At 34.0% G+C, this 72,089-nt stretch overlaps 3 protein-coding genes across 7 annotated transcripts; 2 read left to right on the top strand and 1 right to left on the bottom strand.

Moving 5' to 3' along the window:
- The first annotated feature begins 17,755 nt into the window (after positions 1–17,755).
- On the top strand, positions 17,756–22,771 carry LOC112738250 (palmitoyl-acyl carrier protein thioesterase, chloroplastic). 2 transcript variants are annotated; one of them, XM_072211864.1, is made up of 8 exons: positions 17,756–18,122; positions 18,558–18,591; positions 19,424–19,920; positions 20,069–20,202; positions 20,811–20,924; positions 21,147–21,318; positions 21,468–21,536; positions 22,163–22,771. In XM_072211864.1, the coding sequence occupies exons 3-8, from the start codon at positions 19,438–19,440 to the stop codon at positions 22,430–22,432; spliced, it is 1,242 nt and encodes a 413-aa protein (XP_072067965.1). In that variant the 5' UTR covers positions 17,756–18,122; positions 18,558–18,591; positions 19,424–19,437; the 3' UTR covers positions 22,433–22,771. The 2 variants fall into 2 exon arrangements, with proteins under 2 accessions (XP_072067965.1, XP_025644390.1); XM_025788605.2 differs by lacking the exon at positions 18,558–18,591.
- Positions 22,772–36,600: 13,829 nt separating this feature from the next.
- Positions 36,601–43,770, bottom strand: LOC140177584 (uncharacterized). Its single transcript, XM_072210714.1, has 2 exons — positions 43,669–43,770; positions 36,601–37,230 (listed from the first exon to the last, which is right to left on the bottom strand). Exons 1-2 carry the CDS (start codon positions 43,768–43,770, stop codon positions 36,601–36,603), a joined length of 732 nt encoding a protein of 243 aa, XP_072066815.1.
- Positions 43,771–67,695: 23,925 nt separating this feature from the next.
- On the top strand, positions 67,696–71,721 carry LOC112738248 (serine/threonine protein phosphatase 2A 57 kDa regulatory subunit B' kappa isoform). Of its 4 annotated transcripts, none has more exons than XM_072211863.1 (4): positions 67,878–68,346; positions 68,803–68,842; positions 69,463–70,659; positions 70,833–71,721. In XM_072211863.1, the coding sequence occupies exons 3-4, from the start codon at positions 69,499–69,501 to the stop codon at positions 71,214–71,216; spliced, it is 1,545 nt and encodes a 514-aa protein (XP_072067964.1). In that variant the 5' UTR covers positions 67,878–68,346; positions 68,803–68,842; positions 69,463–69,498; the 3' UTR covers positions 71,217–71,721. The 4 variants fall into 4 exon arrangements, with proteins under 4 accessions (XP_025644388.1, XP_025644386.1, XP_072067964.1 ...); XM_072211862.1 differs by lacking the exon at positions 68,803–68,842 and adding an exon at positions 68,990–69,103 and having other exon boundaries at positions 67,978–68,346; XM_025788603.2 differs by lacking the exons at positions 67,878–68,346; positions 68,803–68,842 and adding an exon at positions 67,696–67,868.
- The last annotated feature ends 368 nt before the right edge of the window (positions 71,722–72,089 follow it).

The raw sequence follows: 72,089 nt of genomic DNA, 5'->3' as shown, positions 1-72,089 counted from the left end.
AACAAAAAAAAATCATGATCGAGTAGGTTATATAAATTTGTCGGTTCGACCGAATCGGATAACAATTATATTTAGGGAGCCACTTACATAAAGATGTAAAAAACATCTTTTAAAGATGTTTTTTAAAAATTAAAATTTAACACATATAATCAATTAAATTGTATTATTTTTATTAAAATTAGACCGGACAAATCAATTTAACAAAAAAATTAATAAATTAAATTTTAAACCGATATAAATTAATATTTTTTTATAAAAAATTTATATAATATTTCTATTATAAAACATAACTAAAATATATCCCTATTATATATATATTTTGAAAACTTTAAATTTTAATCCTATAAGGACAGAGAAGAAAATAGCTAGAATTTAGGATTCTCAAAATTAATATATATAATAAGAGTATTTTAGTCATTTTATATAATAGGGGTATTGTAGTAATTTTTTATACAAAATAATATTAATTTAGACCGATTCAAAATTTGATTCACTATTTTTCGGTCAAATTAATTTGTCTGACCTAATTTTGATAAAAAAATAACACAATTTAAGTGATTATATATGTTAAATTTTAATTATTAAAAACTATCTTTAAAAAAAGATATTTTATGCATTTTTATGGGAGCATCCCCTTAAATTTATTGGTATTGTTATAAAAAATCGGTTTTATTCTAGTTTGTTAAGAAATTCAAAAATAACCGATTCATTAATACGTCTAATAATAATGCGACACATAAATGTCTTTACAAAAAGACATTTTACGCGTCTTTATGGGAGCATCCTTCTTTTAGAAAATACAAAAAATTTAAAAGTAATTACAATTAATTAATTCAGATTATCTTTACACACTTATTATATTTAATATTATTTAATTATTTTAGCAATAATTAATTTTTAATTATTTTGAGCCGACTTCTATTAAAATATTTTTATTTTGAACTAGTGTTACTTATTTCAGAAGTAAAATTTAGTAGCTTCGGTACACATGGATTTAATTAGTTGCCTACTATACAATACTAGCCTCTTTAAGTGCTACGTACGTGTTGTCTACTAATCCATGCAGAACGACGGAAATTCAAAGCTAAGGGAAAGTGTATGAATTAATGGTTTGTGCTGTGTTCTCTTTCCGTTTAGGTAGCTACTCGCTTGTACTTCATAATATTACTTAAATTTCATCAACCATGTCTTTTCAAATTAATATCTAACTATCTCACATTTATAGTTAGTTGTTTGTCTTATTAAAAAATATCAATATTTTATCCCCCTTTTTTCTTTACACAAGCAATACAATTTGCTAAAGGCAACTACTCAAATAAAAATGGCAAAAATATTTTCTCATGAAGATGCTTTGTTTAAAAGTGTGGTTTATTTATTTAGCCACACTTTAAACAAAAATAACACTTTTATAAATATCAAAATCTAACCATACAATTCATCATCCAATGATCAAAAAAAAATATATTCACATGAAGACAATTATAAAATCTTCATTGTAGTATCCACCTTTGCTAAATTTTAGAAAAGGAACTTGCTTGCCCTATGAGCCTAGTTTTTTTAGAAATAAAAAAAAAGTATGTAATTCAATATCATAGTTAATTGGTATGTTTTTTTTTCAACATGAATTTAATTTTTTTATTTTAAATAATAAATCACACTCTCAGATTTGAAAAATCAAAAGATTAAATTTTTATAATACATAAATTAAAGAGTCTGATTTGTAGTGAGAGAAAATATTTTCGTTCTCAAATAAATCGGAGAATTCGATTAGTATGTTTAAAAAAAATTTTAACACTACAATACAAATTTAACTTTTAAATTTATATTTAAAAAAAATTAAAAACCACATATCTAACTTTTAAATTTGTGGTATCCATACAAAAAAAACACACTAAATTTTCATATTGCTAAGAAACACGACTAAAACTTTAACACAAAAAAAAGAGGTATAGGGGATAGTACTTTTTTTAAAATTTGGCAAGTAATCATAAAAAAAAATGAGTTATCCTGCACCATTAGATATAATCTCACACCATTAAAAATAGTATTAATGACCAATTAATAGTTACAAAATACAAAATTTACTGGCTCTTTAACACTCCTCTAAAAAAAAGCGGCCCTGTGTGATTGAATTTAAAGTTTAATTTGGACATCTTTTATGAGTAAAACTGCTAGTTTGCCTTAAATGGAAGGTCCAAAACGATCAAAACCAGATTCTTGTACAATGCGAAAGATGTTGTGCAAGCACGTGTTATCAAGCTATGATATCCTATGTACTCTTAAAACTTATAAGATTCTATCATCACTCATCAGTTTTAGGCTTTCGGTCATCTCTACTGTACTTGGTGGAAAAGAAAAATTAAATAAGGCATGGGTGTACAGTTATTGTCTATGAAGTTGATACGAATATCTTAGGGTAAAAAAGTACATTGTTTTATCACCTACCTACGATTACTTTTATTTGTAGGGACTAAAATTTGGGGGATTAAGTATTGTGTGTGGTGATAAAAAATTAAAACTAAATTTTATTCTTAAAATATAAAATTTTAGTTCTTTTAATACCTCTAAAAATTGATGAAGATATAATAAAGGATTGAAATTTTTAGAAATAAAGATCGAAATTTCTATAATATTTTTTTTTAGAAATCTTCTCTTTTAATAATTTTTTAAATTTTAAATTTACTCCTCAATCTATATATTTATTTTAAATTAAATATAGGGTAAAGTATACTTTTTGTCCCTTAAGTTTGACAAAAGTTTCAAAAATACCCCTAAGTTTTATTTTGTTTCAATTTTGTCCTAAAAGTTTTCGATTTGCATCAAATATACCTTTGGCGGCTAATTTTTCAAAAAATTTAAGACCAATTCAACAACAATTTCATAAGAACAACCCTCACTACAAGCAAATTAAGCATCATTTTCATGCATTATTGTTAGATTGGTCTTAAATTTTTTGAAAATTTAACCGTCAGGGGTATATTTGATGCAAATCAAAAACTTTTGGAACAAAATTGAAACAAAATAAAACTTAAGGGTATTTTTAAAACTTTTGCCAAACTTCAGGGACAAAAAATATACTTTACCCTTAAATATAATATTAAAATATAACTCAATTAAATATATTTTATACTAAACAGAATACATAAATTTAATTCAATTTCTATCTTTTGATTTTAATCTTCTTTAGAAACGCATTCTAAAAATTTGAGTTGAAAATAAAAATAGTCCCTAAATTTTTTTATTACTCAAAATTGTGTCTTTTTTTTTCTTAAGTAGTTTCAAGTTTTCGACCCTCTCAAGGGAGATTACAAAATACAGCAAAATACATCAATGGCCTAAGCCTTACACCAATTTTCAACATCTAAAACACTTAGATCTCCACTCATAGAGCATGCACGTAATCGACTCCAAATTTTCACATACACAATTATCATCCCTCAAAATTGTAATCAACTCAAACTTGGGTCTAATGCTTTTGAAATTAATCTTTAAGTCTTTTGTTTCTAATAATACTTTCATTATTCTCTTACAATTTCATATATCATTTCTTCAACTTTAATTTCTCTCTCTTTCTCTTATCTAATATAACCCTAATCACTACTAACATTACCATCAACATAACTTGGTAGTGACGGTGTATTCAGCAGTGAGCGTGGTTGTAGTGAAAGTGGTTATGGCCATTTATGGTAGTAGTGGCGACTGATCATCAGGATGTTGATATGGGCCGGGCTAGTGATGATTGTAGTGATAAATTGATAATGAGGTGAAGAAGAGTGAGATAATTTTGAAAGCTAAGAAAAATGATACTAAAGGTTTCATCATTTTGAAAACATTAGAAACGATTTTGAAAAAAAAAAATATTTAAAGACTATTATTATTTTCAACTAAAATATTATTCAAAACCAAAATAATATTAAACCCATCATTTTATTATTGAAATTTGGATATAAAAATGTATTTACGAGTGAAACTTAAAAAAAATGATAAAAAATAAAGGTTTAGAATTTAGGAGAATGATATAACATATTAGAATTTTTATAATAAAAAAGTTTAGAGGCTTTTTTTTTATTCTTAATAACAACAATAACAACACCTTGTCTCATTAGGTGGAGTTAGTTACATAGATTAAACAATGCTATTGAGTTCTATCATGTATCATGTCTACATAGAAATTGTTGACATATAAATCTTGTTTGACTATCTCATGTATGGTTTTTTTAGGTCTTCATTTACCTTTCACCCCTTGTTTATCTTCCATTTCATCCACCCTTCAGACTGGATATTCTGTCGGTCTTCTTCTTACATGTCCAAACTACCTTAGAGGCGATTCTACCATCTCTTCCACAATAGGTGCTACTCCAACTCTCTCTTTTATATCTTCGTTCCTTATTCTATCCAATCGCATATGACCACTCATTCATCTCAACATCTTCATCTTTGTCACACTTAACTTATATTCGTACTCCCCTTTAGTTGCCCAACACTCTGTACTATAAAGCATAGCCTGTCTGATAGCAGTGCGATAAAATTTACCTTTAGGTTTTAAAGGCATTTTTTTGTCACAAATAAAACTAGACGCACTCTGCCATTTTGACCAACTTGCTTGGATCTTGTGATTTACATCCTGTTTAATCTTTTCATTATCCTGTATGATGCATCCAAGATACTTAAAACCTTTAACTTTTCGTAGGATGTTTTCTCCAATCGTCACCTCTGTATTAGGATTTTTTCTTCGGTGGCCGAACTTACATTCCATATATTCCATCTTACTACGGCTTATGCGCAGACTATACACTTCTAGAGCTTCTCTCCGTAAATCCAACTTCATATTTAGGTCTTCCCTTTAATCTCCCATAATGATGATATCATCGGCAAAAAGCATGCACTATGATATAGGCTCTTGAACATGCTCTATGAGTACTTCCAAAACTAATGTGAAAAGGTATGGACTTAAGAATAATCTATGGTGTAATCTTATACCAATAAAAAATTTCTCTGTCACACCACATTGAGTCTTCACACTAGTTGTAACTCTATCATACATGTCTTTAATTGCACAAATATATGCAATCCTTACTCTGTTCCTTTCTAAAACCTTCCATAAGACATCTCTTGGCACCCTATCATACACTTTTTTCCAATTAATAAACAGCATATGTAGATCTCTTTTATTACTACAATATCCTCCATCATCCTTCTTAATATGTATATAGCTTCAGTGATGGATCTTTCTGGCATAAAACCAAATTGGTTCTCTGTTACTTGTGCATCTTGTCTTAACCTTCATTCTATCATTTTTTCCATAACTTCATGGTATGACTCATAAACTTGATCCCTCTATAGTTTTTATAACTCTGTATATCCCCCTTATTCTTGTAGATAGGTACCAAGGTGTTCTTTCTCCACTCATCTGGCATCTTCTTTAATCTTAAAATCTCATTAAAAAGTTTGGTTAACCAACTGATGCCTTTCTCCCCAAGACCCTTCCAAATTTCAATCGAAATATTATTGGGTCCTATTGCCCTGCCATTTTTATCCGTTTTAGAGCATTTTTTACCTTGAAGTCTCGAATCCTTCGATAGTAATCAAAGTTTTGATCTTCTTCCATCGTGCATAACTGACCAAAACTTGAAAGAGTCTTCTGTCCTTCATTAACTAACTCGTAGAAGTAGCTCTTTCCACCTTTCATTCATCTTCTTATCTTGAGCCAAAATATCTCTATCTTTATCCTTTATGCATTTAACCTGATCCAAGTCTCTCGTTCTTCTTTTTCGGTTCTTTGTGATTCTATATATAATTTTTTCTCCTTCCTTCGTGCCTAAAGACTGATAGAGACCCTCATATGCTCTTGTTCTTGCTTCACCTATAGCCACTTTTGTCTCTTTCTTAGTCGCCTTATATTTTTCTCAATTATCTGTATTGCGGCACAAAAAATACTCTTTAAAACACTTCCTTTTTACCTTTATCTTTTCTTGTACACTCGCATTCCACCACCAGGACTCCTTGTCTTTTGGTCCTATTTATAACACCCTTACTACTAGAATGTCACGCTTCCGGCTACATCACTCTATAGCGTGGATATTATAACGACTTTCATATAATAATAATAATAATAATAATAATAATAATAATAATAATAATAATAATAATAATAATATAGGAGCCTTTCAAAACTCGAAACCGTATAAACCTTTATATTAGAAAATCGAGAATACTTTTTCTTGAAAATATACATACATACAAATAAACCAGATACAACACTTAAGATATACATATACATAATAATAAAAGTTCTTTATATAAATAACTTACAAACATTATTATCGCAACTTCTATCCTTCTTTGCAAAATTATAATATTAAAGGTGAGGAAAAAATAGTAACTAAGCTAATATAATAATATCGTATAAGCAAAAACATAAGGATCTCTTCACAAGTTTTTTTGTCCATCCTGAAAAGAAAAATCTGTAAGGGATGAGAATATCGTCCTCACAGGTTCTCAGTAGAAAGTTTAAAAATTGTCATAAGAAGATATGTATAAAGAAAAAAATTGGTTTCAATTATAGTGATTATTGTTCGTCTATGAATTCTTTTCAAAAATCATTTTAGTTATTTATCCAAAATCCAAAATTTATATTTTCTTATAAAAGTCTTAAAAATTACTTAGACTGTATGAATGACCAACCTGTTTCAAGTATAGATTTATTAAGTCTATGCTAAATCAGCTTGATTTTTTATACTTTGCTAAACCTCAAACACAACCAATCAAAGCCTCCGACCCATCACATAATCAGTCACGAGCTACGACCCAAACAACTCAATTAACACCCAGTTCACCACAATCCAACCAATCAGCCACAAACACAAGTAATTAGGTTCAAACATAATCAAGAGCAATTACAGTAAATATGACAATTAGTAGTTAAACATAAATATTCACATAGGCAAACCAAATACAATATGCACACCCAAACAATATCACATAGATGCATTTGATAAATGTTTGTCCTAATTGGCTGTGATATCACTTGTCAGTTCAACTACCAACTCAACACATCCCCTCGAGACATCGCCTTTCTTTCACGTACATAAATATGCGTCTTGGGTTATAGTGCCCTAGCTCTCTCTTAGGGATATAGTGCCTGAGATAGTGAGATCACTATTGTGACACGAAAGGATGCGAGCATGAGACTACTTCAGACCCCACATCTGAACATAGGCGGGAGACTACCTTAGTCCCTACTCCGACACCACAACCTCAACAAGCGGGATTAACCAACCATTCTTGCCAGGCACAAGCGACTTACCAGTAATTTTAATAATATTCACAAACAATAAGGATCAAAATCATATTCTAACTCAATTCATACTCAAATCAATGCAAGTCTTTAAACTCATTTTTATCACAATTCCTCATAATCATGACCAAAAATTGAATTATTATTATAGATTTGAACCGAATGGAATTCTCAACTTTCTATCCAACTTCCCGATGTGACAAGAGAGGGAATCCTCAACCTCAATCTTGTCCACATCAATAAAAAGGAGAATCCTCAACCTCAATCTTGTCCACCGCACTAATAGAGGGAATCCTCAACCTCAACTTGTCTATCTTAGCAAAAGAAAGAATCTTCAATCTCAACTTGTCTATTCCCAAAACTCTTAGATTAATAATTAATTAACTTTTTGAATCTTTAACTAAATAAATAAATCTCTTTTTTAAAAAAGTAAGTTAAGTCCATTTCTCTTTTATAAAGCTCATTTTCACCAAATCAAAAGTCTCATATTAACGTCAATAATCCATTCTTAAATTTCATTTTGAAATTCCCAAAGCATAGCTCTCAAATTTGAAATAATTACCTAAAACACATTTTCAACTTCATTCTCAAGTTTAATAACTTCCCAAAGATCTAAAAATCATTCTCTCTTTACCAATCAAAATCAAATACTATAAATTCACTAAAACTTCTACAAATATAATTCTTTAATCAAATTCAAAACATAAGTCTCTTCATATTAAATCGAACTCAAAACAAAATTCTTTTCTTAAATAAATCAAATTCGAAACATAATTCTTTTCTTAATAAATAAAACTCACAACATAATTCTTTTCTCAATAATTCAAATTCAAAACATAATTCATTCTTTTCTTAATAATCAAAATCAAATAAAATAATTCTTCAATCCAAATTAACTAAAATAAAACTTCCAAAATTATCATAAAAATTCCGCCAACACCTCTCCTAAAACTCGGACTTTGCCACCCTTCTCAAATCTCAACCAAACTATTTCTCAAACTCTTCTCAAATCATTTTCAATTCTCAAAATCATTTCCGATAAATCAAACAAAACCAATTCCAATATCTTAAATCATTCTATCATAATCCAAAAACGAAATTCAAGAAAATCAGTCTAACAACGACAAACTCAACAAACTAAATCAACAAATCAGAATAATCGACCTCCTCAATAATTCAATAAATCAATCAAATAAATAATCACATCCATCTAAAATAGTTCAGTTCAATCATAAGACTCATGTAATCATAAAATATATTTTTCATATTATTATCGACTTATAACAATTCTTGAAAGTAAAATGAGTTTAAGAAAATGCCCCTACCTCGTTCGCGACTTAAATATGCGACAAACTCTATTTCTATTCTTATCTCGCAGCAGCGACATCAATACCAACCATCCCCAGCCTCTAAAGTCTAAACACAGCACGCAAGAACTGTAGCTCAATTCTAAGACATTAACGTCGCAAAAACATCAACAACATAATAATAGAACAGCGATTAAAAGAGTTTTCAGAGCAAACAATTTACTGTACCAAGAAGAAACCAAGAACAGAGTAACCGCAGCTCCAACGGTCGACTCCGGCAGAGTTTCTCGGCGACCACAACGCTGTTTTTTGGTGACAGAGGCACAGCAACTCGGTCTTCTCCTCCTCTGGCAAGTTCTTCTCTCCATTCGTGTTTTGCGCACCCTCCCCCTTCAGGCAGGGGCAGCAGCCACCACAACGATTCCAGGTAGCGGCGACGACAAGTCCAGGCATGGCAACGGATCGTCAGCGATGGCAGCAAATGGTTCCTCCCTCCTCTGCTGTGTTCTCTCTCTCTCTCTCTCTCTCTCTCCAACGACGGTGACTGCTCCACTCTCCTCCACGGTGGTGCTGAAGCTCAGTGAGGCGACCGAGCTCAGGCTCCATGGACGACGGCGGCAGCGCAGCTTGACGATGTCCCTCTCTCTCGCGTGTTTGGTTCCTCTGGCTTGTTTTCCAGTGTAGTCAGCAGCGGGCTCCTCCTTTCTCTGGTTCAGCGCGACTTGGCAACGGTGGAGCTCCGGCAGTAAGGCTTGGCACAGTGGCAGCGGCGCGGTCCCCCTTCCTTTCTCTCTTCTTCTTCCTCGTGCCACTCAAGCTCTCCCTCTCTTTCTCTTTTCTGTTTTCCGTGGGTGAGTGTGGGAAGAGGGTGGATGATGACTGCTGAAGAGAAGAATGGATGAGAATTTGTGCGTGTTAGGGTTAGGATTAGTGTGGGTTATTTTTGGGAATTATGGTTTTAATTTAAGAAAACATAATAAGGGTATGTTAGTAATTTCAAATAAATAAGGGATAATATAGTAATTGAAAACTAATTTTAATCCAACAATAATTATATATAAAAAATACTATTTATTCATCAATTTATAAATTATTTTTAAATAAATATCCTAATCCAAGAATTAGAGATAATATAATTAATTTTATTTATTCATAAAAATTAAAGTATTAAATTCAAAAATCTCAATTATTTAAATCAAATCATATAAATTTTTTATTATTTTACAACTACTAAACTTTATAATTTAAATATAGAAAAGTATCCAATAATTATAAAATTAGATAAAAATTTTCATTTTAATTCAAACTCAGTTTATCCAAACTTGATTTAATTACTTTTAATAAAGTAATTTCTAAAATTAATAAGCCTTTAATGGATAAATGAATTGAGATTGATTCATAATAAGATTTTTCAAAAGTTCCGGGTCTTACACTATCCCTCTAGATTCACTAAAACTTTCTTTTGTTGTTGTTCTAATAACTTCTGCCATTTTCTTCCATATCTCCTCCGCGCTTCCATCTCCCTCCCACTTTGTCTCTTCTCCTACCCGTCTTAAGAAGCTTTTTTGTTCCTCACTTTTCATCCGCCACCACCTTGTCCTTGGGTTCTTTGTATGATGTCTTTTTCTCAATGCAAAATTTCATGACAAGCATCCTAGTTATGTTGTTAAACTCTCTCCCGAAAAATTTTTATAATTAATGCAAAATTTCTGGTCAATTCTCCTCAACAAGAAGAAGTCGATTTGAGAGCTTGTCATGCTACTCCTATAGGTTATAAGATGTTAGTTTCTCTTTTTAAAACATGTATTTGCGATGAGAAGGTCAAAGGAGGAGGAAAAGTTCAAAATAGTTTTACCCTCGATATTAACCACCTCGAAACTATGGCCTCCGTGAATACTTTCATACCCAGTCACTTCTCTTCTAACATAGCCATTTAAATCTCCTCCTAAGAAAATCTTATCTCCCAAAGGTATGTCTTGAACCAAACTCTCTAGATTCTCCTAAAATCATGTCTTGTGTTGCTCGTCTGAACTCACTTGCGGTGCATAAGTGCTAATCACATGAAAAGTACCTCCTTCCACCACAAGTTTGATAGAGATGATCCGATCACTCACCATCTTGACATCCACTACGTTCTTCTTCCATTACTTATTCACGATAATACCTATCCTATTCCTATTCTTCACATTTCCTATATACCAAAGTTTGAACCCGAAGGTATCCAACTCCCTAGCCTTCGCGTGAACCCATTTTGTTTCTTGTAGACACATGATGTTAATCTCCCTCCTTGTCATACTATCCACCACCTCCATGGATTTTTCTGTTAGAGTGCCTATATGTTCCATGTCCTAAATCTCAACTTTCTATGGCTCCGACTTTTATTTTTACCTTTTTCTTTGTGAGCTAGCTTATTTACCCTCGCCTGTTCACGAAAATGCGAGAATCCTTGTTCATTTAATACTACACCCGGGCACCGATGCAGCGACTCTTACTCATTTGACATCGTACGCGAACCATACAGTGTGTTGCTTTCGGGCAACGACCTAGCTTTAGCGCAATAACATTTTTTATCCATATCATGAAAATTCGACTAAATTTTTATATTGACTGTCGAAAGCCTAACATACACTCTTCTTCTTTATTTGAGTTTGAAACCGGCTATGTATCGCAGGTGTAGCACAGCCGAAGTTGTTTTTGTTATTCATAAAAAAAAAAAAAAAAAAAAAAAAAAAAAAAAAACAGAAAATAACTATAAAAATCTTGCGCAAATTAAAAAAGACCTGTTTCAAAATAAACTAGCTAAACGTTGCATCCACATTTATATTATCTTATTTTTAATTAAAAGAATGTTATTGTCTACTCGAAAATTGGTATATGGTGCTCATAAAAGACCGACGGTGGCAATCTACCGGATTAGTTTTATTTGGTAGATTTAGTAGTGCATGTTAACTTGTTGAGGGACCCGTTTATAGCTATTTACCATTGATATGTACGAAAGGAACATGGACATGATATACAGAATAGAGAAGAAGTATCCACTATATCCTGTTATTTATTATTAATAATAGCATATGCAAAATTTGAGATACCCATGAAGGTCCGAAGAATCTATATTGATGTTAATTTAGACAATGATTTATGATATTTTTTAGCATGTGCTATATATACCGGTGCATAACATGCATGTTGATATTACTTATGCGGCATTTAATAGTTGTGCTTATTAGATGTTAACAATATATCCTGTTATTTCACATATTTGTTTCCTCAAAAATAAAAAAGTCCCATAGTATTCTCTTTTTGAGAAATTAAAACTTTCATGTTTAACTCCAGCTCCTACTGATGATGGACTAAATTTAATAAGTTAAGCCACTTTAACAAATTAATTGAATATATATAATCTCATTATAATTCCTTTATTCAATACTAGTATTTTTATCCGTAATAACATTACGAGAATATAAATTTTTTAAAATTACAGTCTACTTTATTCTAACAGTATAGATTATACATAGTACAAAAGATTTATAAAATCAAACTACTTTTACAAAAAAAATTCGTAGGTTGACAAAAATCTCTAGTTAAGAAGACCAATGTATCAGTAGATAAAAAATCAAATAATAAGATTTTTAGTTATTATTTTTATATAAAAAAGTCTAATTTTTTATTAATAATTAATTTTAACATTCGTTATTTAAAATCTAAAATAATTTAACGTGTATACTTTTATATTTAATTAGGTGTTAACTATTAAATCTGTTGCACAAATAAAAATAATTAATTTTTATACTTGCTATTTAAAAATAATATTTTTTTCTCTATCTGTATATAAAAATATAATTAGATATTAGCATAAAAAATTATATTGATAGTTATAAAATTAACTCAAAATTAATGTTTTTAAAATAATTGAATGTTTATTCTAACTTTTAATTATAACATTAGTATTCTCTCCAAATTATATGTAATAAATATTTGAAAGAAGAGAAATAAAAATATAGATTAAAAAGATAAGCGGTGAAAATTTAAAACTAAATAAAAAAGTAAAAAACTATGTATATAATAACAACAATAATAATAATAATAATATTTTTTATTTAAATTATATTATTTTGTTAATTTTATTTTATGTAAAAGAGAAAGATAGAAAAAATAGAGAATGAGAAAAAAGAGAGAGAAAGATAAAGATGAAGAATGAGAGTGGGAGTTTGTTAATTTTGAAAGAAAAATTTTATTTTAATTGTAAAAAAATATCAGATGACATATTTGATTTGTCAAATTATTAATATAAAATATAAATTATATATAGAGTAAAAACAGTAGAGAGAAATAGAAAAATGAAGAGAGGTAGATGAGATAATTTAGGAAAGGAATTTATTAATTTTGAAAAAAAATATTTTCTTTCAATTTTAATCAGAAAGTGTCATGTGACATATTTGATTATTAAATTAGATAGTAATATATGATACATAATATAGATATATTTCAATTTCAATTTTAATATTTCAATTTTAATTTTAATACAATTAAAGAATGTCATACTGTATATTTTGATTGTCAAATTAGTAATTAGTCATTGATATTAATAATGATATATAAAATAGATAGAGTGGTTGAAGGATTGAGAGAAATAGAAAAATGAAGAAGGAAGAGGAGAGAACTCTTTAATTTTGAAGGGAAGATTTGATTTCAATTGCAATGAGGGAGTGACATATGACATATTTTGGTTGTAAAATTAGTAAAGAGGAGGGAAGAATTCTTTAATTTTGGGGAAAAAATTTAATTTCAATTATAATGATTAATGAGAGAGTGATATATGACACATTTTGGTTGTAAAATTAGTAAGAAGGAGAGGAGAATATCTTAATTTTAGAGGAACAGATTTAATTCTAATTACAATAAAAAAAAAAGTGATATGTAATATATTTTACAATAATGCTAGGGAACCAAAAGGATATTAGCCAAAAATCAGCCAAATACCTTTGGGTAAATCCAAAATCTCTACAAGTTAATATATATGGATGTTTCTTCTGAATGTTTATTTTTCATACTAAATGAATGTTGTTTTATATATTTTTCGAATCTTTTTGTATTACAAATGTGAATGTCTCTATTTGTTTAAAAATTTTATTATTTTTTTAAATTTTATAAATATTTAATTATTTTTACTAAAATATAACTGGATATTTTTTTTAAGTATTAGGATATTTTTTCATATTAAATAAATATTTTTTTATATTTCTATAATTGTTCAAGGACTCCTTTTTACAGCAAATTAAAATACATATATAAACAAAATAAAAAGAAAAAGAAACCACCAAATTCGCACAATAATGATTATTGATTCAACAAGGATTGAACAAAAAAAAACGAGTAAACAATTATTATTCTTCCATGAGTTTATTGAGAGCGTGGTGATCGAGCAATATACACATGCATGAATTTAATTAAGTAATTGGTTAGAATTAAGGGCACTTGCGCTTGCCACCGTGGGTGGTCAAGCTAGCATAGCAAGGGCACACTTTTTGGTTGTCGGCGGTGTCCGACGGCACACAGTTGCAGCGCTGGCAGTAAGTTTCACAGATTCTGCGGCAAAAGTTTGGACGAGACGATAATCGGCACCTTGCAACACATGTTATTGTTGAAGGTGGGTAGGTTAATGTGAAAGAGAAGATGAAAGTTTTTATACGTTTTAATTAAATTTAATTAATCAATTTTAAATTTTTAAAATTTTAAATTTAAAAAATTTAAAATTAATTAATTATTAATATAAATTAATGTGATTTTGTTTAATTTTTGGTTGATAATCTTTTAGTTCTATATACTTTTTCTATATTTTAATTGTAAAATTAAAAATATATAATAGATATACTAATAATGTTGAAATAAGAGAAGACGACGTTTAAATTTTGATGTCTATCTTTTCCATAATAATAATAATAATATGGAAACAAGATGCGGGTTTATTAACATACTTTTGATTCGTCCAACCCTAAAGATAGAAAAAGAGACAACGACTTTGCTTTTCGTATCACAGTTTGACAATAAGAGAAAATTGGTCTTCTTGAGGAAAATTTTACACGTATGATGCCTAATCTGAATGGGACCACAGGGGAGGGAAAAATTGCACAACGGAGCCAGCCAACGGATTAATATCTTTTAATAATTTTTTGAGAAAAGCACAAATAGGTTCCTAGTGTTTTGTCCCGCGGACATTTTCGTTTCTGACCATTGAAAAATATTTTTAAGTCTCTGATCTTCACAAAATTTAAACGGATTAGTCCCTTCGTTTAAATGCCTCCGTTAAGGACCGATCTATCCAAATGCCTATGTCAGAGACTGATCCGTCCAAATTTTCTGAAGGTCAAAAACTTAAAAATATTTTTCAATGGTCAGAAACAAAAATGTCCGCGGAACAAAAAGTTAGGGACTTATGTGTCCTTTTCTCTAATTTTTTTTCCTAGTTCATACAATCTTCTAGAGTCTAGCCTTAACCCTACAAAACGTCTTGTTATTAGCCGTGGTAATAGATAGAGTAAAATAGGATTTGGAACTAACTCTATTATATTAATAGGTTAAAATTTTTATATAAATTTAACTCTATTTTATTTGTAAATTTGAGAATATTTTAATTATAATTCTATCTGTTTTTAATTTGCAAGTATTCTATCTTATTTGTAAATTACAAAAAAATGTAATATTATTATATAATTTAATAATAATTTAAAATAAAATTAATTTTTATGTAAAAAATATTAAATTATTAATTAATAATTTTTTTTGATAATTAAAAATGTTTTATATTTAATAAAAAAATTTTAATTCAACATTCACTTTATCAGATAGAATCGAAGTTCAATCTGTACTCTATCCGATTTTCATGAGAATCCTACTTTCACTTTATTCTATCCACCACAAATTATATTGACAACTCTACCTAATCAAATAGAGTCAAATTAAATATCATAAGTATAGAATATATGTTGTCAGGCCTACTTGTTATAAGTTGGAGGAGGTAATACCCTTTCTTAGCGGCTTTCTAAATGTGTTGTTACACATGTTATAAAAAATACTAAAATAAAGACATCTTAAAAAAATACAGTATATATATATATACTCGTAATAAAGAATATTTTAAAAATAATATACACTAAATCTCTTTATCTTTATTGCATACTATATATTATAAATTGTTTTTGAAATATTATAAATATACTAATATTTTAATAGTTTTAGCTATTAATTTTAATTATAATATATATAATTCAGATTAATTATTAAAATTATTGAAATATATTTTTTATCTGAAATTCTTCTTATATTATATATTATAGAGAAATGTTAGGGGCCAACAACTTTTGTGATTTGTAACCATCAAATAACCGTTAATGATAGTTTTAATGGTGTGAGATTGATATGAAATTTCATCTAATGACTCATTTTTCTTTGCTAGTTATGATCAGAATTTAACAAAGTTTGTGGTCCCCTAAACTTTTTCTATATTATATATGTAATAGACAAAACAGATTGCTATGCTTTGCATGCTTTTTGTCCCATCGCACTATGATTTCAATGGAAACATGTAGGTTGCATTATAAAATAGGTTTCTTTGAAGTCTTAGATGAGGTTGCTGCATGCCTAACCAAAAAGGTAAAATCATAGGGGAACAAAAGTGAAGAAAATAGTTCACCTAAAAAAGAAAGTAAAGAAAAGCAAAACAATGAGCGGGATTTTAAAAATAAAATAAATTCTATTTCACCTTTAAAACCATTTATTCTTTCTCTCCTCTACCCCGAAACTCCAATTCATAAACACTCCAATTAAAAATAAGAAATAAATAAGAAAACAAAAAACAAATCGGTAAATGCGGCTAATCCTCATGTTTTAGTACTGAATTTACCCTCATCACGTTGAGGTTTATACCAAGTCCTCTTTTCTAAGAAGAAAAATTAGTCTTCATTTTGGAGACCAAAGGTCCACATAACGTCTTGACCAGAAAGACAAGTGTTGGTTACACGTTCAATGCTTCTTAAATTTCAAGAACTAAATATGGGATAATTTTCTTAATTGTGTTAAAGCACCTATTAGTAAGATAACATCATATTACTTCTATTTCATCGGATTAATAGACACATTTTATTTACTAATATATATTATATAATAATATAAATAGTACTGTGCTCTTATATAACTAATTAAAATTTTAACAAGGTACCCATCCTAAAGAAGAGGTATAATCTTATTGATTTTTAAAGTGTTACTAGATATGGCAAAAAAATGGTTTTAAATATGGGTATTTGCAAATTGGTTTAAATGAATATTCAATGAAAAAGTAATTTGATATGAATTATATAATTATTAAAGAATTTAAAATATAAAAAATAATATTAGTTTAAGTGACTAAAAAGTTATTAAAATTAACACATATAATATGATTTAATAAGTAAATGGTCAAATTAGTCTCTAAAAAATTACTAATTCTTTAAATTAGTCTCCGAAATTTTTTTTAATCAAATTCGTTTCTTAAAAATTTTAAATTAGTCATGTTAGTCATTCTATTACTTTATTTGTTAATGATGTTAAAATTTGCTAATATAAAACATTAGTGACACTCCAACACACACTTAGGAGTCTTAATTGAATATTAACATAATAAATTTATGAAATTAGATAAAATTTTAGGATTGATTTTATCTAATTTCATAAACTAATCATGTTAATATATAATCAATTAAAATTTCTATGTGTATGTTGGAATGTCACTTAAGTGGTTATATTATTAAATTTTGACACCATCAATAAACAAAGTGACAGAAGACTAATATAATTAATTTAAAATTTTTAAAAAATAAATTTAATTAAATATTTAAAAAAAAAATTAATTTAAAAAACGAATAATTTTTTAGGAACTAATTTCACCTCTTATTCCTAATTTAATAGTATAGTTTAAACGAAGAAAAGCATAAATAAAATAAATTATTTAGTATAATATTACATTTCAATTTTGATTGTACTACTCTTATTAAAATACTAATCTTAGGGGCAATATGGTAAACATAAGAACACTAATGCTGGAAACTTTAAAGTGGAGGCGCGAGGGGCACGTTACACGTTAGCAGTATATATAACCTGTCCACCATACAATTTCCCCAACCACAAAATAATCAAAATTCACATTACATTTGTCTATGGTTCATGCATATAAATTGTACTTAGTTGATGATTATTAACTGTTATGTTATTTATTTATCTTCTTTTCGTGTAAACGAAACCTCGATTTTAATTTAAAAAAATTGTGAATAACAACTCAGCAAAGGAAAAGGGGCTTCGAAATGACGGAATAGCCCTTGTTTTATTCCAGCCTTTTGCTTTTGTTTGTTGTTCTCGTTTGTTGAGCGGCTTTGCGCTACTCTTCGCTTTCTCAGTTTCTCTTTCCCTCGTCGTCGTCTTCTGCTTACTCTTCTTCCTCTTCTTCTACTGTTCCTCTTCTCGTGTGTCTCTCTGACGGCTATACTCAGGTACGGCAATCTCTTCATGTGTTCGCACACTTTCTCTTCTGATCTGCACGCCACACGTTTCGTCTCGTTTCCCGAGAAACTGCACTCGCTCTATTCTTCACACTTCTATCTTTCCTTTTGTTTTTCTTCTCTTTTTCTTTCTTCTCCTGATTTGATTCTCGTTTTCATTAACTGTGAAAGATCGAGCTCATGAAATGAACACACACGAACTAGAACACTCACGATTTCTGCATTTCTGGTTATTTCGCTTCTTTTTTTTTTTCGTTTAAGAAGAAAAATAAAATTAATGAGAGCTGGATGCATTGCTTTTTTTGTGCGTTTCGATCCGTTAGGGATGTGATTTTAGCTGTCGATTGTAATGTCTTTGATTTTCTCTTTTGCTGCTTTCGGTTTTGGCTTAGTTTTTTAATCTTCTCGGTTTGCGGTGTTCTCTAGATTCAAAGCCAGATCTGCGTCGAACTCCCCAACGGTTTGAGTTTATTATCGTTTGTGTGATTTTTTTTATTGGTTAGTATACTGTGTGAATAATTTCGTGATGTCTTCGTTTTTCTGGATTCTTAATGAGGAATCTCGGTTGATGAACATAAACGTGCCATTTTGTCGTTGAAGTTTAATAGATGGATTCTGTAGCTTTGTTTCATGCAATTGGTTATTTGAATTTGGCTTTATGTTTTTTCATTTTTCATTTTTTTCCAAAAGAAGAAAAACGAAGAACTTCTTCTGTCTGTTACTAACTTGAGAGGAATGAACATGAATTCTTTGCGAGCTCTTGAATATGAGCTGGTTAAATGTGCAGGTTGAATTTCTTAACCGGTAATTGAAAATGAGATAAAATATAGCAATTAGAGGAAGGTTAAAAATGGAAAAAGAAAAATGCAAAGAGTTCTTTGGACCTGTTTTCTGTTCTTAAATTGTTTAGTTTGGGCAGAATATTTTTTTATCACTGTCGTGTTCTTTTAATATTACGACAAACAATTTTGCTTTTAACAGGTCGTAGTATTTTCCATCGCTCATTTACCCTTTAGTGTGTATGATATTAATCTCGTGATATCTTCTGAAAAAATCCCTTTGGAGGAAAAGTTTTTATTCCTCGACAATGCATTAAACGTTTGTATAATTATACGGGACTCTATTTAGGAAGAAATTTCTTCCTCCATGAGTCTGGAGTTAACACTCTGTTTTCTGTTGATCCAATTTAAATAGGAGTCTCCATTTCTTCTCTTTTTCTCCACTCAGTTTTTCCCTCTTTGCTTTTTATAATTTATTATTTTATTTTTAACTTGCCTCAACTTTGCATGCAGCTGTAGAATTCATTATGGCAACTGCTGCTACTGCTTCCATTTTCCCTGTTCCTTCACCCTCACCAGATGCAGGTGCAGATGGCAACAAACTTGTTGGTGGCTCTGTTAAACTTCAAGGGCTCAAATCTAAACATGCATCTTCTGGTGGCTTGCAAGTTAAAGCTCATGCCCAAGCTCCACCTAAGATTAATGGAAGCACAGTAGAAAGCTTGAAGCATGATGATGATTTGCCTTCCCCTCCCCCCAGGACTTTTATTAACCAGTTACCTGATTGGAGCATGCTTCTTGCTGCTATAACTACAATTTTCTTGGCAGCAGAAAAGCAGTGGATGATGCTTGATTGGAAACCAAGGCGATCTGACATGCTTATTGATCCCTTTGGAATAGGAAGAATTGTTCAAGATGGTCTAGTGTTCCGTCAAAACTTTTCTATTAGATCATATGAAATTGGTGCTGATCGAACAGCATCTATAGAGACAGTAATGAACCATCTGCAGGTATGGTCATTTCATACAAATAACTTTTCATTTAATCTTTGGTGACAAACATGATATATAGATAGGGATTTTAATTTGCTCACTGCACAAATTTGAAATTTACAGTATTTTTCACACAAGGTTATGCTAACTATTTGTTTAATGACAGGAAACTGCACTTAATCATGTCAAGACTGCTGGACTTCTTGGTGATGGCTTTGGTTCCACACCAGAAATGTGCAAAAAGAACTTGATATGGGTAGTCACACGGATGCAGGTTGTGGTTGATCGTTATCCTACATGGTAAGACACCCTATATGCACCCTTAATATATCTGATTTTTGAGGGTATCTATGTTGATCTGGTTAAGATGTGAAATAGCACTAATCAAAGATTAAGTTTGATGACTTAAGATGGTTTCAATCATGTTAAAATGTTGAAAAAAGGTGTGGACTTTTGAAAGAAGTTATTCCGTGTTCTTTGCATCTTTTTTGATTTACTAGTTGTATATTATCTATTCTGTTTGAGGACTATATGTTTGAAGTTTAAATTGATTTCCCTTGTGGACATGGATTGAAGTTAAGTAGATCAATTAACAAAAATGCTGCATATTCACTAAAAATCATCTACCGAATCAGCTACTATGTATTTGTGTATATTTGTACATATTGATTCACAGGTTTTTTTTCAACTAAATAATTTGCCACCAGAATAATCAAACCTGTGACGAATAATCAAATTTGTTTACAGTTGTATAATAATTTTATACATATTTCTATACCCAGTGGTTGATAAGATTGGTGCCTTGATTTTTTCAATACACATAGCATGATTGATTAATTAATTAGGATCATTACAAATGTTCTGAGTACAATAATCTGAAATTGAGTGGACCTTTCTATCTGATTCAGGGGTGATGTTGTTCAAGTAGATACTTGGGTATCTGCATCTGGGAAGAATGGCATGCGTCGTGATTGGCTTCTGCGTGACTGCAAAACTGGTGAAATATTGACGAGAGCCTCCAGGTGATTATTTTCGGGAATTTTTCTCCCCCTTACTGCTGCTGATGCCAGACATGTTTTGATAAAAATGTTCCTGAGTGTGAACCACTTTTGCATTTGAAATTCTGTGGTTGATTTGTATCTTAGTTTAAGACTTCATCTTGTTCGCACGCATGACCTTGGAGCTTGTAAGTGATAATGTGTAAGCATTTTCTGATCAGTTGTTCTGGTTTTGATGATCTACAGTGTTTGGGTCATGATGAATAAACTAACAAGGAGGCTATCTAAAATTCCAGAAGAAGTCAGAGCGGAGATAGCATCTTATTTTGTGAATTCCGCTCCAATTCTGGAAGAGGATAACAGAAAACTGTCTAAACTTGATGACAATACCGCTGATTACATTCGCACGGGTCTTAGTGTATGTCAACTCTTTTTTTGTTTCCCTTCCCCACCCACCCTCCCACACGGAAAAAAACATCTTTTGTTGTTTTATATCATTACTTTCACTTTCTCAAATTACCTCAGCTGCTGTTTCACAAATAGTTACATACTGTATCTGTGTTTCAGCCTAGATGGAATGATCTAGATGTCAATCAGCATGTTAACAATGTGAAGTACATTGGCTGGATTCTGGAGGTATCCTGTTCTTGTTTCATCTCTCGTTCCTGTTTTCTTTCTCTCTTTCTTTACTGCGCGCATTTCGTGTAGAGTCTTACTAATATTGTAAATGTGGATGGCCAAATCATTTTCTGGGAGGAACCTTTTGAGTGGGTCTCTTTCTCTGACGAGAATAAGGCCCTTTGCAGGATGAGTAGTGATATTCAAGACGCCCAATTTCCTTCACAGAAGGACCCCACCGTTCAGTGTGTTGTGTCTGTGAAGTGTATAATCAACTTTCTATGTAGTAAGGATGGGTACTTTTGTCAGGGAAATTAGGTCAAGTATCATTACTTTTTGCAAGTTTAGGAAGTTTAAGTCACTTTATTTCGTTGGTACAGATTTGGAGCCAGTGAGGGACACCGTGTAGTGGCTTGAAATTAAAATGTTGTATGATTGAATTGTAATCGATGCTGGGCAGTATCATAAAGAACTGAAGATCAGGGTGTGATATCTGATCATCTGTAAATCACTTGGGATTCTCTTATTATAGTGCTTGTGGATTTTTCTTTGGTGATAACAAGATTGATATGTTTAATTTTGTTATTTGTTATGCACTGGATTGCAAGTTTCTTAACGTAACCATTTTACTTTGTTTGCTGCAGAGTGCTCCGCAGCCAATCTTGGAGAGTCATGAGCTGTCTGCAATGACTTTGGAGTATAGGAGGGAGTGTGGTAGGGACAGTGTGCTGCAGTCCCTCACTGCTGTGTCTGCTGCCGATGTTGGCAATCTTGCTCACAGGGGGCAACTCGAGTGCAAGCATTTGCTTCGACTTGAAGATGGTGCTGAAATTGTGAGGGGTAGGACTGAGTGGAGGCCCAAACCTGTGAGCAACTTTGACATTGTGAATCAGGTTCCAGCCGAAAGCATCTAAGATTTCGGAATGGTTAGTAGCCGGAGTTGCATCGGTTTCTTTGCCGAGTTGTGGCCCCTGGAGAGTCTTGCTTGTGTTTGTCCGATCTAGATGTCTTTATATATGCATACCTTCTAATTTGTGTTACTTTTGGTGGTAAGGTGGGGAAAGTAGAAGTAAATCTCATTCTCATTGTAATTAGCTCCTGCACTACCCCCTCTTCTCTCGATCTCTTATCTCTCTCCGCTCCATATCTCATTACATTAATGGTTGGGCTACTGCTAGGCTGTCTTCAATATTTAATTGCTTCATCAAAATGGCTAGGCATGTATATTATTATTATGATTATTCTTTTCTCTACCCCTTGTTGGAAAGATGCAATTTTTCTTGTGAACAGAAAGCACAATTATTGTTTGCATGTATATCCTGTAGGCAAGAATGAAATTGCTCGTATGATGAAACTTTTATACTGCTCCAGCTTGTACGCCGGTGTCTCACGTGGGAATTATTGGATGCACATTGCATCAAACACCTCGTCTTCAAGGCTCGTATAATTATTATATTATTTGTATATGTATTGCTTTTTACTTTTCGGTCGACAAAATTATTATAATACGTTTCATTTTTGTTTCGGAAATGTGGGGGCGTGTCCATGTGCAACCCGGCGTACTTGTCTAAAGCACTTTTAGTTTGGACTTTAAAGTTTAAACCAATGTTTTTGGGCTAAAGAGTCCTGCCTTTTATGATTATACCGTTTTAATGTTCAAAGTTAATGACCCAAAAAATGAATGTTCAAAGTTCTTTCCCTTGTTGATAAAAGACCGTTCATGCGCTTGATTCATTATAAATACAACTGTTCACGAATGCTTAATTCATTATAGAATTATTATATATTGTTAAATGATAATTTTGATCAGATTCGCAGCGGATGACCAAAATAAATAACATTATCGATCATCAATCATTATAAATATATAATAAAAACATTATAATACAGGCTTTGTTTTCCGAGCTAAGGATCCTAGGCAGGAAATAGTAAATTTAAGGTTCCAATTTCCAAGTTTCAAGTTCCAAAACAGTCCAAAAGGAATAATCGATCTGATTAAAATAGCAAAGAGAAGAGTAGAGATTGTATTTGTGCGTGTATAATTGTCTTAAGAGAGAAAGAGAGCACTGAATTTTAGAAGAGAAGAATGATAGTATAATATAGGGAGGTAAGAAAGAAGGAAAAAGAGAGAGAAGCGAATGCAACCCGTGGGTGATGGTTAACTGCAAAAGGAAAAGCAAAGGTGATTTTAGGGGGCCAATGTGGGCAGTAAATTTCACTATCAAAAGGGGTTACCCACTTACCCCTTACTTGCTAGTCTTTACTGGATTCTGCGGATCATGAAACCTGTCCACACTCTGATTTGAAAGTAACCAGCCACTGCCTGCCAGTCACCATATATGTTACTACTGCCTCACTAGTCACTGCTGTCTGCTGTACGTGGGTTTCCCATTCACCACAAATATTATTTAGGGTAAAACGCATATATAAATCAAACACATCTCAAAATTACATAAAAGTCCTAAATTAAAAAATCCTACGCGCATGTCTTTATACATAATTCTATATAAATTGAATTGATAGAATTTAAATTAGCCGTTTAAGTACTAAACCGAATTGACAAGATTTAATTAGTAGAAATTAAGATAAATCGACATTACTTCTTAATATAATATTATTGTTGTATTATGGAAAATATATGAGTTTTAGATATTTCAATAATTTTATCTGATACTTTTACTTACATATTAATATGTTTTATAATTAAGATTAATGATTAAAACTACTAAAATATCACGTATTCTTGAAATATCCAAAAATATTCCCATAATACTAGGCTACTGCTACTAGCTAGTAACTCGGATTAACACATCAGTGGGATTTGAAATTTGATGCATGATGCTTAAGACATGCTTCAACAGCATTATGTTAGGAACACTTACATGCAAGTGCGGTGTGCGGCCCACTTTCTTGGATGTCAATTTCTCAATTTCCGTTTCATCAGGTCTTCAATTTAGTTATATATATTGTAATGTGGAATTTCATAGAAAAACAAAGGATCGGATGGGCTAATACAGACCAAAAAATTCGTTTTTTTTTTTTGTTTTTTTAATAAGCGAGCTCAACACAAAAGAGTAGAGCGACAGTAGAAATAAAGTCACAAAAACCAACATTCAAAGTAAATTATAATAATAGATATTTCTAATGTTATTTCTGGCAAGACATTTTAAATAATTGCAAAAAAATATATGAGCCACTTGTTACGCTCCTCTATTCTATTAACGACATTTGTCCAACTTTCAAAATGTTCTTTCACCGACTTTGGAACAGACCACAACCTCCCAAAATTAGATAGTCATTCACACCACACCTGTCAAGTAAACTCATAACCAAGAAACAAGTGATGATTGTGTCAATATCTTTTTTACACAATACACAAGTTATCACTCCTCCTATCAAAGCAAACCAAATAAATAACTCCACTTGTGGCCGAACCAATCATTTTCAAATGGTTCTGGTGAAACTATAGCTGTTGATATCTTTCGAAAGTGTTTCTGATTGCACCACCTGTACAAAAAAATTAGTAGAAAAATACCTTTCTTATCAAACTTTTACACAACTCTATCCTATCTATCATTATTTAGTTTTATAGGCCTTAAAGTCTCATGCAACAGACCAAAAACCTCTATTTTTATTTTAATCAAAATTTCAGCAACGAAAATATTTTATTTTAATATTTAGTTATATATTATCATATCTATTAAAAAAAGAATATTTCAAATTTTCACTATTTGGAAAACCATTAAAATAATATAATTCAATGATGTAAAACTATTTCATATAATTAATACTTTAAAGGGTAAAATATTAAATGGAGTCAAGTAAGATTTTGGTCGCTAACGTAGGAGCCAAAAATTTATTTCGTCCCCAACCTTTTTTTACCTACAAAATGGTCCCTAAGATTTCAGTTTTTTTTAAACGGTCCTTCGGACGATTTTACCCCTTAGTTCATTAGTGTCCGTTACACCCTTTTTTAACAAATAATGATAATATTAATAAGAATAATAATAATAAGAATAATAAAAAACAATAAATAGATAAATAATGAAATTAAATAAGGGTGCAGTGTGTGAAGTGGACAACGCGAGCGTCTTCTTCGGAAGTTCAACGGAGAGCAGCAGTGCTAGGGTTCAACAAACAACGTCCATGGCTTTCCAGAGTTTTAGAGCTGCCCGATTTCGTTCACTGCGAAGGAGTTGGTATGCGGACATGGTGAGAGACCAATTCTGCGAACTTCATCCACGAAGGATAACTCAGGACGAAGATTTTGGGGCTGCGTATACTATGAGGTATGCTGTTGTTCCTCGTTTGCGATTATGGGTCTGAAAATTTGGAAGTTTTTTTATCTATCTTTGTTGCTTCTATCAGGTTCAGGATGGTTGTGATTTTTTTCATTGGGCGGATTCGGAACTTGGAGGAGCTCAGCAGGAGATTGAAATTGCAAGAACCAGGAGGAAGATTACAAAGTTAAAATCAAGTTTGAAGGATGTTGAATGGAAGCTTAGGATTGTTGCTGCTTTGGAGATTGTTGGCTGGATTGGATTTTTGTTTTTGTTGCTGCAGAATCCATATAAGTTAAAGTAACCATATGGCATGCACCTAAATTATAGATGATTAGCTAGAAAATTTTAGGAGATTTGTTGTGTTGTAGGGTTAAAGTTTGAGGATAATTTGTGATGTTACAATAGTTTAATGGTGTATCATGTGTGAACCTGTTTGAATTAATGAATGAAAGTGATGTTTAACTGGGTATCTGATGTGAACCTAGTTAATGATGTCTCAAGTGTGATGTTTTAATTTGCAATCTTAATGAAGAAGGTCAGTAAAGCACAATATGCATGAATGAGATTTAAGAATCCAATAATGACCTAATGGCTTATTTCAATTAAAGAGAAGTTAAACGAAACACAAATCAAGTACTGGTTTCCACAAGTCTAAGATGATCATATAGATAACAGTGGATGTCATGCCACTGAAACAAAAAATAGGACTCAACAAAAGAGTGCTGAAACACCTAATACCAAAATACAGACTTCAAACTAGTGTTTATAAAGTATTGTTCTGAAACTAAACATTGTTTCCATATTAGTAAGACATTGATAACAAAAGAGCATAACAAGAAATATCTAAAGATTATCCTATTCACTTGGAGGTAATTTGGCCAGCAGCTTCAGCTTTTGCATAGGAACATGTGGTGTACCACTTTGGATGACAGAAAAATGTCTTTTCCTCTCAGATGGCTAACTCAGTGACTATTTCTTGTTGGAGGAGGTTGTTGCTGCTGTAGCCTTGTTCTTGGCCAATGATTGGATTGAAGGTATTTTTGGAATGGGCTGGACTTAGGTGTTGGGCTGAGTGGATACATTCTTGGGATGAGATGCTGGTTTCTTGGGCTAAGATGCTGCCTTCTTGGGCTTTGAAGATGGTTTCTTGGGCTGAGTTGCTGGAAGATTGGGTAGTGATATTGAAGTCTTTCTCTTCCTCCCTATCCGAACTGTTTGACCAGGGGCAGTTTGGATGTATCATTCTTCCCTCTTTTTGGAGTTCTCCCTACTTGTTGTGTTGAAGTTTGAGCCTATCAAGGAAGTGGCAATAATGCAGAAAGAAAGAAGAGTTAGATACATAACTAAGTAGTAAAATAAATAGAAAGCATAATATGACATAAACCCTAGTTACATACCTTCTTCTTTGGCTTTGTACAGCTCCTCCCCCTTCTTCTTGTGTCCCACTGCACCACAATTGTAGTATCTTTGAATTTGACCCCTCCGTGATAGGTGATTCTGACTTCTGTTCTCCTCATCTGCAGGCCCACGCTTTCTCGTCTTCACAGGTCTGTGACTTGGCCTCCAATAGGGAGGTGGCACGACATCATCATACTGAGTTCTCTCTTATAGATTCGATCCATTAATAGGGTGTATCACCTCCTGGTGGTACTTCAGGTAAGCATCCTTCTTGTAAAAATTATCCACATAGGATTCAAAATCAAGTCCTTTCAAGGTGATAAGCTGATGGCATGAGGACATGGAATGCCACTCATCTGCCACTTCCTGCAAGAACACTCAGCAACAGCCAGATCCAGAATAAATTTATCTAATCCACACATAACCTCATATTTACTAGCAGCTGACCAGCATGGCCTCCAGTCCCTAGCTAAGCTTGCTTGTTTCTTCAATTTCTTTCTAATTATTGGCATAATGTTTCCCTGATAATTCTGAATCCTATCTCTATTGGCAGCCCATCTAGTCATCAGATATACCCTAATATCTTTTAACATGGTAACAATTGGCTTTTTCCTTGCCTCTACTATGACAGTATTGAAACTTTCACTCATATTATTAACAAGTGTGTCATATTTTGAATGAAAAGTAAACCTGGAACGGGACCAAAATTTAGGTGGAATGCCGTTTAAATGTCGAAATGCCCCCTCATTGACAGCTCGCAAACATTCATTTCCTTCTCCTAATCTTTCCAATGACTTGCCTTAGCACACCTCCACATTCTGTTCTTTAGTTCCAAACCAGGAAATTTCTTCCTAAAATTGTTATAGAGATGCCTGATGCATAATCTGTTATCCACCCCTAGAATGACCTCTTCAAATGCCGGCAATAAACCCTATGACATGAAGGTGAGAATGCATTTGATTAGTACACAAATCTTTGTTTCATTAAGCACAACCTAAATTTGTTTAAGCACACGATTAGTGTAAAATGTAACATTACCTTCTGTTGATCAGACATAAATGTGCATTTTCCAATTTTCTCTGGACCCAAATCCTCGGCAAGATGACGCAGAAACCAGACCCAGGAGTCCTTTGTCTCGGCTTCTACAACTGCATAAGCAATTAGAAGAATCTGGTCATTTGGGTCTTTTCCAATTGTAGTCAAAACTTGTCCTCCTTGAGGAGTTTTTAAGAAGCATTCATCTAGGCTAATAAATGGTCTGCATTGTTAGAAACTTTTCATGCATGCATCAAAGTAGACATAAAATCTTTGGAAGACACAATAATTCATCAAACTTGGATTCTATCTCTCCTGAGCAAAATTCGGAGATCGAATCACTTTCAGGTACACTGATGATCCTGGATTCGTTCTTAGCAGCTCACCACAGTAATCCTCTTATACTGATGAATCACTTTCGCTGCCATTTCCTTAGTCATTATCAGATTCTACTTTTTGTGTACCTTTGTCACCAGATCCTTAATCTTAATTCTTGGATTTGATTCCACTTTCTTCTTAAATTGGTTGCCTAGCCATTTGGAGTGCAGTATTCTAACCCTGTGTGTCTACATGCAGGTATTCTGCAAATTCATGCTTCTTAGCTGCCATGTTGATTCCTCGCTAACCCTGTGAGCATATAGCCAAAAGGAGCAGTCTTCCTGACAAACATCCTGGACCCTTAACAAGTCACACTTCTTAAACTTAACATTCCTAGATGTCTGAACTGCATTGGCTGCCACCGTGTCCTTAAACTCTTGCCTAGATTCATAAAGTGTTCCCACCTTCTATTTGTAGTTTCTCATGTCTTTTTCAGGTTTATGGACTGGAAACCTCAGCCCATCACAATCAGCATCCTCCTCTGCATCATCAGCCCCCAAGTCTTGTCCTCCAATCATATGATCGTTCTCTAAGTCATCACTGTCTGCTGCTTCCTCATCTTCCAAGTCACTTGTCACAACCCTCTTACCCTTGTCCGCAATAGAGTCCTTTGGCACAGAATTTTCTTCACCAAATCCACTATCATAGATTCATAGTCATACTCCTCCTCACTGTCAGTGAAGTGAATGTCTTTGGCACTATCCCCCTCCTCATTAGATGGCAAGTATGTTGGGTTATCACTATCTTCACCACTACTTTCATGGTCACCTCCTCCAATCTGTCCTTCATGGCCTCGATCTACTCCAACACCCTTATTTTGACATTCAGTTTCAACCGCATCACCAACAGTATCAGTCTTCTCTTGGTCTCCCCCAAAAATCACTATCTCAAGTCCACCACCATTAGGTTCTTCCCTTTCGAGTCCCCTAGTATCTTCCCCCACGTCGATATAACCAACTTTCGGAAACCCCTCGGCATCCCCAACCTCATGCACCACAAACAAATCAACGAAGCCCCTCAACTCAGCTATGTTACACATCTCAATTGTATTTGAGTCACCTTTCAACAAGTTCAAGTTATTCTCAGAATCATCCTCATTTGAATCTTTATACCATAACGCTGCGATGGTGGACTTCAAGTATCCAAACTGCCTCAACTCCTCGTATGCCTCAAACACAGACCACAGATGGCCGTCAATGTCTTCGATAACTGTACCTTGACCCTTCAAATACTTGAAGACACCGTTCTCGTACCTGAATACACCCCCATGATGCACCCTCATGTTAAAGAGCACCATCTTCTACTCAAACAACCCTATTAGTCAACACATTACGTTACTAAACCAAATAAGAAGGAAAACAAAAACAATCAGCACAAACCCTAGCCTTGTACAGAGGTTCACGCACCTTACACCAGTTAGATGCATCAACGAAGGCGGCATTGACAGGATAGCAAGCTTACCTCAAAAAGGGCTATCTACAGCAACAACGGCGAGTGACCAATGCAGCAACACAACCTCGCTCGAACTACCAACAATGGAAGGTCTTCAACCACTAGCCTAGCCTGCTCTCGCAGAAACGCTTTCATAGGGTTTGACACAAACGTTTTCTCAGAGACTGACTTACTTCAAGAAGCCGAAATGATTTAGCGAGAATGACATGAAGGGAAATAAACCATCAAGGGCAAAAATGTCTTTAAAATTTATTTTTTTGGTGCGAAGGACGATTTAAAAAAAATTTGAAACCTTCGGAACCATTTTGTAGACAAAAAAAGGCCGGAGACGAAATAAATTTTTGGCCCCTATGTTAGGGACCAAAATCATACTATATTGTTGACATAAATAATTTCTAAAGATCGAATTTTGATATATTTTTTTGCAAGTATGGTCAGTAAAATAAAATATTTTTATTCTTAAATAAAATCTAGTAATTTTACACCAAATAATTTTTTTGTGTAATGATAATTTAAGGAAAAAAAAAGAGGTTTAGTAATCAAATTTTACTCTAATTTTGTATATATACCTTCTAAATTTTTATTCGAATATTTTCACAAAAATTTGGATAAAATACACAAATTATTTATCAAATATAAAATATATTTGTTATTTATAAAAAATTGGTTATTTTTGTGATTTTTTAAATCTTTCAAAAGCTTGTTCGTCATTTATATATTTTGGAATTACTTTTTCCCAATGATATGAATATAGTTAATTTTTTACAATACTGATTTACTCTTGTTTTCAAAATCTTCTTCAATATCTTTTAAGAAATTATTTTACAGCCATTTGTTTTCGATATGCTCTTATATATCATGGTGTAGCTTACTTTCTTTTCCTTTTTTTAATGAACATATCTAACTGATCTATCACATGTATATGCAATTTTTGCGAGTAATACATGTCAATGAGACACTTTATTTCCAAACCTTACTTTTCCGTATTTATTTTGGCAATTGTAACGATCAGCTGCCGCTATAATTTCCCTTCATCACCACCTTTCTATATTAAAATATTAATTGAACGGTTTCATAATTCTCTTATTTCAACAATCTCATGATTTGAAACTTAACTTTAACCGTGAAAAGGGGACTCACGATCGTATTATTGGAGTTGGAGTTAGACGGAGTGATATTGACCATTTTTCAGGGACAAATAAACAAGTCATCTTAACAGATGAGTCAATGACTCTATTCAAGGGACAATTTTCTTATTATTATATATTTATATTTAAAGTGTATATAAATTAAATTATTTACAACCACATCAATATATCTGTAACGGGGTATATAGTGGTAGATATTTTCATCTGAAAAGATTTAGTATGACTGCTTTTTTAATGTGAAACTGGGGATAAGCCCAGGGCATTCTCATTATGATAAGCTACTATTATATTATGCATCATCTTGTGATTTAGTGATTACTTTCTTCAATTTTGTTTATAATGATTTTTTCTATTACTTAATTCATATGTGTGTGTGTGAATGACTTTTATGGTAAGCATATTAATAAATTCACAATCAATACTATTATGCTTTTATTTTCTACTCATGCTAATGTAAGAGAAGAAAATAGGTCAAGGGGCCCATATTGTTTTTTTCGTCTGCTTTTCTTCTATTATCCATAAATAAGACAATAATATAGCGGGGAAATTTTTTTCCCTGGATTAAAAAGTCTGTTACTATATTAGCCCTCAACATACGACATCAATGACCCTAAAATGGGAATTTAGGCAATTTACTCATTCAACTTATAATGGAATGGAAGAAGTTAGCCTATTATATAAGAAATTTTATTTACAGCTTATAATCAAATTTTCTTATCACCAAATTATGTAATCTTTTTTTAGTACAAGCCTAGCTACAATGCAAGATAATCTCTATTCCAATCCTTTTTATTACTCTATATATTTATTAGGTTTAATTACTATGTCGTTTCTTATAGTTTTATAAAATTTTTAATTAGGTTTTTATATTTTTTTTTATTTTAATTGAGTTTTTGTACCAATTTTTTTTTTTAATTAGGTCTCTACATTTTTTTTCTTTTTATTTAGGTCTCTATACCAATTTTTTTTTTAGTTGGATTCCTATAAAATTAAGCCAATTACTATTAAGAAGTGCAGAGACCTAATTAAAAAAAAATATAAAAACCTAATTAAAATTTTTACAAAACTATATAAACCAACAGAATAATTAAACCTATTTATTAAAACCCAACAAAACCATGCATCTATAAAAGCGTTGCCTTTCCCGCATATATCATGTATGTTTCAACAACCTCTCTTCTCCTTCAAAGCCCAAGTGATGGCAAATGATACGATGATTTTCACAAAATACATTTAAAATCTAAACAGACTAATAGTTTATTTAACATGTCATGTGCGCACAAAAAATCAATCATCAAATCAGCCATAATATATTTGTGTATAAATATATGTATTGTTTAAATTATATTAAATATATATATATTTTATATTTTAACATATATTTTATACAAATATCTATTTTAATAGGTGATTTTTAGTATATACATAATATTATTATAATTTATTTTAGATTAAATTTCAATGCATTACTATTAAGTTTAAAATTGTTAGCTTTGATTTAATATTTTAAATTTATTTACTAAATTTATAATTTATTATTAAATATATAGAAATATACTTTTTAAGTTTTTATATCGATTCCATAAAAAGTTAAATTATGTAATTTCTCTAAGCTTAGGTCGTAGGACTAGAAATGGATAGGGTAAAATTTAGGATCAACCATAATCTTATTTGCTGGTTAGAAATTCCTCTAAAATTCAACTCTATCATATATTATGAGATTAAAACTCCTCAAACATAATTTTATTTGCACCCTAAAATCCTACACCTGATCCTATCCAACCTTATATGCAAAAAAAAAAAAAATATATTTAATAAACATACTAATAATATAAAAACTATCAAATCAAGTCCACATTAAAATTTAAAACAACAAAATCATAATTACATCTATATTAAAGTTACAAACTGTTCGTTACCTGAAGATCTCAGGTACTCGACGGGTCGGAAGATGGTGGAAGGACAAGAGGGTGAGACCCTGGAGTGACCTGGTGCGGGTTTTCGGGCTTGAACCGAAAACTGGCAAAACCGGAGTTAGAACGGGCGAGGGGGGTGGCCACCTATAAGGACGCTCCGACGATCAAGTCAGTGTCCGTACGAGATGATAGCCAAATTAGGTAAGGTGATGTGTACCTTGGGGGGAGAGCTGACCTCTCCCATTATATACTGTGCTGGGCGGGCCCATAAATGACCTAGCCCACTGGTCAGGATACTTGTGAGCTGTCCCTGTCCACGTGAGGGGAGCAGGTCGTTCCGAAGTTTGGGTCGAGGTTTCGGGTGTTGCCCCGAGGATACTGACCCGACCGGTTTACTGGGCGTGGTTGCACGCGCTTCGGGTCGGGCGCGGGGAACTAACTCGCCAGGTTGTTGGGCTGGATCGTGTGAGTCCGTAACAGTGCCCCCAAACGCGTCAATCTTGAGGTGTGAAGCTCGTGACTGGGCGCGTTTGACTTACTCGCCGAGTCGGGATGTATGTATCCCTCTTCTCGGGAGCTTGCTGATGTCGTTCGTGTTTTCCACGCGTGGTCATCTCGCTTCTCCCTGGTGCTGCCTCCTTGGCTTCTGTGCTGGGCATTAAATGCCATCATTTCGTGATTTTAAAATTTGCACGAAATGACGAATGTGCCCCTGCCTTTTGGCGCTTCTCCTCGGAGGTTACGCTTTTTGCCTTCTTTTTATCTTTCAACTCCCTCATAACTCTATTTTCTCTCCTTCTTCCTTTATTTTCTCGTACTGCCGCTGCTTCTATTCTCTTCCCTGCTCTTGCTGCTGCTTGGTTCTTTTGGATTTCTCCATCAATTTTTTCAGATTCTGCATTTTTCTGGTATGTTGTTATAGTTTTTCTTCTTTTTCTGGTTTCCCTTGGTGCCTTTGTGCGTTTTTTGTGCATGCTTGGGTTTCTTTTTGCTTTTCGCTTCTTCTTCCTTTAGAGGGGTTGCCACTGGGCTTTTCTGGGTTTAGCTTAAGTTTTGGGTTAGCATAGGGGTGTCTAGGAGGTGGATTTGGTTGCATCTTGTTTTACTGCTTTACGGGTTCCCGACCTCCCGTTCTGACTAAGTGGTGCCCCCGCTGTAGGTATGGACGAGCGCCTCGTTCTTCCGAATCAGGCTCAGCGGCCGATAGCTGATTTTATTGATCATTATGCCTGGGTTTCTTCCGACGTGAAGGACACCCCTTCCAAGGTCACAAAGGAGAGCCTCCAGGATCTGCGCCAGGCTGGACTCTTGTGTGGAGGCGGCCCCGAGGAAGCGTTGTATCAAGTTTATGTTCTTGCTAGTCGGGAGCGTGTTTGCCAGAAGAACCTGGCGGCTCCACGAGTTGTTGACTGGTTGTGGGTTTATGAACCCATGTTCACGACCTTGGGAGTTCGTTTACCCTTTTCTCCTTTTGTCATGGGTTTGCTAAACCGTTGTGATGTTGCTCCGTCGCAACTGCACCCGAACAGCTGGGCTGCCATCCGATGCTTCGAGATGGTTTGTGAGTATCTGGAGCTTCCGATCTCTGTAAATATTTTTCTCTACCTTTTTTTTCTTACGAACCCTTCTAGGCAGGGGAAGACGAAGAAAGGGTATATGTCCTTCAGGGCCCAACAAGGTCGCAGGATCTTTGGCCTTTTTGAGGACTCCTTTCATGGCTTTAAATCTACTTTTTCAAGGTTAGGCCAATTGAGGGTCATCAACCCTTCTGGCTTACCACCGAAGGGGAAAGGCGGATCCCGACTTACTGGAGTTTCGGAGCGGGATCCGATTATCTGATAAAAATATCTTATGATTGGTTGAGCTCGGAAGAGCGTAACATCGCCGACATCTTGTTGGCCATTTTTGGCGAGAAAAATCTTAACCCTCGTATGGTTATGGGGGATCGGGAGGCCGGTCGATCGTATGTTGGTGAGTTCTTTACCTTTTTGTATTTTATTCAGTGTTTGCCCTTTTATTGTTCACACCTTTGCTTTTTGCTTGCATTTTCCATGGCTGGCGGGAAGACTACCCTGGCTGACTTGATGAACCTTATCCTTCGGCAAGTTAGGACCAGGAGGATGCTGGGGAAGGCAGTGGTCGGGTTGACGGGGTTGATCAAGGCCAGCCGGAGAAGGTTGAAGTCCCTCCTGAGAATGCCTCGGGGAACCCGAGTGTGGAGGCAGAGATTCCTTTTGACGAGGAGGATCTGGGGTTTGGTGATGACGACTTGAAGGACGTTGGCAACCCGAAGAAGAGGAAGCGGGACTCCGGGAAGGTCCTTTCTGTTATGGAAAAGAACTTCGATGCTGGGGGTTTCATCGAATCCCAGTTGCTTCTTGGTACTGAAGAGTTTTTCCGGGATGCCAACCTCTCTGGGCAGGCGAGGTGTATCTATTGCAGTCTTCTTTGAGCTGCTGCTATTGCCAAGAAGGTGAAACCTGTCTTAGGAAATTATCATGGTTTGGAAGGGAAACTTTGGAACTCCCAGAAAGACCTGACAGATTCAAGATCTCGGGAGGAGTCTCTGAAGACAAAGTTGTCTGAGCAGGAGAAGAAGGCTGAGGAAGATGCCAAAGAGATCAATAGGCTTGTGGATCGGGACCTCGCCTTGATGAAAGATTTTGAACACTTCTCGTGGTGAGACTGCCGCTGCTGAGAAGAAGGCCAAGGAATTAGAGGAAAAGCTGAAGTTGGCGGAGAGCTCGGCAGTGACTGCTCGTCAGGAGATAGCTACTTTGAAGAAGAAAAATAAGAAGATTGCAAAGGGGGCCCGGGAGGCCGTGAAGCTGACCGAGGAGGGGATTAAGCTCCAAGTGGCCGTGCTAGCTCCTGAGCTCGATCTTTCTCAGGTTGGAGCTCTTAAGACAGTTGAGAACGGGAAGATTGTTGATATCCTCAAGCCTTAAGATGGATACTTCTTTTATATTTTGTACTCCTTGCTTTACCTTTTGTAATTTGTTTTTATCTTTGGTCCTGTTTAAGGAACCTTTTAGTTGTAATGAACACTTTGGCACTTTATTTTGATTAGGCCATTTTTTGTTTATTGTTTGCTTGCTCGGGCCGTCGTGGCTTTGCCCTTTTTTTTGTTAGTTTTTGCTTACTCGGGCCGTCGCGGCCTTTTGGTTTACCGTTTTTATGCTATTTACCGTTTTTGTTGCTTGTCGCTTCGAGTTGTTTTTTTTTGCTCTGGGTCCCTTTGGTTCCCGGGGTGATCAGTCCCGGGTTTCCGTTAGGTTGACTGTTCGTTGTTTTTCATCGTTTTTTTGACGTAAATCCAAAAAGACAAACTTATTATATACGCATATGTAGAACCTAAAACAAAGAAAGTGGTGTAATACATAATAAAGTGAAAGAGATGGGAGTAAAAAAGGAATGCAAAGGAAGTCAAAGTGCAGGGGTCGAGGTCATTAGATCGTGTGGTTGTTTCTTCTTATGAGTAGAACCTCTTTAGGTTTGCCATGTTCCATGTTCTCGGTACCTCGCTTCCATCCAACCTCTCCAGCTTGTAGGCGCCCTTGCCGAGGACTTCTCTTACCTTGTAGGGGCCCTCCCAGTTCGCGGCCAATTTTCCTTCTCCCGGGATTGGTGGACCTATGACGTTGTGTCGTAAGACCAAGTCGCCTTCTTCGAGACTTCTTTTCAGTGTTTTGCCATTGTACCTTAGGGCTATCTTTTGCTTGATTGCTGTCTCTGTTAGATGTGCCATTTGTCTTGTTTCGTCAATCAAATCCTTTTCGACTGCCTCGCTACCCCCTCCAATGAGTAATCTTGGGCTCGGCTCCCTGACTTCGACTGGGATGACTGCGTCGACCGCGTATGTGAGTCGGAAGGGAGTTTTGCCGGTAGATGATTGGGGGGAGGTTCTGTAGGACCATAAGACTGAGGCTAGCTCGTTTGCCCATGAGCCCTTCTTCCCTTCAAGTCGTTTCTTTAGCCCTTTTAAGATGACTTTGTTGGCTGTCTCTACCTGGCCGTTGGTTTGGGGGTGCTTGACAATGGCCGATTTGCATAAGTTAGGAATTTTGATTATCAAAATAGAATTGGCGTTGTAAGTATAGTCCTAACCCAATAAATTGACCATCAATCAAATATTAAATCCAATACAAAATAACTGAGAGTATTTAGCTCCCGGGTCGTCTTTCCTAGGAGTTGCAATGAAATGTATAATTATTGGCTATGGGAGAGAACATGGGGAATTGGGAATGAAAGTAAGAGAGCAAGAAATGTAAATAGCAAGAAAGTAGATGGAAACCAAGAAAGGCAAGAAATGTAAATGGCAAGGAAGTAAATGATCATGCAAGAAATTAAAGGAAAGCAATTAAAGGACTCTTGGTAAGAATTGGGGAGTTTAGGATTCCTATCCTAGTTATGGACCACAAGCATGGAAATTGTGTGGAATCAATCCAAATAAATCAATCCTCCTTGAGAATTAGTCAAAAAGCCATAATTGATTTCAATCCATAAGTCCTAGTCAACTCACTAATTACTTAGTGAAAGACTAGCGTAAATGGAAACCAAACCAATTAACTATTCTCACACAATGCGGAATGGACATCCACAACTCAATTCCACCCAAACACTCAATTTTTCAATCAAGAATGTGAAAACTAAACATGCAAGAAATTAAACATCAAAGCAAATAAAAGTCAAAGCAATTAAATGCAAGTAAAGGAAACTTAAAATGCAAGAAACCTCTTGGCAAGTAATTGAAGGCTAAGGCTACCTATCCTAGTCATTAACCACAAACATATGATGATTATGAAGAGTTAATCCTACTTAGACAACCTTACATCGAAGATAAGTCAAATAGGCATAGTTAATTTCAATCCCTAAGTCCTATGTCAACACTAAGGGGTCACATAGAGTCAAGAAAAACCAAATCAACTAACTACTCTAATATATCAAATAAGAATGGACATCAATAACTCAAGGATCACCAAAGTCATCAATTTTAAGCCAAGAGTGGGGAAAAACTAAGTAAAAACTAAGCCAAGCATTTTATCAAACACTTGGTGTGCATGAAAATAAAACAATATTAAATTGCATTAAAATAAATTCTAAAGCTACCAAAGCAAGAAAATCATAACAACAACTAAAGAAAGCAATAAATGAACATGAAATATAAATTGCATTAATTGAAAGTAAAATTAACATAGAGTATTCATAACATAAAAATGGCAAAAGAAAGGAAATTGCAAGAGAAATAAAGAAGAGAAAGACAAGAAAAGTATGAAAACATAAAGGAAACTACATTAAAACAATAATTAAAGATAGAAATTAAGGAGAAATTAACTAAACCTAACCTAATTCTAGAGAGAGGGGGGAGCTTCTCTCTCTAGAAACTAAGAGAAAACATAACAAAAGCTAACCCTAATTGCCCCCCTTCATCCTTCTTCAATTTGGCCTTAAATAACTTCAAAAAATGAGTTGAATTGGATTTTGGGAGCCCAAAAATCGCTGCCAGCGAGTGATGCTCGGATTTCTTGTACGGTTTAGAATTTCCTCAAATGAAATCTCGTTGCAAGTATAGTTTTAAACCAACAAAGAATCCTCACATGCAAAAAATTTTAGTTGTCACAAGTACAAACCCCAATAAAAATTAACCGAAATATTTAGACTCCGGGTCATCTCACAAGGAATTGCAATGAAGTGCTCAATTATTGGCTATGAAGATCAAGGGGGTTTGATTTTTGTAATTTGCAAGAAAATATAAAAGCGCAAAGTAAATGACATGAAAGTAAAATAACAAGAACTAATAAAATAAGGGAAAAGAACTCTTGACTAGACATAGGTAATTTGAGATCACCATCCTTGTCTACAAACCAAATATTGATAATTATGAGGAACCAAGCTCATTAAGTGTACTTCTATACTTGAAGTATATCAAATGGCTTGATCAACATCAACCTATAAGTCCCAACCGATCTACTAATTAGATTAGTAGTGGGTTAGTGTCAATAGATATCAAATTGATCACCAAGGGTTCTCAAATCACCAATTTAATGAGACTCAATGACTCAATGTCACTAAATTTCCTTAGCCTAGGCCAAGAGTGAAGGAAACTACTCAAAAACTAAAGGAAACATTTTATCAAACACTTAGTGTGCAAGAAAAGTAAACATCATAAAATGCAAGAATTAAAAGAACCCATAACTAACATAAGCAAGAAATCAACAATAACAATCAAGATCAACATAAAAGAAACATGGAAACATAAAATTGCATTGAAAGGAAATCAAGATCCAACATTGGTTCATCAACACAAAAGAGAGCAAAATAAGAGATTAACAAGAGAAACTAAGAAGATTAAGACAATAGAACACTAAAATATAATGAGAATTAAAATCAAAACAAGAATTGAAAGAGAAATTTGAGAGAGATTAACCTAATTTTACCCTAATTTCTACCCTAAATCTAGAGAGAGGAGAGAGTCTCTCTCTCTAGAATTCTACCCTAAAACATGATGAAAACTAAACTATGACTACTTGGTTCATTCCCCCCTCAATCCTTGGGTTCAATAGCATCAAAAATTAGTTGGATTGGGCCCAAAATAAGCTAGAAATCGCCCCCAACAAGTTGCTTAAAGTGAACCCACGCTGCTCCATTGATGCGCACGCGTACAATGTGCATGCGCATCCCTAGACGTTAGGCAACTATGGTAAATTTTATATCATTTTGAAGCCCCGGATGTTAGCTTTCCAACACAACTAGAACCGCCTCATTTGGACCTCTGTAGCTCAAGTTATAGTCGATTGAGTGCAAAGAGGTTGGGCTTGACAACTTTGCGGTTCCTTCATTTCTTCATGAGTTCTCCCGCTTTGCATGCTTTTTTCCTCACTTCTTCCATCCAATACTTGCCTTATGAACCTGAAATCACTCAACAAATATATCAAGATATCGAATGGAATTAAACTGAATTGAATTTAGCTATTTTAAGTCCTAAAAAGCATGTTTTCACACTTAAGCACAAATTCAGGGAGAATTGCAAAATCATGCTATTTCATTGAATAAATTTGAGAAAAGTTGATAAAATCTCTCAAATTAAGCATAAGATAAACCACAAAATTAGAGTTTATCAAATCTCCCCACACTTAAACCAATCATGTCCTCATGCTAAGAATAAAGAAGGACAAGAAAAGGGTATGAACATTTATTCAATGCAAACAAACTATATGCACCTATCTACATGAATGTAGCTAAATGCAAAATGATTCTACCTACTTGGTCAAAAGCAAATCAATCTCCAAGAGCATGTATAAACAAGTCGGGCTAAGATCATATGATGATTCATGAATCCTACCAATTCAAATATCAAAATAAATTTCAAACAGACTTGCAAGAAGAGAGCTCATGAAAGCTGGGAACAAGGAATTGAGCATCGAACCCTCACCGGAAGTGTATCCGCTCTAGTCGCTCTAGTGTATAGGGTCGATCACTCAATTCTCTTCTAATCATGCTTTCTATGATTTGTTTTTCATCTAACAATCAACAATTATTCAATGCATGCATACATTCATCATGAGGACTTATTCATAGGTTGTAATGGGGCTAGGGTCAAGGTAGGGATGCATATATGGCTAAGTGAGCTTAAAATTTGCATCTTTGATTAGCCTAAACTCTCACCTAACACATATAGCAACCTATACAATTCTAGTACACAACCTAGCTACCCATGATTCCCACTTTGTCACATACTCATGCATTCTTTTTAATTCACATTCCATATGCATTGATTTTTTATTTAACTTTACTTTGGGGCATTTTTGTCCCCTTTTTATTTCTTTTTCTCTTTTTTATTTTTTTATATATTTTTTTTCTTATATATATATATATATATATATATATATATATATATATATATATGTTCTTTTTCTTTTTCTTTATCATTTTTTTAGTATATACAATCGTATCAATGCATATGGTTTTATATATAGTGCATGAATATGTACCCAATTCCCAATATTTTCAACAAAAAAATTACACTTTTACCTCAACCAATGTTCCAAGTTTTCCATACCCAAATAATACACACCCTCACTAGCCTAGGCTAATCAAAGATCCAAATTAAGGACATTTATTGGTTTTCGCTTATGGGTAGTGATGTGCTATAATTAAGAACAAAAGGGATTAAATGGGCTCAAAAGTGGCTAACAATGGTTGATGAAAGGTAGGCTATTTGGATAAGTGAGCTATATGAAATGATGGCCTCAATCATATAAATGCATATATACATGGAATAATGGACATATAGAATCAAGCAAATCAAAGATTACAATCATAGAAAGAGAACAATGCACACAAGAATGAAAATAAGTGGTTATATGATGTAACCACACAATTAGGCTCAAAACTCACATGCTTGTGTTCTTAGCTCAAAAACCATGTTCCAAAATAAATTCTTCAAGCAAGTTCAACACAAAAAAAAAATTTCAAATTGGTAGGGTGCCCTAAAAACAGTTTCTTGGAAAAGAAATCATCACCCTAACCAAGTAGTCCTAACATAAAAAGGAAGTGGTAAAAATATGTACAAATTCTAACTAACATGCAATCTATCATGCAATGCTACAACTAATCTAACAAAGACAAAAATTAAAATTTGGTGTTGAAAAAGGGAGTTGTTACCCATGGAGGTCGGTCGGACGACCTCCCTACACTTAGAAATTTGCACCGTCCTCGGTGCATGCAAAGAAGAGCAAGGTGGACGGATTGCTACAATTGATGAGCTCCTCCAAAAGGTTGTGCGGAAGGACTTGCTTGTTGCCCCATTTAGAAGCTTTTCCTTGTCCTCTTTCGGTGGCCAACCTAAAAGGAAAGAAAAAGAAAGAAAATTAAGCCTACAACAAAGATATCAAAACAAATAGAACATAGGCGAGGGCTAATGCCAAATAAGAGTAAGGTTCTCACTACATGGTAGCTACAACATGTGAGTGAGAAAACAATATAAGCTAAGGCATATCAACTAACACTTGATGCAAGAGTAAAGTCAAAGCATGAAGAGCACTCAAAAGCATCAAGTTCGACTAGAAAGAGTGGGTCATGAAAGACATGCAAGTTCATATCAATGCACAAAGAATATAAGAGTCATACAAGATTAAGCATTGATTTAAAAGTTTCATCACCCAACAATATCAAACAAGTCAAGAAGCACCAAGATTAACCAAGAAATTCTCAACAATTGAGTAAGAGCATTCAACACCATTATTCAAATAAGAAGCTCATAAAAAAATAAAGTAAAAACAAGCTATAAAAATAAAATGAAAATGAAAAGAATAAAAGTATGCGAATGCAATGAACAAAAGAAAATGGAAAATGAGAAAAAAAAAAAACTCTTTTTTTTTGCGCTGCGGACGCGTCATGCACGCGTGCGCGTGGGTGGGCAGGCGGGACAGGCGACGCGGACGCGCACAGTACGCGTGCGCATGCTTGATGAAGTTGGCAACCGACGCGGATGCGTCATGTACGCTTGCACGTCAGGTCGCGGGCACAGAATAGGCACAACTTTGGCACAACTCTCTGGTCTTTGTACCAGGAGTGTGAGATGCACCACCGACGCGCGCGCGCACAGCATGCTCGCGCGCGGATGCCCCTTTTTTTTTTCAAAAACAGGGCACACTTCTAATCTACAAGCATTCTAAAACAATCAAAAATCAAATTTAACAAAAAATCTTTTTGGTTTTTGTGAAATTTTCAAATACACTAAAAACAAAACTTATACTACAAGCAAAATACTACCCAACAACAACTAAGCTACAACATAAGGCACAAATCTAATCAAACTAACTAACAACCAAAATATTAAAACAAGAGTATGCAAAGAAGAAAACTACCTAACAATGGCAACCCAATTCATCCATTGATTATATTTACAAGAGAATGGAAAGAGTTTACCATGGTGGGGTGTCTCCCACCTAGCACTTTTAGTTTATGTCCTTAAGTTGGATATTTGGGAAGCTCCTTGTCATGGTGGCTTATGCTTGAACTCATCTTGAAACTTCCACCAATGCTTGGACTTCAAGTAAGCTCCAAAATTCAAGATCAATGGCACCAAGCTTTGATGAAGTTCCACACAAGCTAAGGGCTTTCAAAATTGGTCTTCATATATTCCCGGATCCTAAATCTTGTTTCTACACCCATCTTCAAGTTGATCATCACAATTCCAATTGGGTGAGAAGTGATCCGAATTCTCAAGTAAACACCAAAGCATCTTCCTAGACCCCTTTAGTTGAGAACTATACCAACCATTGCACTTAGACTTTGAGTTTCCAATCATAAGGAACCTTGATTGGCATTTCCACCCACTAATAAATTCTCTTTTGCTCTTAACCCCACAAAGAGCTCTAAGTTTTTGATCCGTCTCAATCAAACCATATTCAAGTGCGAAAGTAAAGATTAGAGATAAGAATTTTACCCACTTGAATGTTATGTTGGATGGTGACTTAGGAAGGGACGTCTCTAATGGTCTTGTAAGTTTCATTTCCTTATGCTCTTCTTTGAATACCTCCATCTCTTGGCAAGCTTCTTCCACCTTCACCTCTTGACAAGACTCTTCATGTCCAATTACTTCCTCACCAACCTCTTCTAGCACTTCTCCATTCTTCATATCACAACTTGGAGGTAATGTCGAACTTGTCTCAATATCCACCTCAATTTCAAGAGGAGAAGATTCCTCAAATACCAAAGGATTATGTGTTGGTGTGGGCTCATCTCCAAGAGGAAGATTTGTTATTTGCTCACCTTCTTCCAATTCTTCATCATTCATTATATGCTTAGGAGGTTGCGCATTATCCTCCTCAACACCAAATTCAAGCTCATTGGAAGAAAGTTCAACAACTTCCACAAAATCATCAACAATGTCACTTGGTGTGGAAGTACTCTCAAGTTTGAAATCCACCTCTTGTTCAACTTCCTCTAACTTTTCAACCACTTCTTCTTCTTCAACAATTTCTTCCTCCTCCACTTGTTGCAAGACATACCCCATCTCCTTGTCCTCATGTTGAGATTCTAAAATCTCCTTCATGCTCCTTTCTTCGGTTTATTTCTCACATTCATCCGTGGAGATGCTTTGCTTGTTGCATGAGTCCCATGAGTCCAAGTTGGCTTTAATTTTGGCAAGGTTAGCCTCGATAGCTTCATAATTCTTTTGGGCTTCCTCTTGCTCCTTTTGACGGATTATTGCTTGAAGCCGATCTATTGCTTCCTTGAGACGATCCATTGGCTCTTGGATGGATGAATATGGGTGTTCTTCCATGGAGGGTTGTGGTGGAAAGGGAAATTCATTATGTGGTTGAAAGTTATCATACATGGGAGGTGATTCATCTTGGTGATAATATGGAGGTGGTGGTTCTTGAGGGTATTGGTGGTAGAATTGGGGTGGTTCTTCATATGGTTCATATGGTTCATAAGGTGGTTGGTATGGTGGATATGGGTTGGGGTCATATGGAGGTGTTTGGTGAAAAGGGACTTGTGAGTAAGGTGGTGCAAAATTATGTTGAGGAGGTGGTTCATAGGCATATGGTGGTGGTTGTTGACAATCACAATAAGGGTCACCACATCCATTAGATTGATATGCATTAGGATGAGAGTTATACCCATAAGAATTCAGAGGTTGTTGTTGTCAAGAAGGGTGATCAATCCCTTGAGGCTCCTCCCACCTTTGATTGTTCCATCCTTGATGCATATTGGCATTATAGTTCCCATTCCCTACAACATAATTTGAGCCAAACTCATAGCCAAAGTGAGAATGAGAATTTATATAGTAACAAGAGAAAATAAAAATAAATACTAGTAAGAACCAATAAAAACTAACTCCTAAAACAAGCAAAAACTAGCAAATAATCATATTAACATATATACAATAGCCAATAATACAACACCATTGCAACTCCCCAGCAATGGCGCCATTTTGATGCTCGGATTTCTTGTACGGTTTAGAATTTTCTCAAATGAAATCTCGTTGCAAGTATAGTTCTAAACCAACAAAGAATCCTCACATGCAAAAAATTTTGGTGGTCACAAGTACAATCCCCAATTAAAAATAACCGAAGTATTTAGACTCCGGGTCGTCTCACAAGGAATTGCAATGAAGTGCTCAATTATTGGCTATGAAGATCAAGGGGGTTTGATTTTTGTAATTTGCAAGAAAATATAAAAGCGCAAAGTAAATGACACGAAAGTAAAATAACAAGAACTAATAAAATAAGGGAAAAGAACTCTTGGCTAGACATAGGTAATTTGAGATCACCATCCTTGTCTACAAACTAAATATTGATAATTATGAGGAACCAAGCTCATTAAGTGTACTTCTATAGTTGAAGTATATCAAATGGCTTGATCAACATCAACCCATAAGTTCTAACCTATCTACTAATTAGATTAATAGTGGGTTAGTGTCAATGGATATCAAATTGATCACCAAGGGTTCTCAAATCACCAATTCAATGAGACTCAATGACTCAAAGTTACTAAATTCCCTTAGCCTAGGCCAAGAGTGAAGGAAACTACTCAAAAACTAAAGGAAACATTTTATCAAACAATTAGCGTGCAAGAAAAGTAAACATCATAAAATACAAGAATTAAAGGAATCCATAACTAACATAAGCAAGAAATCAACAATAACAATCAAGATCAACATAAAAGAAATATGGAAACATAAAATTGCATTGAAAGGAAATCAAGATCCAACAATGGTTCATTAACACAAAAGAGAGCAAAATAAGAGATTAACAAGAGAAACTAAGAAGATTAAGATAATAGAACACTAAAATATAATGAGAATTAAAATCAAAACATGAATTGAAAGAGAAATTTGAGAGAGATTAACCTAACTTTACCATAATTTCTATCCTAAATCTAGAGAGAGGAGAGAGTCTCTCTCTAGAATTCTATCCTAAAACATGATGAAAACTAAACTATGACTACTTGGTTCATTTCCCCCTCAATCCTTGGGTTCAATAGCATCATAAATGAGTTGGATTGGGCACAAAATGAGCTAGAAATTGCCCCCCCAACGAGTTGCTTAAAGTGGACCCACGCTGCTCCATCGATGCACACGCGTATAGTACACGTGCGCGTCCCTAGACATCAGGAAACTATGGTAAATTTTATATCATTTTGAAGTCCCGGATGTTAGCTTCCAACGCAACTAGAACCGCCTCATTTGGACCTCTGTAGCTCAAGTTATGGTCGATTGAGTGCGAAGAGGTCGGGTTTGACAACTTTGCGGTTCCTTCATTTCTTCATGAGTTCTCCCGCTTTGCATGCTTTTCTCCTCACTTCTTCCATCCAATACTTGACTTATGAACCTGAAATCACTCAACAAACATATCAAGGCATCGAATGGAATTAAAGTGAATTGAATTTAGCTATTTTAAGGCCTAAAAAGCATGTTTTCACACTTAAGCACAAATTCAGGGAGAATTGCAAAATCATGCTATTTCATTGAATAAATGTGAGAAAAGTTGATAAAATCCCTCAAATTAAGCACAAGATAAACCACAAAATTAGGGTTTAACAGGGACCTGTGCGGACGCATAGATGTGTGCGTCTGCACACATGTTGAATCCTGACTTGTGCATACGCACAAGTACCTGTGCGTACGCACACTTCGACTTATGTCCACTAGAGCATATTGCATATCATTTTGAAGTCCCGGACGTTAGCTTTCGAATGCCGCTGAAACCGCCTCATTTGGACCTCTATAGCTCAAGTTATGACCAATTTAGTACAGAGATGTCAGGGGTGGCAGCTCTCCAAATCCTTCATTTCTTGAATTCTTCCATTTTGCATGCTCTTTTTCTCACTTCTTCAACCCATACTTGCCTTGGAAACCTAAAAATCACTTAACAAATACATCAAGGCACCAAATGGGATTAAATTGAATAAAATTGACTAAATTAAGCACAAAAGAGCATGTTTTCACTTTCAAGCACAATTTAGGAAGAAATCTCAAAAGCATGCTAGTTAGGTGAATAAATGTGGGTTTATGTGATGGAATCCACTCAAATCAAACCAAAATATATTGTAAAATATGGATTCATCCGTGCTCGACTGAGGAGAACTTTTGCTTGATTCCCAGTCCTGCTAGGAATTCTTTGAACTTCTTGTCGGTGAATTGTGTCTCATTATCCGATATGACGGTTTCTGGGCTTCCGAACCTAGTGACCACTTGCCTCTACATGAACTTTTGGCAATTCGCTGAAGATATGCTAGCTAGTGGTTCCGCTTCTACCCATTTGGTGTAATAATCTATGGCTACTATCAAGTATTTTACTTGTCCAGGCCCAGGCGGGAACGGCCCTAAGAGGTCGACCCCCAATTGGGCGAAAGGTCGGGGGGCCATCATCAGGCTGAGTTCTTCAGGTGGAGCTTTGTGGAAGTTGGCGTTTTCCTGGTATTTTTTGTATTTTTTGACGAACTATTGGGCGTCCGACATCATTGTGGGCCAGTAATATCCTGCTCTAATGATCTTTCTTGCCAACGATCTTCCTCCGATGTGATGACCACAACATCCCTCATGGAATTCGCTTAAGACGTAGTCCATTTGGTCGGGGCGTAGGCATTTGAGTAAGGGATGGTGGAGCCTTCGTTTGTACAGCTGTCCTTGTATGATCACATATTTGGAGGCTTCCCTTCTGGTGTTTTGTGCTTCTTTCTCATTCTCGAAAGTTTCGCCATGCTCCAAATATCGGAGGGTAGGATCTATCCAAGAGGGGGGGTTCGGTATTTGGGTTGCGCACAGGATGATTGCAAGTTCAGTTGCTAGCCCTTGGATTAAGGATCTGTTTCCCGTCCCGGGCTTGGTGCTTGCTAGTTTGGAAAGGAGGTCGGCTCGAGCATTTCTCTCTCTAGGGACATGCTGAATTATGACTTCCTCAAAGCATTTGCATAGCTCTTTTACCTTTTCCAGGTATTTTTGTAGAAGTGTATCCCTGGCCTGGTAGCTGCCGTTTATCTGAGAGGTAACAATCTGGGAGTCGCTACTAACTTCTACCCTTAATGCTCCGACCTCTTTGGCTAATACTAACCCTTCTATCAGGGCTTCGTATTCTGCCTGGTTGTTGGAGACTGGGTAATGGAACTTGATTGATTGTTCATAAGCTACTCCTGCCGAGTTCTCGAGAATGATCCCAGCCCCTCCAAACGTTTGGTTGGACGCTCCATCAATGTGGAGTTTCCACCGTGTATTTGGTATGTCGGGAGCCTCCCCTGTGACCTCTACCAGGAAATCTACCATGGCTTGGGCTTTAATTGCCTGCCTGGGTTCGTATTGTAAGTCGTATTGGGACAGCTCTATTGCCCACGCCATCATTCTTCCCACGAGGTCGGGTTTTTGGAGGACTTGCCGAATGGCCTGGTCGGTTTTTAGGATGATCACGTGCCCTTAGAAGTACTGTTTTAGTCTTCTAGATGAGGTTAGTAGGGCGTAAGCCAACTTTTCCAACTTGGTGTGCTTCAGCTCCGCCCCTTGGAGTACTTTGCTGATGAAGTATATTGGGTGTTGAGTCTTGTCTTCTTCTCGGACAAGGACTGCCGCCATGGCTTGTGTGGTCAAAGCTAGGTATAAGTACATGGGTTCTCCTTCTCTAGGTTTGCTGAGTACGAAAGGTTCTGAGAGTATATTTTTGAAGTGGCTGAACGCTTCTTCGCATCCCGGTGATGTTTTCTAAGCTCCACGATATACTCAGAATTAACTACGGAAACACACATCAGGACGATGGAGTCCAACCAGTCGGACATACCCTCAGGGACCTTGGAAGACGTCTCAACAATATTTTTACGAGAAGACATGATCAATTAGTCCTACAGCAAAGAAAAAGAGAGAAGGATTACTAAATAAACAACTCGGGCATAACAAAGAAAACAGCTCGGACAAAAACAGACACAATAACAAAAGGAAACCCCAGGACACAACCCAAGGTTCAGGGGCATCCTTTGGAGGCAGTGACAGAGTAAGGACTCAGAAAAATCTACAAGGCTATATCCCAACAAAACTCTCAGCAAAGAAAATAACCCTCTTCCAACAAGCAACACTCCGAGAAGAAAATCGTAAAATCATCAGAAAATATCAAAACATGCAAAGAGGTAATCATCAAGGGCACAACCTTCTCTCAAAGTCAGACGGTTCAGCATTTTAAAATGGAAATCATCAAAGGTGCAAATCAAGAAGATACAATCAGAAGATAACATCAGCAATCAAAATCCTAACTAGTAGGAAGCACGAAAAAGTCATGCACAGCAAAGGAATTCTCAGAGCACACATTTGACCAGAGACACGACAAAAGCAGAAAAGATTCAAACTTTCACAAAATAAAGATCAAAACTTTTCAAAAATAAGTACGGAAAGAATGAAGAAAGAAAACCAACCTGCAAAAGGAAGGAGACGATGAACGCTGAAGAGGTTGAAGACGGGAAGCGAGACCAGGAATCACCTTTCAAACAAGTGAAGCACTAACAACCACCAATGGCGCCACAGAGAGGAGCGTGAAAATGCGAAAAACAAAAGTCCCAGGCGAGCCAAACGAAACAGAAGAATAAAGAGAAAAGGGGAAGTTACAGCAAGCAAGAGAAAGAGAAACAGAAAAGAGAAAGCTTTGGTGTAATTCAAAAATGAAATAAGAAAGCGGGAGGCAAAAGTAACGGAGCATTAAGGAGTTAATGGGGCATTAAAAACCCTCGCACGTTCCCAAGGCAAGGAATGCCTGTTTTCAAAAATTAAAGAGGTAGAAGAAAAACGTTCCGCATTCAAAGGGAAGCTCTACAAAAAGAGATCAACAAATGCTCAAGCTTGGCTTCTCCAGAGAAGGATTGAAGTCCTAAAACTAAGGACTCAACCTCAAAAGGAAGACCACACTCGAGCAGGGGTACTGTTCATACCCTGGGTCGAGCTGTCCAACCTGGGATGATTGACGACAAGCCAACCGACCTTTTCAGGTCAGGACTATCCGACTTCTTCTCCAAGAGCTCGGCCAAATTACCAGGAAAGTCCAAAAAGGGCCCAAACAGAGGAACACGACCCAAATCCAAAAGGCGGCCCAAGCCTATAGAGATAAGGGCGGTTCCCTTGAAGATAAGATGACTTCACTCAAAGATAAGATAAGATAAGATAACTATCTTATCTCCAGAAAAAGGTCACTCCACACCATTATAAATATACTGGAGCACCCAGGTATAACTCAGACTCTGATTCTACTAAAAACCTGCTTAATACCCTTGCTAACTTAAGCATCGGAGTCCCTTGCAGGTACCACCACCCTTCGGTGACAAAGGATCAGCAGCATTACCAGTTCAACAAGTCGGACGCGACAGCTCCGGCCACCGTCCACAAGTCGGACACGTCATCTCTGACCAGCACAGAAGATCTCATCCGAGATCGACCTACAGTTTTAGGTAACCCTCGGAACATAAACCATCCCCAAACCATTTCTAGACATTCTCAACTCTCGATTATCAATTCTCTATCCTTCTTAATCATTCAACACTTAAATTTACCAAATTTTCATTCGAACCTTAACAAACAGCCATGCATCCAAAATTCACAATCAAACTAAAATCAATCATCTCATTCTCATACAACAATTCACACCACTTACCTCAACTTACCAAATAGGAGATTCCTCATCCTATCATGGCCTCCGACCCAATTTCCACATCAGTCACTAACATGATCAATCATACCACAACTCATAATTAATTAATTCATATACACATTTATATCACTTAATTCACAAATAACAACCAATTAATCACAACATCAATCAATTCCATTTCAATCCTATCCTATGGGCAATTAACTTAGGCATTCACACAATTTTACATTATACCTACCCAAAACCGAAACCCATACCTATTAGACGGAGGTTCCAAACCCTTGAATCCTCCCTCACCAAATGGAATGGACCTAAACGTGATTAATTCTCCTCCAATCAAAAGCTCCATAATCAACCCAAGCTTCCAGCAATCAATGAGGCACCAACCCACAACAATCAAAGAAAAAACTTACAATTTTCTCAACATAGGGTTCATAAAATTAGAAAAATTCAAAGAAAAAAAATTTCTTACCTTAACCCACTTGAATTTGGGATGAAACCCACTTGGAATCCATGTTAAAGTACTCCTAAAGAACCAAAATCACAAGATTTCAACACCATTTTTTCCAAAAATGTGAAATAGTGAAGAATTCAAAATAAATAAGGAATTTTGAATTTACTCACCACAATAGTTAGATAGAATCGAAGTGGATGAGGAGAGTGACGTGTGGCCATAAACGGCTTGTCCATCGGAGCTACGGTTTGAACGTTATGAGCAAAAGAGTATGGTGATGAATAGTGCTTCTAACGTTCTCTCTTCTCTCCTTCTCTTCCCTCTTTCAGCAGCTCTCCTTCAAATGAAATGGGTAAAGTGCTGAACTTGGCTACAATGTGGGGTTATATACTTGGATTTTGGCTCGATGAAGGTCCATTGTAATTTTTGGCTCGTTTGGCCTAACCTTGGGGCAAAACCTTTAAAATAAGTGTTTAGTTTCGTAATCTAAATATTTTTATCTCTCCCAATTATAAATTTAAGTTTTTAACCTTCTTCACTCATAATTAATTTATTATTTATTATTTAATTGGGTTTTACAACAGACAACATCATTGTTGCTAAGGAATTTTCCATTGAATAAATCAAAATCTAAAGTGAGTTTTTTAGTTTTTAAGATTAATTTGAAAAGGGCTTATAATAGAGTTGACTGGATGTTTTTTCAACACACACTTCAAATTGGGTTTCCTGGCAGCATTACTCACTTGATTATGAATTATGTTAGGTCGTCTTCTCTGTCTATCCTGTAGAATGGAAACAAGCTGGAAAACTTCAATCCGAGAAGAGGTTTACAACAAGGGAATCCCATGTAGGGTTGGAAGTGAGTCAAGCCAGCTCATGAGCTAGCTCGAGCTCGACTCGTTAATAGCTCGATAAGCTAAGCTCGTGAGCTAGTGAGCCAAGCTTGAGCTTGGAATTGAGCTTATAAATTAAATGAGCCGAGCTTGAGCTTGGATAAGCTCAGCTCATTAGCTCGTGAGCTGACTCGATTATATATATATATATATATATATATATATATATATATATTAATGATCTTAATTATTTAAAATTTTATATTTAATTTTTACATATAATTTTGATATAGGACATAAATAAAAAATTTATAATTTAATGATAGATAACAATATATAAAATTGATCTTTTTAAATATTTTATAAAATATATAAATTATAATTTATTGATATAGGATTATAGATTATATATTTATGTTTCTATTATTTGAGCCAGCTCGTGAGCTCGAGCCAGCTCGTGAGCTTTCGGTGAGTCGAGCTTGAGTTTAAGAAATAGGCTCGATTATTAATGAGCCAAGCCGTGAGCCAAGCTCAATTTTTGTGAACCGAGCTTGAGCTTGGTCTAGCTCGGCTCAGCTCGGCTCACTTCCAGCCCTAAATTTTTATGTCCTCATAAGCCTACTTAATTACTCATAAAGTTTCTCTTGGGGAGTGGAATCCGGTTGATGTCTCTCCAAGTGGGCATAAAGTGTCTTATCTTATATTTACGGATAACCTTCTGTTGTTTTATAAAGTGCAAAAAAGTCAAGTGAAAACCTTTATGAGGGTTCTTGATTTTTTTTGCAAGCTAACGGGTATGAAAGTTAATTTTGAAAAGTCTAAGGCTATGGCTTTAGTTCTATCTCTAATGCGAGAAGAGAGATCTTTATTAGTGTCTCCTCTATTTGATTTTTTCATAATTTGAGAAAATATTTTGGTGTGAATTTTAATCACCCCGTGTTAGAATGAAATATACTCAAGAGCTAATTGAAATAATTCAAAGTCATCTGCTTAGTTGAAAGGGGCATCTTTTGAACATAGTCGGCAAATTGTATTTGATTAAATCAGTAGTCTCGTCTATTGCTATTTATAAAATGCAAGTTTATCATTTTTTCTTCAAATACTTGTGATAAAATTAACTCTATTATTAGACACTTTCTGTGGAAGGATAGTGGGTCTCAGGAGGGTAGATACTTATCTCGATAAAATGGAACAATGTCATTAATTCTAAGAATTAGGGAGGACTTAGGATAAGAGATAACGGTTATGTTAATAATACATTATTGGGTAAGTGGTATGGCAAATTCTAACTTGCCAAAATAAGTTCTGGTTCAAATTTTTAAGAGCAAATACTTGAAGAATTGTAATGATCTGAATTCTCCTATTCTTATGTTACCTCTCCTTGTTGGAAAAGTATTAGAGCTGCTCTTTCTTGCTTAAAGAAAGGTTTTTGTTAGGATACCTAGCCTTTGTTTCAATTTTTTTTGGCATGATGCTTGCTCACCGAGTGAAAGAATATGTTATATTTTACCTCTTGTTCACATTGTTGATCTTGATTTAGTTATTGGAGATGTTTGGGTGTGAATGGAAGATGAGATTTTAGCAACCTTGTTACTCCCATACCAAAGTGATGAGGGATCACATCATGAAGCTTTACCCTTGTTGGTCCACCAATAACCAATCTAGTTGGTATTGGCATGGAAGCTCAACCAAGGACTATACAGTGAAAGGGGGTTGCCATTAGCTGGTGAATTAGAGAGTTCAAGGAAGTGATAATTCTAATTGGCTTTGGTTATGCGTAGAAATGTGCCGAAGAAAGTAAAATTTCAAATATGGTTAGGTGCTCTTGATATGCTTCTAACAATGAGCTTTTGTCATCGACGGAACATAGAGAAGAGTGATATCTATCACAAGTGCAGCAGAAAGGTAGATAAAATTACCAATTACTTGCTCTCTTTGTCATAAAGCTAGATAAATTTGGAACCATCTCTTGATTGATATTTTAACAATGATTATTAATTTCATATCTTGAGTTCAAGCATCGATGAGGGAGGATGAGATGGTCACCGCTGTGGAATTGTAGTGGATTTAGAGGCACAGAAACCAGGATACCTGCAATCCTAGTGAGAGATGGTGTTCGATGAAGGTTGTTATTAGCACTTGTCGGTTGATTCATGATGTGGAAGCTATTGTTAATACTTTGCAATTATTGAGAGACCAACTTCTCTATTTGGCATGGTTGAAGTCGCCGAGTGGATGGACTAAGGTGAATCGTGATGATGTGTCCTTCTTAAGAAACAACAAAGTTTGGTTCTACACTTAGGAATCATCTGGGTATGTGAATTATTGGCTGCATGGGCTCGTTGTCAATCAACAATGTTCAACGATACGAAATTTTTGTTATTTAAAGGGGTCTCGTATTAGTTTGGGAGAGTGACGTCAAAAAAGTAATGGGAGATTCTATGGTGCTTAGCAAGAAAATTAACATAACATATTGTCTTTATGTGTCAATTGTTGAGGATTGGAGGCTAATTTTTTTTAAATGAAAAAGAAAAAAAGATTAAATTAAAATAAAATAATCTCAAATATCAAATCAAGTCCGTGAGAGAGAAAAACTAACCATTAAATCTATCTACTTAATTTTTAGTAAAAAAAGCAATTATTTATTAAATTATTTTAATAAATTCATCATATTAATCTAATTTTTAATACATTTTAAATTTATTTAAACAATAATATATTATAATAATAAAATTTTGAAATTTTTTTAAATAAATAAATTAAATATTTTATTTATCAAAATATATTATTGTAAGAATATTTATTAATTTATGTAATATTCTTATTCCATTTATAATAAAAAGAAAATGTATATATATATATCTCATTTACACTATAAACAAGATAAATAAAATAATATAAACAAAATATAAAAAAAGTCTATTAATATCTGAAATAATAATAATTATTATAAAATTGTTAAAACATAAAATCTAAATGATTTATGTAAATTGATTTTACTTTTTAAAATGATCCAAAATAAACTATAAACGCTGTCTTTTTAGTTATCTAATAGTCCATCATGAAAAGTAAATAAATATACAAGTATCTCATTTACACTATAAATGAAACTGACTAAAAAAAATTTAATGCGTATCTCGTCTATATCCTGAGTACGATAAAAAAAATGTGACTCTACGAGAAATTAATACTTGGCTCTAAGCTTCTTTTTTTTTTTTTTTTGAAAGAAAAAGCTCAACATATAAAGTGGAGCAAACAACCTACAAGTACAAATCATAAAAATAACCAAACAACTCCTATGTCATCTCCGAAATAGCCATCAATAACATGAGTTAAGAATCACACCAATCTTTAGCACAATAGAATAATTTGGCAACACAATTAGTCACATCTATTACCTTGTTTTCAAAAATGACATCATTTCTACGTAGTCAAATATTTCATATTATTGAGAAGAATCCAATTAACCAACACTTACGCAACTCTTTTGTCAACGGCATAGTCCGCCAACTCTCAAAGTGATCCTTTAAGGTACCTGGTATAGTCCATTCCCATCCAAACTCCTTGATCCATGTGCACCCCACCTGCCAGGAGTACTCACAAGTAACAAATAAGTGTTGTACAGTTTCAACATCCTTCTTGCACAAGACGCACATATTATCATTCTCTTCCATGATCCCGAACCTATTTAGTCCCTCCTTTGTATTTATTCGGCCTACTAATACAAACCAGGTGAACAACTCAACTTTAGGTGGGACTAGTCCCTTCAAAATCTCTTTTGTGAATATGTAGCTTAGAATATCATCAACCATAGTCTGTTCCTGCAAAACCTGAATAAAGGAGTTAGTATAATAAACGCCTTTCGTGTCAAATTTCCACAGCACTCTATCTTGCACTTCTGCTATTAATCTAACAGATTGCAAGACCTGAAGCATCTGATCCAAGGTATCAACCTCCCACTGGCGGAGTTTTCTCTTCTATTGGAAGTTCCAAACCCACTCTATCCCATCCCAGAATCCACAATCTCCAATTACTGATCCTTTTTTGTTTGAAATCAAGAAGAGTCTCGGATAGGAGTCTTTCAGCTTTTCCAATTGAAGCCAAGTATCCTCCTAAAATCTGGTGGATCTACCATCGCCCACCTCCATAGCCAGGCCATCAATCATCTTCTGACGGACCTATTGGTCCTTTATTTTCAATTGACATATGTCTTTCTACAGACCTCCTCTCACTGATAGAGTTTGAGTTGACAGCAACTGATCAGAATTTAAGTTATTACAGGAGCAGACAATTTTCTTCCATAACGGACAGTATTTCTTTGAGAAACGCCACCACTATTTAAATAGTAAAGCAGTATTACGGACCACCATATCTCCCAACCCCAACCCTCTTAGCTTCTTCGGTGCCTAAACCATATCCCACTTAACGAGAGCCATGCCAGGCTGTCCATCTTCCTTCCTCCAAAAGAATCTCCTCTGCAATGAGATTATTCTATGTGCAACCGTATTTGGCATCTTATACAAGCTTAAGTAATAGATAGGTAGGCCATTTATTACTGACTTTATGAGTACCAGCTTTCCGGCCTTGCTCAAGACCTTTGATTTCCACAAGCTAAGCTTTTTTTCTACCTTATCTATAACTAGCTTCCAAGTTTTTATTAGCCTGGGATTTGCTCTGAGGCTAATATCAAGGTACCTCCCTGGTAGAGCTGTCTACTGGCATCTGAGAAGAAGGCACATCCGACTCACCCACTCCTGACTGTAGTTCATTGGGATCAAATTGGACTTGTCAAAATTAATACTGAACCCAGACATTATTTCAAAACACCTTAATAGTCTCTGATAATTTCTCACTGTCTCCTCTTCTGGTGGACAGAATAATATAGTATCATCAGCAAATTGTAAATGTGATAACTCTATATTATCTCTACCGACTAATAGCAGAGAGATTCGCATGTTCCTTACCGCCTCCCCAATCATCCTGTTAAGCACATCCATCACCAAAACAATAAAAAAAGGCGATAAGGGATCGCCCTGATGAAGCCCCCTCTCCATCTTGAATGGTTTCGTTGGTTACCCATTAATCAGAATAGAGATAGATGCCAATCTAATACACTCTCTGATCCATGCCCTCCATGTACTACCGAAACTCATCTTCTCTAACACAGTATCAACAAAGCACCATTTAACTCTACCATATGCCTTATGGAAATCCAGTTTGATTATCGCTGATGCCTTCTTCTTTAGTTTCAACCAGTGCACAGTTTCACATGTAATTAAAGCTCCATCATGTATCTTCATTTTCTTCACAAAGGCACTCTGTGATTCTCCAATTAATCCTGGCATTACACTCCTCATTCTTCTTGTCAACAATTTAGATATAATTTTATAGATACATCCAACCATACTTATAGGTTTGGGATCTTTTATCTCCTTAGCCATAACAAATTTCGGAGCCAACGCTACCCACGTGACATTAGACTCTACTGGTATCCTTAGCGTCTCGAAGAAATTCAACACAGCAGTAGTGAAATCCGTTCCAATCTCATGCCAACACTTTTTTATAAAATTCATGTTGTACCCATCACATCCTAGAGCCTTAGATGATTCACAGTCCCGAACTGCCTATTTTACTTCCTCCACCGATGGCATCACCTCAAGAGCGTTAGCTTCCTCCCTTTCTAGCCGATTAAATAAATCATCTCTAAAAACTATAAAAAAAAAAACTAAATCATCTCTAAAGCTCAAACTTGGAGCAGCTTCCTGGTGGTACAAACTTTTATAAAAATCTCTAATTGCAACTTTTATTCTCGCATTATTTCACACTTGTCTCCCGTTAATCTCCAATGACTCAATCCAGTTATTCCTTCTTCTCGCCGAAGCAATATTATGAAAATACCCTAGTATTCCTATCCATCTTCTCAGCATGTCGAGATCTAGACATTTATTTCTAGTGAATATCCTGCCTAACATACCACTTCTCACAACACTTCACTAATGCCCTTTTCCTTGCCTCCATTATATCATCATAAAGTCCACTGCTCACTATATCATCCACCTTCTTTATCTCTTCCTCAAACTTCTTTATCTTCTCAGTGATATCTCCGAAGTTCTGCTTATGCCATCTACCCAGCGGTATTGACAACGCTTTTATCTTGTCTAAGAACTGTCCATCTCTTAATTCCCGCCACTCTTCCTTCACCATTCTCAAGAACCCTTCATGTGTGAACCACGAGTCCAAGCTACGGAACGATCTAGGACCTTCAAATTTTCTTCTATCCTCCACAATCAAAAGGTAGTGATCTGATAACCCTCTTAGTCCTCCCCTCAGTCGCGTCTCCAAGTACGTATCAAGCCAGCCCACACTAACCAAAGACCTATCAATACGACTACACGACTGTCCTCTAAATCATGTATACTCGCGATCGTTAAGTGCCAAATCAACTAACTCCAAATCATTCATCCATCTTTTGAAATCATCAACAGACGCTGGCAAACTATTCGCTCCTTTCCTTTCTTCTTAATGCAGAATTTCATTAAAATCTCCCAAAAAATAGAACGGTACTTGACACAACCCTGCAAGATAACTCAACTCTTTTCACATAGAAACATTCTCATCTCTCACATGTGGTCCATAGACCAAAAAAATAGTACACTGAAAATTATCTTTAGCTACCACCCTTTCTATATACAACCACCTATCCCCTTTATAACAATTAGTCAATTTAAAAACTGATTCATCCCATATTAATAATAACCCTCCAGAAGCCCCAATAGGGCTTACAAACTCCCAGCTAGCTCTGTCACTTCTCCAAATGCGTATTACATCAACTTTAGACACCACTTCTTTTTTGTCTCTATCAAACCCAACATGTCCAACTTAAACTTACTTTTAAAATTCGTTATCATACAAAATTTTCAAACGCCTCCTAACCCCCTAATATTCCAAGATCTTAAAATCATTTAACAAGTTTATTACACACCTGTTTACGATTTTTTGGCCGACTCTTTTGAATTTTTTCTTTCTACTTTGCCTGCCTCCGCTTCAGAGCAATTGCTTCATTTTGCTTTTGTAAAATAGTCATGATGTTCTCCTCATCGCTGCACTGGGCACCAGACTCTACCGCTAACTTCCATGCCTCTTTGTTCTCTACCATTTTCTCTTGCCAGCTTTGCCGTTGATCTTTCCTGTGGAACCCACTGCCTCCATCTAGGCCAGCTTCCCAGTCAGTTTCGTTTTCTGCATTGCTCTCGCATTCTTCCTCTTGTTCATGACCCTGCGCATCTGCCCCTTCCTCCTCCTTCATTCGCACACTTGTTACAGCGCAAGGTCTCACATGTCCCTGCTGTGCAGTTTTGTTGTTGCTATATTTATGTCAGTTCCACTCCTAACAATAGCAACCTCTACTCTAGGACTCCCTGCCTCAGCTCGCATCATTCCCATCTGAGCCGCACGTTGGACGTTCAAGTGAGAAGTACTTGGCTCGGCGGTTCTACTCATCTGATCCTCCCACCGCCGTTCTATGCGACTGTGGGTTGCCTTTGCCTCGTTGTTCGTCCCTCTTCCGAGCCGTGCAGTCGCGGTGACTCGTGCGCCCTCCTCCATCGCGCTAGGGTTTCTGCTTCCCTATGCCGTTTCGAGCCTCCCAGCCCCTGATCCAACATCACACTCGGTCACAAGCTGCGTGACCCCCCTGTGGAACCTGTTTCTTTCATGCCGGGTCAGCAACGCCTCTGGGTCACCCCGACCCGATCTGGGAGCCCGCTGCAAGGCCTTCTGACATAGGCCAGAACCTTTACACCCTTGGCTCTAAGCTATTGATTTTGTATAAATTTTTAAGCGTTGTTATTTGTACTATGAGTCCTCGTTTTATTTTTTTATTATAAAAAATAATTAAACTTAAATAATTTTATTAATCATTATAAATTTTAATATAAAAGATTTAAGAATTGATATTTTAATTCATAAAATATATAAATTAATTTTAGGATAAATAACATTAATAAACTAAGTGGGATTCAATATTACATGAAAGTCCCAAATAAAAAAATGTTACCTGCATGTCCTCATGCACAAAACTATGTAAATCGAATTGACCAAATTTGATTTAGCTTCTCTAGTACTAAATTGAATCAGTATGATTCGAATTAGTAGGAATAAAGATAAATTGAAATGGATAGCTTTGATTTATGAATGAATAAAATTTGATACAATATAAATCGAATTAGGTTGTTTGGATTTAGCTTGGTCACCTAGTAAATCAAATTAGATTATTTCGATTTAGCTTGGTCACATAGTAAATCAAATTAATCTGATTCGATTTAGTACTATACAGCATACACATGGTAAATCGAATCAGCTTAATTCAATTTACTACTTATACAGCTTATTAACATTTATTACTTTAAGTTAATTGTATATTAACTTTAAAACATAAATGTCAATAAAAAAATACCCCCATTTAGATTCAAATAAAATATCAAAAAAATCAAAACAGAAAAATAGAAATTCAAATTTTGTATTTTATTTCAAATTTCGAAAAATCTACATTTTTATAAACTTATAAATTCAAAACGGAACTATAAACGATTTCTAAAAATTCGTCAAAAATCATCATTGGACTCATTAATATCTAAAAAATCATTATCAGGACTTTTAATATTAAAAAAAATTATTAAAAAGTATAACCCTTCAAGGTAGCATATGAGCTAAAACTTGAATTTTTTTTTCCAAAGTTAGAAGTAACAGATAGTTATACAATTTATACAATATGTAATTTATGAAATAATTAAAATATTATACTAATTAAATTATCATTATATAAATTATATATTGTATAAATATAGTTGATCATTTTATATTGTATAACTATCTGTTATTTTTTTACTCTGAAAAAATTCAAGTTTTAACTCCTATATTACCTTAGAGGGTCATACTTTTTAATAATTTTTTTAACATTAAAAGTCCCGGTAATAATTTTTTAGATGTTAATGAGTCCAAGGATGATTTGTAACGATTTTTAAAAATCGTTTATGGTTCGTTTTGAATTTATAAGTTTGTAAAAATGTAGATTTTTCAGAATTTGAATTAAAATACAAAATCTGAATTTCTATTTTTTTTGGTTTTAGTTCTTTTGATATTTTATTTGAATCCAAATGAGAATATTTTCTTATTGATATTTATGTTTTAAAGTTAATATAAAATAAATACAATAAGCTGTATAAGTAGTATCATATTACTATGTGTATGCTGTATATATAATAGTACTAAATCGAATCAGATTAATTCGATTTAATAAGTGATCAAGTTAAATCAAAATAATCTAATTCGATTTACTAGGTGACAAGCTAAATCGAAATAACCTAATTCGATTTATATTGTATCGAATTTCATTCATTCATAAATCAAAATTATCTATTTCGATTTGTCTTTATTCTTTTTAATTCGAATGATATTGATTCGATTTAGTACTAGAGAAGCTAAATCAAATTTGATCAATTCGATTTACATATATTTATGTAGGGGGACATGTACATAACGTTTTTTGATTTGAGACTTTTATGTAATATGAAATCTCATTTGGTTTATTAATGTTTTTTACCTTAAATTCTTTTATATTAAAATTTATAATGATTAATCAAATTATTGAAATTTAATTATTTTTTTAATAAAAAAATAAAACTAGGACTCATATTATATTTGTACAAATAACAATGCTAAAAAATTTATGCAAGATCAATAGTTTAGAGCCAATTATAAATTTCTTGTAGAGCCACATTTTTTTTTTGTCGTACTTAGGATATAAATGAGATATATATTAAAATTTTTTTAGTCAATTTCTTTTAAAGTGTAAATGAGATACTTATATATATCTATTTAGTTTTCATGATAGACTATTAGATAACTAACTGAGTTTTGTTAGGGAGACAATGAAAAATTTTGACAATATGAACAATGGACTAATTTATTGGCCTACAGTGGATTAAAAATTAAAAACACCTCCTAAACTCTAATAACAAAAAACTTTTACTCCCTACTCTCAAATTTTAACCATTTTCTACCCACTACCAAATTCTCCAAAATATATGACAAAATAACTATCAAATTTCAAATTTCAAAATTTAAATCTCCCAATTTCAAATTTCAAATTTTAACAATGTGACCCCCCACAGCCCCAACAGTGCTATAACCTTTCCCAGCAGCCCCAACAGCGCCATGAACCCTCTCCCCCAATTAAAATAACCATCTGATTACATATAAAATTGATCACCCCTCAAAATGTTTAGTATTTATGCTTCAACCAAATCCAATAAAATAATCATCCAAATACTCATTAAAACAACTATCTGCATATCTACTGCATTGAACATTCAAATTATTTTAATTGTACTTACGTAAATAATTATCTGCATTAGGTATAAAAATAACCATCTGCCGACCTACTGTAATGAACATGCGCTTAAAAAAAACTTTCACTTTTGTACCTGGTTGGTCTCTTGTGGGAGTTGTAAAGCACAATTGCCATTTGAAGGAATATAATCATCAATGATTATTGACGATAGTGTAGCAAAATTTTCTTTACCCATCGTGCTTGTGTGAGGAGAAGAAAGGGGCTTCCTATTCTCGGATTTGCTACCACGGTGTGCCAATGGGGGTTCAGCGGTAACCGGTTGTGACTGCAGCGGAATCCAAGGGGTGCAGCGTTGAACGGTTGTCGGTTGCGCGGTAACCGAACGTGGCCGCAGCGACGGAGAAGAAAGGAAGGGTCTGCCAAAGGATACGATACGCCAACGGAAAGACCAGGTAAAGTTTTGGTCGGGTAGAACCACGCGGCAGCAGCAAAACGGTCGGCCGGGAGTTGCTGTGACGTCAATGTCGAGCACTGATGGGTGGGAGGTTTTGATGAGATGTTGAGTAACAGTACGTATTTAAACGTTTAATTGCTAATCCTAGTTTTTAAAAATTTAAAATTTGAAATTAATAAAATATCTAATTATTAATTATTTAATTTTTCTATTTTAACCAATTGTTCAGCTTGTTCACAATAATCATTGTTTTTCTATACTTTCTCTAACCGAAAAGAAAATATTTATAGTTTATTTTGGATTATTTTAAAAAGTAAAATCCATTTACATAATTCATCTAAATTTTATGTTTTAACAATTTTATAATAAAAAATATTAAATATTTATTATTTTAATTAATTTTATATTTAATATTATTATTTCAGACATTAATAAACTTTTTTTTAATATTTTGTTTATATTATTTTATTTATTATTTATAGTGTAAATGAGATATATGTATATATATCTTGTTTTTATTATAACTAGAATAAATAATATTATATAAATTAATAAATATTCTTACAGTAATATATTTCGATAAATAAAATATTTAATTTATTTAGTTAAAAGAATTTCTCAAAATTTTTATTATTATAATAAACTATTGTTTGAATAAATTTAAAATGTATTTAAAATTTGATTAATATGATGAATTTATTAAAATGATTTAATAAATAATTACTTTTTTCACGGATGAATTTCTCTCAAACTTGATTTGATATTTAAAATTATTTTATTTTAATTTAATCTTTTTTTTTATTTAAAAAAATTAGTCTCCAATTCTCAATAATTGACACATAAAAATAGGAAAATAGATCCTTTCTAATTTTTTTAACACTTGAGAGAATAAAGTGTGATCACTCACCTTTAATTTCATAAGTGGGACCAAAAATAAAGAGGAAAGAGAAAACAATAAAGGGTGAAATTAAATACTAGACACCAGGCTCAGGATTCGGTGGTTCCAGAACGTTTGGACCATTAAATGGTCCCATAACAAAATATGTTTTTTAAGTTTTTTTAATAACTGTTAAATAGTACTTTTTTAAATTTAATTACAAATTAACCCTATATATTTTATTTAATTATAAAAACGATTTTTTATTTTATAAATAATTATTTTATCATAAATCTATCATGTTTATTAACAATCAAGAATAAAAACAATAACGAATTAGATCTTCCATTGATCCTAATAAATTTTTTGGCTATTCCAATCGATTAAAAGATTAAATTTGATCCGTCACATTCGTGAGGAATCATAAAATCGTGTTTCCTTGAAAACCAATCGATTGAATTATAACTCAATCGACTGGATTATAGTTTACCACTAAACAATCGATTGAAAATTGCTGGGCATCATGGTTTTCGCAAAAATCAATCGATTGATCATATTACCCAATCGATTGAATGATGACTAAAAATGTGTGTTTCTTACAATTCAATCGATTGTTTGGAATTTCCAATCGATTGAATACTTCAAAACAACCTGGGTCTCACAATTCAATCGATTGCTTTTGATACCCAATCGATTGAATTCATGAAAACAATATGGACATGCCAAATTCCCAATCGATTGAAATTTGTACTACGCCTATTTCAATCTTGTTATCATTTTTAGAAATTATCTTGTTATTCATCTATCTTATCTTTAAAATTCTATCTTCAATTTTTGTGATTTTATTTTTATTTAGATACTCTAATCTTATCTTTTCCTTAATATTAACATTATAAATTGGTGAATAATCCATCACCAATTATTCAATCCCACCATTGAAATTGTGTATCATTTTCTTTGATTATAAAATATTTCATTGTTTTTCTTTGGAACATCCATCTACTCAATATCCAATTTTTTTTTAATTTTTTATCCGTCTATTTAATATCCACTATTTCTTCATCGTTACCGTTGCAGCAATCAGCAAAGGTTCAATCAAGTTTTTCATTGTAGTGTTCAGAAAATAAACCATCATTTTGATTACAAAATTGATACCAGTGAATAGAATCTCTAATTTTGCAATTATTTGTTTCGATACTTTATTCGTGAAATTGATTGTGTAGTGAAAAAATATTTTTTTATCTTTTATTAATTAACCGACATTGAAAAATACTAAAAAGTAAATAGATGTTATTATTTTTTATTATTAATTAGCTAGCAATCAGGGATCGACCTAGAGGAGGCGAGTAGTGGCCTGGATACCCAAAATTTTAAGAAACTATACTTATCTATAACAATATATAATGTCTATAACAATATATAATGGGAATACAGAGGGTTTGGTGTCCAATATTTTTTCCCATTTTACCCCTATATTTATAATCTAAAACTACATACTCAATCACGTACTCACGTTATGTAAATTTTGCATTAACCCATGACAGAATGATGTAACTGCTTCACTTAAAAAAATTGCTCACTCTCAATTGTAAGATTATAAAAATGGCTCCACTTACACTATAGTTTAAACAAGGTAATTTTTTTTAATTAAATGTACAAAGAATAATTTTTCTCTTTAAATTATTATCATACTATTTTAATAATATACTCTTGATGCTTATATGTAATATATAATGATAATTAGTGTCTAAATTTAAATTCCAATATTACTCTTAAAGAGAGATTTATTATTAAAAAAATTCTTTTGTCAATTTCGTTAAATAAAAAAATTTCTACCCATTTTTCCACGGTAACCTTGTTAAGATATTCTTATTGGATGTAAATTATTGTTACAAATATTTTTATTAAGATATGTTTTGAAGGAATAAAAATAAAATAGTTCAATAAGGATAATTTTTTAAAAAAATAAATTTACACTAATAATTTTTCTCTTCAAATTATTAACGTATTTTTCTAATATACTCTAAATACCTACACAATATATAATATCAATTAGCGTTTAAATTTATGTTCCAATATCATTTTAAAAATAATATTTATTCATCTAAGTCATAGAGTGTCTTGAAAAATTATATTTAAATAATTTTTTTATCTTTTAACTTTTTTATATTTTTAGATTAAAAATTTTGTATTTTTTTTATTCAAGGTTTATTTTTATATTTTATTTTAATTCTCTTATTCAAAACTATTAATATGAATTTTTATTTTGTAGGATAAATAAAAAGATGAAATTTTTTTAATAAATTAAATTATTGAAAAACTTACTTATTATAAAAGAAGTTAAGTATATTTCTTGATTATAAGAATACATATAATTCACTTTTGAATGTAATCAAAATAAATATAAATTTATTCAATTTTTTAAAATTTACATTAATTATTAAAATTATAACATAATGAATGTGATCCTATACAAATATAAAAATAATTTTATAATTATTTTTTTTGTTAGGAGAAAATATGACTTAATAAGCATAAAGTCTAATTTAAACAACTATAAATAAGTAAAATAAGTAACAAAAAACAAACATAAAATTTAATTTTTTTTGTTATTTGGTATAAAAATAAATATAATAAAATAAATCATTGTTCTCATACATAATGACATAAAATTTGACATTATCCCTTTCTAGCACACTTCAATCTATTGAATTTGGCATGTCCATATTGTTTTCATGAATTCAATCGATTGGGTATCAAAAGCAATCGATTGAATTATGAGACCCAGGTTGTTTTGAAGCATTCAATCGATTGGAAATTCTAAACAATCGATTGAATTGTAAGAAATACACATTTTTAGTCATCGCTCAATCGATTGGGTAATATGACCAATCGATTGATTTTTGCGAAAATCATGCTGTCTAGCAATTTTCAATCGATTGTTTAGTGGTAAACTGTAATCCAATCGATTGAGTTATAATTCAATCGATTTGTTTGATAGTCCAATCGATTGGTTTTCAAAAAAACACGATTTTATGATTCCTCACGAATGTGACGGATCAAATTTAATCTTTTAATCGATTGAAATAGCCAAAAAATTTATTAGGATCAATGGAAGATCTAATTCGTTATTGTTTTTGTTCTTGATTGTTAATAAACATGATAGATTTATGATAAAATAATTATTTATAAAATAAAAAATTATTTTTATAATTAAATAAAATATATGGGATTAATTTGTAATTAAATTTAAAAAAAAAGACTATTTAACAGTTATTAAAAAAACTTAAAAAACATGTTTTGTTATGGGACCATTTAATGGTCCAAATGTTCTGGACCACCAAATTCTGAGCCTAGACACCATCTATTTTTTTTTTTCTACTAAAGAGTGGAAGGATTCATTCCCTAAAAACAGCATGTTATGTTAATTTTTTTAATAAGCACTATAAAATTTCCCAAAAGTAATAAGTGAGACTGACTCTAGGAATGCGTTTTGCGCCATTTAGCAACTTTCGAATTCACATAACGAAGAAATAAATAATTTGATCGATAACGTACAAAAACTCATTAGTAGAACTTGGGAGATTCAATTGGAACTAGATCTACAAAGATAAATGTGATAGCCACCATGGTTAGAAAAAATGCGTTTAGCAATAACTATTGAGAACAGTTACAACTTTGGCAAGTATTGCAAGACTCTCTTTAACTTGATGTAGTAGGATCGAGAATGTGTACCCCTATTCTTAGGGCCTTTCTTTGTTTCTTCCTTTTCTTTTCCATTGTTAAGTTAAAATATAAAAAAAAAATAATAAAAATAAACATAAGGCTACTTTAGAGTTTAGACACGAAAATTATGTGTTGCTCACAAATGAATAATTAACTGCAAAGAAATTAGTTACCATATTCGATCCTCAACCTTTTTTAAACATAAAAAAGATATATATAAATTTTCTCACAAATATATGAATTTTGTAACCAAAAAAAGAAAATACCGTACCAATTTCTCACAATTTTCTTTAAGAAATAAAAAATAGATTTATAATTCTTATAGAAACAGCAGTGTAGCGATGAGGAATTGTCATCTTAAAATCGTGAATGAAGAGTTGAATGAATTCAACATAAATATGATTGTTGTATATGAAAGGTAAAGTTTGGGGTTCGGTGGTGACTGGACTGTTGCACTACCTGCGGTTGTGTGAATAACACATAACAAAACACTTACATTAACATTAACATTAAAAACATTAACATGTGGCAATGGCATCGCTTATTCTCTTGAATCGAGGAAAGCAGCAATCCTTGCTTGCTTGCTTCCTTCCAGTTTTCTGACCAAACTGTCTCCATTCATTCACTCATTCATTCATTCATCCAAATCAAAATGCTCACTCGCTTTCTCTAATCTTTCCCATTCTTTCTAACAGATCAACTCCATTTTCTCTCTCTCTTTCTCTTCCTTCAGCCTGTGACTCTTCTTCTTCTTCTTCTTCTTCTTCTTCTATGTCACCTATCAAAGTTGCTGCTTTTCTATGCAAGCCACTTAAAGCTAAAAGCTTTCTTTGACTAGCTCTCTATTCTTGCTCCTTATTAGGTGGGTTTGCTTGCTTTTCCATCACAAACTTCAGGTTCGTCTCTTTTTTCTGCTCAACACACTCTTTCAGCTCTCAACTACTGTTCTTAAATGTGCTAATTTTATTGTTTTTCTTTTTAACCCTTTTTTCTTAGGAGTCTCCCTAGATTTTAGCTCAGTTATTAGATGCTAAAGTGTTCTTTTTTCTTTTTTTTTTTTTTTCCTTCTGGTTATGATCATGTAAGGAACATGCTCTTTAATCGCTGCTCAAGTGGCTGAGTTTTGTTTTATTTTTTAATGATTTTTTTAGAATATGTTCCTCTATTTTTCAGACCCAGATCTCGGTTTTTCCCAACCCATTATTGCTTCAACTTAAAGTTTTTAACTTTATGTTCATTATTGGCTTTGCTTAATTCTTGCTAGTACTGGGTCGTTTCCATTTTGCTTTTATTTTTGGAATCTTTGCTTCTCTCCTTTCTCATCATTTGATTCCAAAGTTCCTTTTCTGAAGAACTTGTTCTGGCTACTGTAACAGGAAATGACTGGTTTTGGTATGCTCCAACAGCTTTGTGTTACTTAATTGTTGCTGATGTTTGTTCTGTATATAAAATAAAGAAAATCGTTGTTTGTATTTGAAAATAACTAAGATTCATCCCAATGTACTGAATTCTGTGATAATTCTTGGGAAAATTTCATAGATAGTTGGTAGATCTGGCTGCAACTTGCTTCTTACTGTTCACAAAGGACATCTCAAAAGCTATACTGGAATAAGTATCTTTTGAGTATCTTCAGTTCCTTTATCACATACCCTTGTTAGTGTTCATCTCTTGATCTTTTCTCTCACTTCATATATCTATTTATTGCATTATTCTTTAGATTATTGGTGCTATTGTATCTGTTGTCTTCATCCTTGTTCTGAAATTCTTCTTTCTTGCACAGGATTAGTAATTTTGTACAGTTTTTTTCTTTGGTTCTTATCTTTTTTGTGCTGTGGTATAGTTGCCTTTCCATTTTTTATTTTTGGCTTTTGTGATGAGTTGTTACATTAATTTTTGCTGATTCTGTGATTCATTGGGAAAACAACTTGAAGAGTACATGGGATTTGAGCTTTTTCACATACTGCAAGATTTGTTCTATTATGTTTTAATTGAGAGTGATATGTTGCTTGCAGGTGTTCTCTTCTAGCTAGGCTTGCAGTGTTGCCACCATGATAAAGCAAATTCTTAGCAAATTACCGAAGAAGGTTCCGAAATCTGATTCGTCAGACTCTGGGAGGAGTGAATCCGGGAATACTACTACTTTTGGGAATGTCTTTCAATGCACAAATGTTGGAAGTACCATTTCAAGCAAATTAAATGTTGTGAAGCGGGTGTCTTCGGTTGTTTTCCCTGCGAGCATGAATACTGGAGTGGAGGCAATTGACCCTTCTCTATCCTTCAAAGACGTGTCGAATACACAGAAGCAAAGCCTGTTTATTAGTAAGTTGAACCTTTGCTGCAAAGTGTATGATATGACTGATCCTGATAAGAACTGCACCGAGCAAGATCAAAAGCGTCAAACCTTGTTAGAGCTAGCTGATTTTGTATCTTCTGGATCTGTGAAGTTTACAGAACCAACAATTGCTGCACTGTGTAAAATGTGTGCAGCTAATTTGTTCAGGGTTTTTCCACCCAAGTTTCGTACAAGTACTACCGGTGGCGAAACAGAAGATGATGAGCCTATGTTTGATCCTGCTTGGTCTCACCTGCAAATAGTTTATGATCTACTCCTTCAGTTCATCAATTATAACTCACTTGATGTGAAGGTGGCAAAGGCACATGTAGATCATGCTTTTATTTTAAGACTACTTGACCTTTTTGATTCCGAGGATCCCAGAGAAAGAGACTGCTTGAAAACAATTCTGCATAGAATCTATGGGAAATTCATGCTCCACAGGTCTTTCATCCGGAAATCGGTCAGCAATATCTTCTACCGATTTGTTTTTGAGACCGAACGGCATAATGGAATTGCCGAGCTGTTGGAGATTTTTGGGAGTGTGATCAGTGGTTTCGCCCTGCCATTGAAGGAAGAGCACAAGTTATTTTTGTGGAGGGCTCTACTTCCTTTGCACAAACCGAAATCCATTGGTATTTATCATCAGCAGTTAACATATTGCATTGTACAGTTCATAGATAAGGATCAAAGACTTGCTAGCTCTGTGATAAAGGGACTTTTGAAGTACTGGCCAGTAACAAATAGCCAAAAGGAGCTAATGTTCATAAGTGAGTTGGAAGAAGTTTTGGAAATGACTAGCATGGCTGAATTTCAGAAGATTATGGTTCCGCTTTTCCGACGGTTAGGTTGCTGCCTTAATAGTTCTCATTACCAGGTAGTTTTTTGCAAACGTAGTTCTCCTTTTAGTTCAAATAATTTGCTTTACAACAGCTTCTTTTCTTAAACTCCAAGTAACTGGAACTTAATTATAAAGTCATGTATTTTCCAAATGCCTAAGCATTCAAGATGCTACTATAGTTGTAATGCTAATGTTTTTATTATAAATAGGTGGCCGAACGAGCACATCTGCTATGGAACAATGAGCACATCCTAAATCTCATCACACAGAACCGGCAGGATATCCTGCCGCTCGTCTTCTCGGCGCTTGTACATAACTCTCAAAGCCACTGGAACCAAGCGGTACTCAACTTAACTCAGAACATCAGGAAGATGCTGTCTCAGATGGACGAGGACCTCGTACTCGCCTGCCAGCGCAAGTTTGAGGAGGACGACGCGAGGTCAAGTGCCGTGGCCGAGAGGCGAAGAATAACATGGGAGCGCCTAGAGGAAGCAGCTGCCGGCATCCAATCCATAGGAGGCGGTGGCAGCGGTGGTGGTGACATTTTGGTTCCAGTAAAATCAGCTTCAACTGCATGCTCTGTGGCCTGCTGATAAAAGTCATGAACCATAATATGAGATATTATGTTAAGGTTCCTAATATTACATAGTCGTGTGGTTCTTCAGTTCTTTTTTTACTTTTACCGATGTTAAGTTATCATTGCCAAAAATGCCAGTTAGGGATTTTATGTAAAAATCATCTAGTATATACGTTTTCAAATAGAATTGTGATGAGGGGTGTTGGTATTTCACAAAAAAGAACAAAACTTTATGGTGAGTTAGGTGATATTTTTTATTTTTGGTTTGGAGGGAACATGGGGTGTATGTTGTGTAGTGTCGGTGGCTTATTCGTGCATGCAATTATTTTTGCCAGTGTCAGCACTCAGCACCCTCTTCTCTTCTCATAGCCTTAGACTCTTTATTTGGTGTTTCTTTCTCTTCTTATTACCCTTATGGCCCCCACCATTTTGCCCCCTTTACCCTGCCAATGTAACCTAAAATGTGGTGGCATTCTTACAAACTCATTGGCCATATTCAATGTGGATGCATGCCTTCAGCATCTCTCTCCTCTCTCTCTATCTATTTTTATATTCTGAATTCACTACTTGGTCTAAGCTATGTTTCTTGAAAGCTCTAGTTAGGCTTAGTGTTTTTCTCAATTGGATTTTTTTTTAATAAAAATATATGAAGGACAATAGGGGAAATGGTCTACTATTTTATTTTTGTCATTTTGCTTAAGAGAAAGTGTTGAATAAAGTTAGTGAGACCTCTTTGTCTCTCACCTACTCTGGCTGGTCTCTGAAATTTGATTATGTTATGTGAATTGCCAAAGTTGCTATTTAGTAGTTAGACCATTTCTTCGGTTGTCTTCTAATTGCTAGCCTTCTAGTAAACTATGTGTCATATACAATGTTCACATTTATACAT

Source organism: Arachis hypogaea, chromosome 13, assembly GCF_003086295.3.
Source record: "Arachis hypogaea cultivar Tifrunner chromosome 13, arahy.Tifrunner.gnm2.J5K5, whole genome shotgun sequence".
Classification (NCBI taxonomy): Eukaryota; Viridiplantae; Streptophyta; class Magnoliopsida; order Fabales; family Fabaceae; genus Arachis; species Arachis hypogaea.
This window is presented reverse-complemented; position numbering and strand designations above follow the sequence as displayed.

Coding starts and splice junctions, on each gene's coding strand:
- LOC140177584 (XM_072210714.1), bottom strand. CDS start 43,770: ATGAAGAATGGAGAAGTGCTAGAAGAGGTTGGTGAGGAAGTAATTGGA. Junction 37,231..43,668: donor AAGCTTGCCAAGAGATGGAG/GTATTCAAAGAA, acceptor TTATTGGGTTAG/GACTATACTTACAACGCCAA.
- LOC112738248 (XM_025788603.2), top strand. CDS start 69,499: ATGATAAAGCAAATTCTTAGCAAATTACCGAAGAAGGTTCCGAAATCT. Junction 70,660..70,832: donor TTAATAGTTCTCATTACCAG/GTAGTTTTTTGC, acceptor TATTATAAATAG/GTGGCCGAACGAGCACATCT.
- LOC112738250 (XM_025788605.2), top strand. CDS start 19,438: ATGGCAACTGCTGCTACTGCTTCCATTTTCCCTGTTCCTTCACCCTCA. Junction 19,921..20,068: donor CAGTAATGAACCATCTGCAG/GTATGGTCATTT, acceptor GTTTAATGACAG/GAAACTGCACTTAATCATGT. Junction 20,203..20,810: donor GTTGATCGTTATCCTACATG/GTAAGACACCCT, acceptor TATCTGATTCAG/GGGTGATGTTGTTCAAGTAG.